The sequence below is a fragment of the Arvicola amphibius genome, chromosome 17, assembly GCF_903992535.2.
Source record: "Arvicola amphibius chromosome 17, mArvAmp1.2, whole genome shotgun sequence".
Lineage (NCBI taxonomy): Eukaryota > Metazoa > Chordata > Mammalia > Rodentia > Cricetidae > Arvicola > Arvicola amphibius.
Window position 1 is genome coordinate 32382071 of NC_052063.2, and position 68988 is coordinate 32451058.

The following is a 68988-nucleotide window of genomic DNA, read 5'->3' on the forward strand; positions in this document are numbered from 1 at the left end:
AAGCCACCTAAGAAGCAAGAGGTAACAAACCACGAACCTCGTGGTAAAATACAAATTAGTAAAAATGGGTTAATATGGGCTGGAGAGATGGCTCAACAGTTAAGAGCACTGACTGCTCTTCCAGAGGTCCTGAGTTCAATTCCCAGCAACCACATGGTGGCTCACAGCCATCTGTAATGAGATCTGGTGCCCTCTTCTGGCATGCAAGCATACATGGAAGGAATGTTGTATACATAATAAATAAATAAATCTTTTAAAAATGGGTTAATTTAAGATATGAGTTAGCCAGAAATATGCTTGAGCCATTGGCCAAACAGTGTTGAAATTAATATAGTGATTATTATTATTCCTGTGTGATTATTCAGGTCTGGGCAGCTGGGAACAAAAGAGCAGTCTCCTTCTACAGTTAAGAGCATTTGCTGCTCTGGCAGGGGCCCCAGGTTTGGCTCCCAGCACCCACATAGTGGCTCACAACCATCCAAAACTCTAGTTCCAAACTCTTCGAACTTCCTCAGTCACCAGGCACACATGTGCATGTATGTACATACAGGCAAAATAAAGTCTTACACATAAATCTTTTTTAATTAAAGAAAAAATAATTAGAGAAAAAAGAAATTTATCACAAGGTCTGTTTTTAATTTTTTAATTAATTTTTTTTCTTGAGATCTCACTTTTACTAGATACTGTAGTTGCCCCCATTTTGCAGAGATGAGAAGAACCTGAGGCTTAATTAAGGTCAAGTCATACAGCTAGCGAGTCTGGGCTTTAATGCTTGCAGTTTGACACCCCCACCCCCACCACACACACACACACACACACACACAAACACACACAAACACACACACACACACACACACACACTGTCAGTCTTTCTGGGACATCCTGTCCCCTTGGACTGGATTGGGAGAATACAGGAAAAAACCCAGCCCTCTCCTACAGAGAGCCTCAACCAGTGACAGCTACTACCCGCAGGCGAGCAGGGCTGCCTGAAGCCAGCGGCAGAGCCAGCTCCACATCTGCAGCCCGTACAACCTCCTGGCAACTACCAGCCGCTATCCACCAGGCTCTCCAGGATAGGTTCTCCAGGAGAAAGTCAGGTGAGCACAGTCTTCTCCCTGGGAAGATGGCAGGCAGAGACGGGAGACAAATGGCTCTCTCGGAGGTGTGAGGGGTGGGTGTCTATCTATTTGTCTGTGTGTCTGTGTTGGGACCCCTGGGGCTGGAGGTAAGCCCGCACTGCCAATCTTGGGAAGAAACCTTGTTGGGGACAAGTAACACTGATGTTGCTACAAAATGTGTCTGTTCTTGGGTCAAACTTAAGCAGTCACAGTCTGAGTTCTAAACATACTTTCCGTGTCTCTTCAGCCCCGGAGTCTTTTCCAAATTCCCTTAACCCCTGTGGCTCTTAGTTGGGGGCTACAGAGACTGCCTTTGGGGGAGCGCTCTCTCTTCTCTCTTTTACAACCCTCCCTCCTTTTCTAACAGGCAATTAGCTGGTCCTCATGTCAGACAAACCCAGCCCTGGGCCCGGCCCCACTTCGGCACCCGGCAATGATTTTGGAGAGATCCACAACTGGACAGAACTGCTCCACCTTTTCAACCACACCTTTTCGGATTGCCACATGGAACTCAACGAGAATGCCAAGCAAGTCGTCCTCTTCGTCCTCTACCTGGCCATCTTTGTGGTAGGGTTAGTGGAGAACATTCTGGTGATCTGCGTCAACTGGCGCCGCTCAGGCCGGGCGGGGCTGCTGAACTTGTACATCCTCAACATAGCCATCGCAGACCTGGGCATCATCCTGTCTCTGCCCGTCTGGATGCTGGAGGTCATGCTGGACTACACCTGGCTCTGGGGCAGCTTCTCCTGCCGCTTCACCCATTACTTCTACCTTGCCAACATGTACAGCAGCATATTTTTCCTCACGTGCCTCAGCATTGACCGCTATGTCAGTCTTACCAGTGCCTCTGCCTCCTGGCAGCGCCACCAGCACCGAATACGGAGGGCCGTGTGCGCAGGCGTCTGGGTCCTCTCGGCCATCATCCCGCTGCCTGAAGTGGTGCATATTCAGCTGATGGATGGCTCTGAGCCCATGTGCCTCTTCCTAGCACCTTTCGAGACGTACAGCACATGGGCCCTGGCAGTGGCCTTGTCTGCTACCACCCTGGGCTTCCTACTGCCCTTCCCTCTCATCGCGGTTTTCAACATCCTAACAGCCTGCCGCCTTCGGAAGCAAGGACGGCCGGAGAGCAGGCGCCAGTGCCTGCTGATGTGGGCTTACATAGCCGTCTTTGTCATCTGCTGGCTGCCCTACCATGTGACCATGCTACTGCTCACCCTGCATGCGACCCACATCTTCCTCCACTGCCACCTGGTTAACCTGCTCTACTTTTTCTACGAAATCATCGACTGCTTCTCCATGCTGCACTGTGTCCTCAACCCCATCCTGTACAACTTTCTCAGCCCGAGCTTTCGGGGCCGGCTGCTGAGCATTGTGGTCCGCTACCTTCCCAAGGAGCAGGCCAGGGCATCATCCTCCACCCAACACTCCATTGTCATTACTAAGGAGGGCGGCCTGCCGGGGGCAGATCTCCACCCCAACCCCATCCGAAACTCTCAGGAGACATCTCCTCTGCCTCCGAACTCCTCGGCTACACTCGGCAACTCCATAGGCAGCTAAGGTGGATTCCAGACTCTTCCATCAGTAACAAAGTCCAGATGTGGGGGAGGGGACAGGGGAGGAACTGGCTTGTTCAGAGTCAGTTTTAAATATATCAAAACGTTGCTGGGGTGGGGGTGGGGGAGGTCGAGAAGGACAGGGTATGAGTCCTCCCTTGGTGGTAAGCTATTTGTTTGGGTCTTCTTGGCAAAGGGAGCCACACAGGTGGGGGGAGGGGTGAAATAAATAAATTAGTAGCGACAGCTGTGCTGGGATCTGAGCGCTGTGCACGTCCAGCTGGGCTTCGGAAGGCACGGAAGCGAAGGAATGTTCTGCAGAGGGAACTGGATGCCCCTGTTTCATAAATCACCCTGGGCGGAAAGAGTCCGCGCCACAGGAACCTTGCAAAACTTTGCTTTTGTGTTTGTGTGCTTGTTGATCTTCCAGCTCACTAAGCAAGTTGTGGGGACAAGGGGCCAGAGGCCAAGGACCCAGGAGGCTTCTGCCGGGCCATTCTAGCAGTACACAGAGAGTGAGCTAAGGGGGTGGGGACTACAGCCTGGCCAGTTGGGTCTTCGGCAGGCACCCCACCGCTGGCTCAGCAGGATGGTCCCTCCACCCAGTCATCCAGGAAGTGTGGCTCCATTTCCCTGTGGTACCCTCCCTTCCCCCACCCATCCTGCTCCCCCACACACACACCCCAAAGCAGAGGCCTCCTCATGATGACCTTCCGGTTTGAACTTAGGATACCCCATTTCCTAGAGAAGCACAGGGCCACCAGTGACCCCACCCCACTCCATCTCTCAGATTATCACAAAGTATCTGGGGACATTCACTCTGTGCCTCCGCCTTTGTCCCCTACAGGGAGAGGGAAAGGAGCCAAAGACTGACTTCTCCATTTCGAGAAAGCTACAGTAAGTTCTCCCTAGCCAAGTCCTTCCAAGGTCTCCCTGCCCAGCACCTTGTCTAGGAACACTATAGATAAGATGTCCTCTTGCTAACAGGCGAGTCTGCGGCAAAGGCTCGGGTGCCAGACTTGGTGAACAGGGCAGCGAACATGAACTCTAGCGTCTGCCTTGTGTCCTAGGCCCCTGGGCAGCATATGGAGGTCGATGGACTTGCAGTCTGCTCTGGTAATGGGTGCCCCCATAATTGCCTCTGACCTCTTCACTGTCTCTCTAAGTTCTGCTCACCAGCAGAGTCTCTGGAATGGGGGTGTGGGTGTGTGTGCACGCACGCACAGACGTATGCTCAAGTGTGTGCCTGTACATATGGAAGGTCAACATGAGATGTCTCCACCAACTGATCTCCAACTTGGTCTCTCATTGCGCCTCCAGAGCTCCAGGGATCTGTCCGTCACGCCAGTTTAGCTTGCAGAAACCTCATCCTCTACTTACCAGACCAATCCCTCTGGCTCTGCCAAATGTGCAAAGGGAACCAACGCTGACTCGGTGTGCTGGCTCCAAAGCTAACAGGCTCTTAAGTTAGAGACAGCTCCTCGGGGGCAGAGTTCAAGGCTTTTTGACCCAGAAGTCTTAGTTGCTGCTTAAGTTACAGTAAAAATTTAACCAAATAATGCAGAAATTGCATTAGAAACCCTTCTTCACTTGTCCCCATTTGTCCTGATGCCCACACACACCACTATGACACTGGTAACACATCTTACACGTAGACCAGGTGTCACTGAGCGAAACCTCCTGAGGGCTGCTTCACCAAGCAAGGATGAGCAGAAATAGGTACACTGACTCCCAGGCTGTTCTCCTCACCAGACATTTACCAAGCAGATGACTGGTCAGGCCTCAGGCTTCAGGACCAAAGGGACCACAGGTCATGTTCTGCAGGAAAACACTAGGACCTAGCTTACAAAACGCCAAGCCTCTGCCTCCTGTTCGCTCCCTCTTTACCACCCCATCTGCCTCCTACACTACTTCACCATGCAGTGGCAATAGCAAGAACCCTTGCTTCCTGACTTTGGGCTGAGACCTCTGCAGAGGCCCACTGTACTCTCCAGGCTACAAGATAACCTCGGGGATGTTTCCCTGAGACACTGAGTACTTGACTTCAATTCCCACTAAAAAAAACAGCCAACACACCGGTCCTGGGGAATTCCAGCATCAGGAAAACACAATGTGTTGTCTGAAAGAATCCTGGCATCTGTGGGGCTGGCGTGAGCTCTGGAGGCCAGCCAGAGTCAGATGCTGAACTCCGGGCCTGAGCAAACTTGCATACACACGGAAAAAGAACTCCCACTTCAAATTTTTTCTTTTTTCTTTTTTATTCTAAATAAAAACCACACTTTGTGCTGAACAATGGAATATAAAAGAATCAGATGTAGGATTTTAGACGTCTACTGTTTGGGGAAAAAGGTTTACAAAATATACAAAACTTTACAGCAGATAGTAAACACTTAAATATTAGGAGGTCAGTACTTCTTAATTTAATGGAAGGGTTAGACATCAACAGCTTCTCTGCTTCAGCAGAGATTTGAGCTACTCCAGGTGGGGGAGGGGGACTGACGAGGAAGGCGTCGAACGTCATCACGTGCCGTCTGTTCTGACACTAGCTGTGACGTGTGACCACACTGAACGCATGTTGTCACCCACTTTCTGACTCACGTGGAGCAACACTTTGGGGAGAGGGAGAGGACATGTAGGTACTCCCAGACAGGCAGAGACTACTTCATAGGGCCCACTCCCTTGCCAACAAACTCAGTGTCCATCTAGAAAGGATTTAAATTAATTTTCAAAGTTGAGTAGTATAGGGTCTAGTGGGAAGGGCATAGCAGGAGGCCAAAAGAGGAAGACAATCAGTAGCAAAATCCTGCCCAGGGAAAAAGCACTGAAGTTTACAGGTTTGCCCTGGAGACAGAGGGCTGTGAATGTCATGATAAAGTAAAATATGATTCGTACCTATTTCCTGGTTCTTAGCGTTATCTGACCCCACCAACACCACTTCTTTTCTTCCCAACTAACCATGAACTTCGGGGACTCCAAAGAATCTCAAAACTTAGAACCAAATACCAGGGTTCAATCAGTAGAGCTTCCAGCCAGTGCATGACATCACTGAGCCGCCAGGGGTCACCCACAGCATCCAAGGACACATCTTGTCCTCTGGCCACAAACAGTCCGTGCTGTTTATGCCAGCTTCCCGCACCAACATTACAATTTCCCTCAGGAAACAAGCTAGGAATGTTCTCGTTTGTCTTAACGCTCTCCAAACGGTCAACCAGCAGCCCGGGTGACTGCTGGGCAGAGTTCTGAAAACTCTGCAGGTGGGTCCTGAGTACAGACCGAAGAGAGGGGAAGCAAGGATGGAACATTCTAGGGTCAGAGAGAACTCTAACGCAATACAGTGGGGGATAGTGCTAAACGGAAATTCAAAAGGGAGGCAAACATGAAATCAAATGGGTATCAAAAACTAAAACTGCAAAACACCTTCCACCAGGTAGCCTGGGTACCCTTCACTATCATGTAACATTTCAAGTAAATCAACTCAAGAGAAGAACGAACTAGATTCGGGGAAAGCAAACAACTTCACACAGAGGGGGAGACAGGAACGGATGTGGGGCTACCCACAGAGGCGTGGTCAGGACAAATGAGCCTCATGAGCCACTGCTTCCACCTGCTACATGTCTGACTGGGACCAAGTGGATCTCCCTGATCAACTAACCTTGAGGGACCAGAGGGCACAATTTGGTTTTAGTGTTTAAAGGGCAAAAGTTCAAAGATCTGCTTTTTGGTTTATGGCAAAAAGGGAAAACTTCACAGTTTCAGGTTAAGTAGACAGACGGACCACCCAGCATTCACGATGCCATAAGCTACGGAAAAGGGTTTCTCCACTCTCGGTGACCTGGCTGAGGTCAGGAAGTACCCCCCCATCAGCCGGTCCACACTCACTCCTCACCAGCAGTCTCGGGAAGTTCAGCAGGTCCATCACTGTAGCTTGTTACCCATCCCCAGGGAAAGGAAACCAGAGTCGTGGCAATGACTTCCCAATGAGAAGGCGGCCTTTGACTAGCCACTGTCGGAGGCCCATCATGTGAGCCCCCGGAATGCCCTGGGCATTTCTTTACTCACAGGCTTCCCCAGCCCAAGGACACAGCTTTGCTTTGCCTGTGTCTTAAGATACATGGACAGGAAGCTGCCCACGCTGGACGGATAAAAACTGCGAAAACCTTCATGTGACTTGATCTAGATTTGTTCTGCTAGAGACTACAGCTGGAGAAGCGAAATGTGCTCCTTAAAAGGCCTGGCACATCTCGCGCTACACGCCTGTTCTCCAAATCCACAGCCATACCCATCTGGTGGAATATGGGTCCTTTCTTGAGAGAAACTAATTTTCCTACAGTCACTTATCAAAAAGAGATGCTGGGTAATATGTATACAAAACAAAAATAAATAAATATTAATGTCTAAAAAGGCTTTGTGAGTTAATTAAAACCACTTGTTTATGAAATAGCCCAGGGTGCTGCTGAGTCCCACCAGGGGCAGTGGCAGTGGCTGGGCCCAAAATTAGGGACTCTCAGAGCTCACCTGAGCAGGGTGAGGTAGTATGAGCTACTGAGGTGCCATCTTATAAGTATGCAAGATCAAGGGTTCTCTCCTCCAGCCTTTTTTGGGCAAGGCCCTTTCAAAGACTAAGGAGCCAAACAGCCACATCGAAGGCCTAAGCCAGCTACCATCCAAGAGCGCCCCCTGGAGGCGACGCTCAGCATCAACGCAAAACTCCCATACTTTTACCACCAAGTAAACAAGTTACCCACGTGGGACAGTCAGAGCGCACACCCTGCCATATGCCACCAGTTAATGGGGTTCCTTAAATCCAGAAGGGCTCACGATCCACCGCCTCACAGGGTCTTCTCGTCTACGCTGTAGGCCAAACCACCCTGAGTGGGAGACTTGATGTGAGTTAAGGCAAGACTGCTGCTGTCAGAGAAGTCTCCTCCTCCGTGCCCAGGAGACGTAGGGCTAAGGAGGTGGCAAGGTGACAGATGACTACATTGAAGTGGCTCTCTGTCCTCTCTGCTTGTGACAGAAGGCTTGACATCCAGGGCTATACTCTAAAAAAATCATGTTTCTTTGGAAACGAGGAAAAAGAGGGACATCTTCTTCCATCCATCCAGGCTTCCCATCGGGTGGCACCATGGGACACCCAAAGCTTGCCAACCTCAGTTTAGATCTAGCTGACAAGAGATTTTCAATCTAATCGTGAGATTTGAGAAGTGGAGCAAGTAGCGCCCTCAGCTCCTGACACCTTGTCCCTACTGAGGGGGTGGGACCCCGAGATGAACCGCCCTGCCCTGTTGCTCATCCTTCCAAATGACCACATTCCCCAAACCTTCTCAGAGCTGTTGTCCTGCCAAAGGTCAGGCAGTCACCCCCACAGTGAAAACCTCTCTCCACCTCTTCTATCCAGTGAGGCTGCTGGTAGGTTCTTAGCAGCATAAAATCTATCAGTAAACTAAAACAAGAGAAACTGGCAAAGGGCACCTAGTAGACAGGCCCGCTTGACTAGATCCTAAAGACCAGCCTCAAAATAACCAAGAATGCAGCCCCTCTGTGGGCAAGAACAGGTATGGAGGTAAATGCACCGGGGCTGCTGCCTCTTGCAAACAAACAGTAACAGCTTATGTGCTCTTTCTTCTCTCAACGCGATACAGAATATTCCTAGCAAGGCAAAACTGTAGTGTCAGCTGGGCAAGGACCCTCTAGAAAATCACTACCCGGCTGCCACCTGGGAGCCCCCCCAGCTCTGCAGAGACCCCGTCAGCTGTCCGGGTTCTTCTCAGTCTCTTTGGAATGGATAATGTACATGAAGGTCTGCTCGATGGTGAAGTCAGGCGGAAGGCTGCCCTTGTGGACACCGACATGTTTGCTCATGAGGTTAAGGGTGGAACTGTAGTGGCCACAGACTGTACAGCGGTACATGAGTGCCCCCGAGTGCGTCTTGAGGTGGCACTTGATGGTTGAGCGACCTCGGAAGAACTTGTGACACACCTTGCACTGGTAAGGTTTCTCACCCGTGTGGATCCGCCGGTGGTAGTTGAACTCACTCGTGTGGGCAAACCTCTTCCCACAGACCTTGCAGCTATATTTGCTGTTGGCAGGCTGGCCCTGCAAAGCCAGCTCCTCACTTAAAAACTCCTCAGGCGGCAGCTTCCGCTTCTGGAGGGCGAGGTGCTGTAGCCCCAGAGCAGGCCGCGTGTCAAAGCCACTGGTGCATTTGTGCTGGCTGACATGGTAGCGGTAGGCAGCCTCAGACCGGAAGCTCTGGCTGCATAAGTGGCAGCGGAACAGGGTGTCCTCCAGGCTTTGGTGCACAGCCATGTGCTTCTCTAGAAGGTGCCAGTCCACAAAGCTACTGGCACAGACTGAACAGGAGAAGACGGAAACACCCAGATGAGAGAGCGTGTGCCACATGAGACTGCACAGGTTGAGGTGGCGCTGGTCGCAGACGCTGCAGGCCTGGCCCTTCAAGTTCAGATGGTCAAGGATGTGGCCTCGGACCACATGGAAATCTTTGGCCAACGCTTTCCCACAAGCAGCACATTTCAACTCTGGGGAGGCTGCCCCTGGAAAGAGAGCCAGTTTCCCAGAAAGGGGCTCGTTAGGGTGGACAATGACGTTGTTCTCAAATATGCCGTCCCGGCGATGCAGCGTCAGCTGCCACTGGGTGAAGAACTTCGCTTCACACATGTCGCAGGAAAACAGGAAGATGCCGATGTGGGACAGGACGTGCGTCACCCGGGAGTTCCGGTCCTGGAAGTGGGTCTCGCAGACCTTGCAGTTACCTGTGAGCAAGTCCACGTGGTCCCGAGCGTGCTGCCGGATCAGCTGAATGTTGGGCTCCAGAACTTTCTTGCATACCTGACAGGGCATGGCCTTGTTCTCCCGGCTGTCACCGTCACCGAAAGTCAGGTCATCCTCGCTGTCATCACTGAGCTCGATCACCTCCTCAGTGGTCCCAATCTCTTCAGCTGGGTCCTCGAACTGCAAGTCCTCGTCCCCCAGGTCCTCCAGCTGAAGCTCATCCGTCTGCCCAAAGCCTGGATCTCTGGAGTGGTCGCTATTGCTCAAACAGGAATTGGTCCCAGTTGTAATGTCTATAGCACTGTCGGAGGCGAAGAAGCTGCTTTTACTGAAGTCTCCATTGCTCTGAACTTTGTATGGCTGGCAAGAACTCGCACTGGTCTGGATGCCCGTGCTGACAGTGCCTAGGACTGGCTGGGTCACCACAGTAGGAACAGACGTGAAGGAAACAGGGGCATCGTGGTCTTCTGTCTTTGGTGGCAAGGGCAGTTGTGGCAGGGGCAAGCTGTGATTAGCGTCACTGACAACATTCCTTTCTTCCTCTTTATAGCTCCCTCCAGCATCAGTAGGCAACACATAGTTTCTCTCAGGACCAAAGTGTTCCCCACTTCCCCGGAGTTCCCCAAGAGGGTGGGTGGGATCTACTGAAGGGCACCTCAGAGTACCAGACTGGCTATCACTGGTCAAGGACTTAGCTACTGCCGTGCTCTCTAGGTCAGGAAACGTGGAGTGGCAGGCCCGAAGCAGGTCCTCCATACCCAGACGCTCGGCGACCTCATAGATCACCCCAACGTTGATCAGGTCTGTGAAAAGCTCCGAGGTGTAGACAAAGCTCAGAATCTTCTCGAAGTTGGCAGGAGTAATGAAGTCCACCACATAGGTCCGGGCGGCATCAAGGCCAGTATTCAAGAAGAGGTTCTGGAAGTAGCCAGCTGCGCACGCCAGCACTGCCTTGTGGGCAGGAAAGGAGCGGCTGCCCACCACGATAGTGACATCGCACATGGTCTCTGACAGCCGGCACTTATTGAGTTCCTTCAGCAGGTTGTTGGGGTGGTTGGTGCTTTGCAGTTTGATTCTCATGCCCATCTTAGCAGCTCCTAGGAAGTGGCCTCTATCAGCAAGGTCAATCTGTGGACAAGACAAAAAAGATTGCCAGACATCCCTAGAAAGGACCTCTGTATAGGACACCGCCGCTCTGAATGTGCCCTGTATAGGACACCACCGCTCTGAATGTGCCCTGGGTAAGCAGGGGTAAGCGATCAGGAGAACCAGAGAACAAGGGAGGAGAGTGATCTGTTCCCTGTATAAACCCAACTAGAGAATCATTGTGACGAAACCCCAAAGGGATGAGGAAAAAAATCTAAGAAGTAGGTGAGCACTCATACACATGAAACAAAAATTTAAAAAAAAATCCTTTTTAAAAGCCTAAGAGACCAGGTTTATCTATCAATAGCATATACCTATAATTGTAGCACTCGGAAGGTTTGGGCCAGAATATCAGGAGTTCTAGAACAGTCTGGGCTATGAAGAGCCATGTGGCCATAGGTGTCTGGCTAGGAGTTTTCCACTGAACACAATAATTTGTACGGCCAAAACAACGGGCTCCATCTTTTTATTAACCTCCTAAGTCAAGTTTCCCTTGTAATTTAAAGTCTATCCTCTTCCCTCACAATGCCAAACGCCACAAATCAACTTGCACACCATTATCAAAGCACCACTAGCTACTGAGAACAAGGTAAGGTTAGCCGGGCGGTGGTGGCGCATGCCTTTAATCCCAGCACTCGGGAGGCAGAGGCAGGCGGATCTCTGTGAGTTCAAGACCAGCCTGGTCTACAAGAGCTAGTTCCAGGACAGGCTCCAAAGCTACAGAGAAACCCTGTGTCGAAAAAACAAAAAAAAAAAAAAAAAAAAAAAAAAAAAAAAAAACAGAACGAGGTAAGGTGTCTACTTTTTAGCTGTCTGTCATTGCTGTCCTTTCAGGCCTCCAAATAAAGCTCACACTCTTCTTTCTTTCTTTCTTTTCTACTTTTTTGAAACAGGGTGTTATGTAGCCCAGGCTGACTTTGAAACTGCTGTTACTAAGGATGGCCTTGAACTCATCATGATCCTCCTGCCTCCACCTCCCAAATGCTAGATTACAGGTGTGAGCCACCAGACCCAGTTCAAAATCTCACCCTCTTGAATTCCCATCTCGCCCTTCCCAGGCTGCGTGCCTACTCCCTGGCCCTTCCCAGAGCCATTCTGGACGCTGCTGGAACTACTACTGTCGATGACGCTAAACTAACAACCGAGGAAGAAAGCAAAGCAAACACAACTGTGGTATTTTAACATTACTTAGGTATGCTGTATTTCTCCCTGCCAACCTTACACTAACAATTGGATGCCTTATGAAAGACATCGATTGCATAGGAAAGATTCCTTCAAGCCTTTTTAATACTTTTTCCCCTTTCGGCTCCCGCACACCTCGGAAGAACAGTCAGCTAGTGCTAGTCACATGCTTGTGCGGCTCACAACTCGCCCTGAGCAGCACAGCCCCTTTCTCCATCGCACCAGGTCCTACCAACAATTCCCAACTTTCTCCGGGGCCCAGCACACGTCTGAGTACTACCGGGTACCAAACACACGTCTCCCGGGCCCTGGCGGTCACTCATCCACTGTGGGAGGGTCCGGGTACCCGGTAGATTTGGAACTTGCAAGGAGTGCGCCCCAACGGTCTGGCGGCGCCGCGGTCGCCCCTCCGTGCAATCCGCCGAGGGAGGGGCAGGACCGGGCTAGGGCGCACCACCGCGGCGAGGGGGCACCTCGGTCGCCCCAGGTAGAGCGGGCTGCCCCCGCAGGACACAGGCCGGGCGCCGCGGGAGCCGGCCGAGCCGAGGCCCGAGAGCCGCGGCCCGGTCGCCGGGAGGGAGATCGAGCCGGCTGGGGACACCGGCAGGGCGCGCCCAGCCAGGGCGACAGAAAGGCCGAGCGGGAGTCCGGCTCGGCCAGGGGCAGCCCTCACCCGGCCGCGCTTACCCGGCTCCGCGGGGTCCGAGCACCATCGCCGCCGCCGCCTCACACAAAGGCCCCGGCCCGACGAGGAGGCGGCGCCGCCGGCCGCGGCCAGACTCTCCATCCGCCGAGCCGCTCGCCGAGCCGGCCCGGGCCGCCCCCGCCGCCCGGCCCGCAGCGCCCCCCGCCGTCCCGGAGGAGGCAGCGCCCCCCGCCGCCCGGCCCGCAGCGCCCCCCGCCGCACGGGAGGAGGCAGCGCCCCCCGACGGCCGGGCGGAGCCAGGAACCCACACTTAGCCCCTAGGGGGTGAAAAGCAGCTTTACAAAAACTTACACGCTTATTTGGTTAATTTATATCTCCTCCTGTGAGCTTTTTGAAGGCAGGAATCCGTAGTTTTGCAAGAGCCGGTATTTCGCGTTTTGTTTGTCACTCTTCCTAGGTGCTTTCTGAATTTATGCGGGCGTAGGCGTGTGAGTGTGTGGCATGGGGGACAGGGGTGGGTGGATGAACAGAGTATTTCAGGCTAGGTCCCTGGGAAGCTCTTGTGATAGTCCAAAACTGACCATCTCTCCTCCAGATTCCCTGCACCTTGACAACCTCGGTCACTTCCTAAACTGGGTTCCCTGAGTAGAAAGCCATCGCTCGCCTCACCCTTCCGAGCCCTCTCTTCAAATGTTCCTGCTCAAGACTAGCCATAAAACTAAAGCTATCTCCCCTGCCTACAGTAGACATCCAGGCACAACTCCAGAATAGGCATACGGCGGGATGTAGTAATTCCTGATGGGTAAACAGTAAGGAGAGGACGCAGCAGGTATTGTTAACTAATCTAAGCCAGTTTGGCCAGTCAGTATTTCTTTCATGGGTAAGTGGTGTGTTTTCATTCCCACTACCAAGTGGTAGCTGACACTGAGAGCAAGTGGCGTGTCAAAGACTCCAAATAGTCAAGATTTTTTATTAGCCAGGTCCGTCCTCTGGCAATGACAAGGTTGCTGCCCTTTTGAAGTGTCCGCAGTTACTGGCACAGATCAGATCATCACATGACTAAGCCCCTTGATCTCTGGGGGGCGGTATTTAAGAAGCCCCGCCCCATCTCTGATTTACTTCCTTCTCTCCTATAATTACTTACAAAGTAATGAATTTCCTTATAATATTTTCATATCTATTTAGTTTTGTTTGGCCCGCCACCACCATCTCTTCTCTTCCTCCGTCTCCCTCGCAAGTTAATGGGAGACAGAAACAGGAAGAATATACCTGGCAGGTTGAAAGTTCTGTTTGCCATTAGGACAGATAAAGAATTAAGTTCCTGTTTGTCCTGTGTTAAGTTCTTGCAAGTTAAGGTTTTCAATTGTAATTAAGAAGTTCCTGTTTGTCCAGTGTTAAACCCTAGTTAAAGAATAGGTTCCTGTTTGTCCTGTGTTAAATCCTTGCAAACTAAGGTTTCTATTTGTAATTAAAAGAAGTTCCTGTTTCTAAGGGCTGAAGTCAACTTTTTGCAACCCGTTTCTCCCCTTCTCTCTGTATCCCTCTGACAATGTGTAACTACCAACCCTCTTCAGGAGGCTAGTGGGGGCTGCTCTCTCAAATCCTGACTTGGGGGGACAGCCAACTGGCCAGTCCCAGGTGTACCCCAAAATACAATTTGCTTTAGGTGGACAGCTGTGGACTTGGTTTTTGTTTTTTCCTCCTCAAGAATCTCAGGTTTAACAGAAGGAGGGGCAGAAAAGAATACAAGGGTCAGGGGAAGGGGAAGTGTGGTGGACCACCATCCTCAGTGACTGTCACTGGTGGACTCAAGAGGTTCCACTCCTTTCTGGGACATCTAGGCAGTGTCTTCCTTAAGGTGTGCATTGCTGTGATAAAAAACACCATGACCAAAAGCAACTCATAGGGTGTTAGGAACCAGAATCTCTCCCCTGAGAACTCCCCACTCCCCACCACCCCACCCCCACATCCCAGCTCTCCTTGAGCAACTCAGCACCAGCAGCCAAATGCGAAATGCATGCCCTTTTATAAGTCCCCGCCACCACTGGCCCACTTTTCTCTTGCCCACATTAAAGGTGGCCTTTCGCTCCCTGTCCCCAATAAATCGCTCGCATGATCTGTTGCATGGTGTGATTTCTGCAGCATCCCTTGGCCCCAATGGCCAAGGTACTCCTCGGCCACTAAACCCTGACATGGGGGTTTTTCTATGGGCTGACAAATCATGAGAGGAAGCCATGGCAGGAACCCAGAGGCAGAAACTGAAGCGGAGGCCAGGGAGAAAGACTGTTTACTTACTGGTTTGCTTCTCCTACAGCGTGACCTGCTTAGGAGTGGCACCATCCACGGTGGGCTGAGCCCTCCCATACACATCTGAGACAATGCTCCCACAGGCTTACCCATAGCCTCGTCACGTGGAGGCTGTCTCAGTCGAGGTTCCCTTCTCTCGGGTGACCTTAGCAGGTAACAAACTGACCAGAAACTAGACACGGGCAGCTGATGGTCGCGGGCTTGGAGGACACACACCTACCGGTGGGTGGATGAGCGGTTCACGATTGCTGAGACATTTTCTTCAGTAATTTACCCCTGTAAATTACCCATACGCCTATAAGCTTATAAATAACTCCTCAAGCTCCTATAAGTAATCCTAATTAAACTCATTGGTTTACCAGCTAGGTTTCCAACCTGGGACAAATGGCTGAGGTGCCTGTTTAACATATCAAAGCGGACTGCCGGCCAGATTCTCCCTACGTTCCTCAACCCCTACCTGCTACAGGGCCCTCCTGGCTGGCACATCCCGCCCCGACCCTGAACTTTCCAGACCTGGGCCCTGGCTGCCCTTCCCTATATAATCCAGCTGTTTTAGTTACCCACTCTTTTTGTACCCCTGGGCTTTGTAGCTGTTGCACTGGGTTCCCCTGCTTTCCTCTCTCTCTCTCTCTCTCTCTCTCTCTCTCTCTCTCTCTCTCTCTCTCTCCCTTCTCTTCCTCTCCCCATGGCCCAGATCAGGGTCATGTACACTTTGGACTCTCCCAGAGGTCCCTGCCTCCGGCTGTATCTACACTAAACCTCCTCCACCATACCTAGGAGCAGTCGTGTTTCCTTTCTTTCTTTTCTTTTCTTTTCTTTTTTTTTTTTTTTTTTTTTTTTTTCATTCACAAACCAAGCTAGACTCAGGTAGAATTATTTCTTTGGTCTGCCATTAGTGTCTTCTCTGGGGTGAATAGATATTTGTCTCCCACAAAAGTTTGCACAACAGTCATGCAACCTGTTCTTCTAGTTTGGGGTGGGGGTGTTCACTGTGCTCTGCAATGGGAGAGTTACTCGAAGGTTGATGTTCTATTCCAATGACAGGTCCAGCTCCCCCAGCTGGGCTCTGGCTCTCCCAGAGCTCAGGCATGACTCTAGAGCCAGGCACAGGTCTCACAGGATGTGCTCTACCTCTCGTACCAGCTGCCCTAGTCTTTTTTTTTCTCGAGACAGGGTTTCTCTGTAGCTTTAGAGGCTGTCCTGGAACTAGCTCTTGTAGACCAGGCTGGCCTCCAACTCACAGAGATCCACCTACCTCTGCCTTCTGAGTGCTGGAATAAAAGGTGTGCACCACCACTGCCCAGCCTCTAGTCTTCTTTGGAGAGAGCTCAGTCAGCTTCACCAGCTAGCAAACCACCTGAAAGTTGCAGCCCAAAGTGTGCTGTTTGGCCCCTAGCACTGTGAGAAGACAGCCACCACATGGTCACAATGCTACTGCAGGAGCCAGCTGTGGTAAGCTAAATATGAACAGACCACCCAAAGGAAGTTCTTTACTTCCAACCATTATCACCTGCCAGAGTAGGACTCAGCGGTCAAATTTAACGGAGGCCTGAGTCTCAGTAGTTTACCCTGAAGCAATACCTGGTTGCAAAAAGGACCATAAACTAAGATTACCTGAGTACCACCCAAGAACAGACCATCCAAAGGAAACACCTAAAGTTCCAACTGCTGTAGATAGGATCACCTGCCAGCAAACTCACCAGGACACCCCTAGACAAATGTCAGCCAATCAAGGGTCCTGAACCTCAGAAACCCTTCACCCCCACCTTTACTACTATGAAAACCCAACTCTAACTGACCTCTGGACTCTCCATTTATTCCAATACATTGGACATGCAGAGAGACCAAGTTTGCAAACTTGCATAAAATAAAGGCTCTTTGCATACAGAATTCAGTCTCCTTGTTTGTTTTTGGGGGACTTCACAGATCTGGGCATAACAGCTACGTGTGCACACAACTGTAGGGGAAGGAGGGATCTGAACTTCAGTAGGGGTATTAGATCTCTGTAGACTTCGACCTCTTTAGAACAGGAAGAGGAGGGTCTCAATCCTCCCGCCTTCTAACTCCTGGGCATTCGATGCTACAGTAAATAGGAATTTGAGAAGATGGATGTAGCATCGAATGCCCAGGAGTTAGAAGGCGGGAGGATTGGGGGTATCTGAGGCCAGCCTGGGCTAAGTAGTGAGGAAAGAAAGAGAAGGGGAGAGGTAGATTTTTAGAGAGAGACTAATTTCCCGATATCCCTTGTGCTGTAATATTCTCCTGCCCCACCAGAGAGCAACCTCTCTGCATCTATGTTCTACTTGGCAGACTTTGCTGCAGCTTAGCATACATGCCAGACTCCAGGTCTGAGCAGAACCAACTCATGGGGCTTTCACAGCCCTAAGAAATTCTCCCATGCCCGCAAACATGTCTCAAACACTCTGTAGAAGGCTCACTTTGGAAGGTCAAACAGGTGACTTCTAAGGAATGGCTCTATCTAGAGTACGGTGGCTTTTTTTGCAACATAATATTTTTATTGATTATTTGGGAATTTCATACAATTCATCTCAATCACACTTGCTTCCCCTTCCTCCCAGGTCCATTCTCCCACCCTTGCTCCGCCCCCCAAAAAAAAGATGGACCAAGTGCAATCTGCGTTGCTCATATGAGCATCAGGGCATGGGCAGCCCCTCAGAGATAACTGAGTCCTCCCTCCGGCCTCTCCCTGGTGTGGGAAGTCCTTCTGTAGATGTTTATTGGTTAATAAATAAAAAAGCTGCTTTCGGCCAATGGCTTAACAGAATATAGCCAGGCGGGAAGAGATACATCTATAGAGAGAGTAGGCAGAGTTAAAGGATGCCATGGAGTCACCAGTGGAGAAAGACAGCAGCTGCCAGCTGGAACCTTGCCCATAGGCCATGAGCCTCATGGTAAAATATAAAATAATGGAAATAGGTTAATTCTAGATATAAGAGTTAGTAAGCAATATGATTAGGCTATTGGCCAAACAGTATTGCAAATAATATAGTTTCTGAGTGGTTATTTCAAGTCTGGGAACAAACAGGTGGCTTCCAACAACAGATTGGCAGATCAGCATGGGTAATTACATTTACACGAAAACCTGAGAGAGCTTGAAAAGGAATTCTAGATACAAAAAGCCAGAGTTTAACTCAGCTTCTTGCTGTGTTTACTAGAAGCAAGCAGAGGCATGATTCCTTTAAGAGAGGTCTTTCTTCCTGATTCAGTGGTAGCAGAAAAAAATGGGCAGTTTCCAAATGGCAGCTTCCTGGGCCATGCTGCCAGCATGAACTCTGGTTCTTTCAGAAGTTCAAGCATGTAAATGGGGTTTGTGAGCAGAGTGCTACAACCTGCTTAATGGCAACAAACATAGACCCACTGTGTGCCTGAAAATGGGGTTGGGAGCATGGCTCCCTCTAAACAGACCTCTGCCCCACCATGTTGGGTGGGCAGAGCCAAAAAGCAAAGCAGCCTTAGTCTTAGTAATTATGCTTAACATTTTAAGAAGCGCTTCTGGACAGAAAAGGATTTCATATACACACCAGGAAAGATTCAGACATAAAAGACCTCTAAACGAGACACAGTGTGTTTTAAAAAAATGTATGTAGGCTTGGGAGAGAGAAAAAAAAGAGTAAAGAGACAGTAAATGTAATATAGAACGTACAGACAGTCATAGATTAAAGGAGTAAAGATAATAAAATAAATAATAAAAAGTAATAGAGTTAAAAACAAATAAGCCACATAAAGATGGAATATACATAGAGAATCTGGATTATGTACACTATTGTGTTTTCTTTGAATTTTTTGACTGCGAAGGAGCTAAGTACAAAGAGACATTTCATTGTATGGGCTGCTAATCTAAACCGTCCTATATACTTTAAAGGTATCTTGATTCCAAAATTTGGGTCAAATATTTGTTGCTTTGGAAAAGAGGTTCTGCTTTTGTTTCCACAGAAGATGAGAACCTGTGGATTAATTACAGACTAATGTGGTTTGATGTATCAAGACCCCCCCGAAAGGTCGCCATGAACACCCCCAAAAATCATTTTATCCAATAAAAAGCAGGAAGCAGTTTAAAGTGAACTGTGCCCAAATTCCAAAATATTGTTTATAAATGCTTGTTTACATTTAAAGGGGGATATGCTATACAGATTTGCATTGATATGGACCTTGCTTTATTGAATACAAATTTAAGGTCAATTTTGTTATATGTATATTTCTGCTCTTGATTAAGGTATTGTGTTTGTGCAACTCATTTCAAATGTAATGTATAATTAAGAAATATAGGTTAATAGATAATCATTTATAATAGTCAAACTTGGAAGTTATGTTAGTGTTTTTAGATATATAGAGATATGTTTCAATTAGATAGAGATTCTTCAAATCTTTCAAAGACCTTCAAAATATGGCATTTAAAATGTTTTAAAAACTTAGGACTTTTCATGACAATGAGACACATTTGCTCCTGGCACCACCAATTACTTCAAGAGAATGATGGGCATCGAAGAGGCATCTCATGGATTTTGTTAGCCATTTGGGAAAGAAACTGCTCTTTCCTGAACTGCTTTATGGTATGCTGTGTGAATGCAGGACCCACAGAGAAATGACTGCTGAACTTGCCTAACGGTGAGACCATCCTTTAGGGTTCCTGCTTCATGAAAGAGTCTGCCAGACATTCTGCAGAACACAGAAGAAAGCAACTGATGGACTGTCATCACAAGACAAAACAGATCTTCAAATTTCCTGCTTCATGGAAAAATCTGCTGAATACTATGGCCTGCAGGCTGAAGATGGATGCTCCAATGTTACAGAAGAACTTTGGGTGACTGTCCAGGCAGTGAGATGTCTGTGTCAATTCTAGAGTTCTGGAAGTTGCTTACAATGTACTTCCTGTTTACTTAGGTAATATTATATTCTTCTGTGGTCTTTGATGGAGTTGAAGAATAGATAGTTATAGTTTTTCTTAGTTATGATAAAAGATAAAGTAGATATAAATATTATAACTGTAATTGCTTGACACCTGTTTTGTTATATGTAATTTTGCTATGTTAAAGTTAAAAACTTCCTTTTTATTTAAACAGAAAAGGGGAAATGGTGTGGGAAGTCCTTCTGTATATGGGTTGCTTTTATTGGTCAATGAATAAAGAAGCTGTTTTGGGCCTGTGATAGAACAGAGCAGAGCTAGGAAGGGAAAACTAAACTGAATAGTGGGGAAAAGGAGGCGGAGTCAAGGAGAAGCCATGTAGCCCTGCCAGAGACAGACCCCAAACAGAACTTTACCCAGTAAGCCACAGCCGCGTGGCAGTACACAGACTAATGGAGATGGGTTAGTTTAGGATATAAGAGTTAGCCAGAAAAAAAAAAGAGTTAACCAGAAATATGCTTAGGCTATTGGCCAAACAGTATTGTTTCTATGTGATTATTTTAGGTCTAAGCAGCTGGGAACGAATGAGCAGTTTCCTCTCAACACCTCCCCACACCAGAAGCCAATGACTGTGAAGAGCTACACTTTAGCATCTCCACCACAGCCTTAAGGACCTGACCCTCCCCAAAGGTCTCCCACCTAGACCCATTCCCCCCACTTTCCTTGGGTGAGGGAGAGGTTGTCTCAGAAATCCTAAGTGTCTCTCATTCTCAACGGTAGTCCTTGACATCACCAAGTGTGTCACTTTTTGACCCGCCTGTAAATAGGCGTTTTCTCTCCTTTTCCCACCCGCATTGTGTAGCTGTCAGTCAAAAGGAGACCCAGTTGGAAACTAGAACTTTCCCTGAGATGTAAGAACTACAGGCAGGGCATCTGGCTCCAAAGCCTGGTCCTGAGGGTGCTTGGGAAGGCTGAGCACCATCTTTGAGTTTCTCCAGCTCAATTACACAACTACAGCACCTGGCTAAGACTGGGAGCACAGGGATTTCTCCGACTGGGGTACAGAGCCACCCCTTGATCATTAACTATGATCATTAACACATAAAGTTGATAAAAGACACCCACACCCACGACATGTAAGGTTACATTCTAGGGTCTACTATGCAGTCTTGAAAGGGTTGGTAATAGGTTCATTGCGAAGGAAGAGCCTGAGGTAATGATTACCCTTTCTGTGACTGCAGCAGCCAATTAATACTGAGGACATCACCTCTCTTTGGGCCTCTGTAGTAACCTCCCTGTCTAGGCTTCACCCCAACTAGACCAAGTTGTGTTTGCTTGTCCATAACCCTGCTATACTACAAAATCCATGAGTATGTGTTTTGGGGATTTTTGAAGGTGGGTATATTTATTGGTCCCAGATAGAGAGGGCAACAACAGACCAAAGAAATAACTGTGTCTAAAGGTCAGCTTAGTGAACCTGAGTTTGGAGTTCAGGTTACTTCCAGGAGCAGGTTACTTGTGGGAAAGCCCCTCACCCCAGCATGGGCAACACTCATGAAAGCTGTATCACAGCCAGCTTCCAGGCAGCTGACCTAGAAAGAGCTACAGGAGGCTACCCTGCAGTAGCTGGAGAGGAGCAGGGATTCCTTAGCCTTCCGCCTCCCCTCACATGGGAATGTTAATAAGCCAGCCTCAGGAGGGATTCGTATGGAAGATCACAGCTGCTCTGACCAAAGACAGCAATAATCAGATGTACCCCGGAGGGAACAGCCACCGACGATGGTTACCATCTCATCCCCCGGATCTGTTAGAACCCACACTAACATTTGGGGGGGAGAATCTTTACACAGCCCTCTAAGTAAGTTTGCCAGAGTTGCTGACTTAATTTTCCCAGGTCTCACCTAGAAACACAGGCAACCCTTTCAGAATGTGTTTTCCCCTTTTCTGAAACTGATCTATGGCAATTAGATTGCCTCAAACTATCCAAATGTGAAATTTGTTTTTTTCCCCCTTGAAACGGAGTCTCACTATGTGACCCATACTTAGTGCTTGGGTGTTCCAGGCTTTTTCTTTGGACCACCAACCAGCTCCCAAATCGTGACCCAGAGACTTATTAGTTTTGAGTTCTCGGCCTATCTTAGGCTCGTTTCTGGCTGGCTCTTTAACGTCACCTGTCTCTGTTCATCTACATTTTGCCTTGAGGTGTTCAGTCTTCTTTCCGTATACTTACTTTTGCTGTTTCCCTATATCTGGCTGGCTGATGGCTGCCTGGCTTCTAACCCCTGATGTGTTCCCCTCTTACCTCATTTTCTCAGTCTTCCTTTCTTCTATTTATTCTCCCTGCCTGCCAACCCTGCCTATCCTTTCTCTTCCCAGCTATTGGCCACTCAGCTCTTTAGCAGACCAATCAGGTGCTTTGCGTAGGCAAGGTAAAACTACTTTACATAATTAAAAAACACAACATAAAGTAACACACCTTTACACAGTTAAATATTCTGCAGCAGAAACAAATGTAACACATCTTTGCCTGGTTAAAATAATATTCCAGGCCGGGCGGTGGTGGCGCACGCCTTTAATCCCAGCACTCGGGAGGCAGAGGCAGGCAGATCTCTGTGCGTTCGAGGCCAGCCTGGTCTACAAGAGCTAGTTCCAGGACAGGCTCTAAAAAAGCTGCAGAGAAACCTTGTCTCGAAAAACCAAAAAAAAAAAAAGAAAAAAAATAATATTCCACACCAATGGGGTTACAGGTGTGTGCCTATCTGGTATATACCTGTTCTTTTAATCACCAAGTCCGACGTTAATTGTATGAAGACTTGTTTAGGGTTCTATTAGAACAATTAGTGTGTTCAAAATGAAGATGTGCTTACTTAACTATCATGTGTAGTGTTTTTGTTTAAATTTTAGTCTCTCTTTCCTTCCCTCCCTCCCTCGCTCGTGTGTGTGTGTGTGTGTGTGTGTGTGTGTGTGTGTGTGTGTGTGTAAGAGAAGGGGCCGATGCCATTGCAAAATGATCAAAAGACAATCTTTGAGATCCATTCTCTCCTTCTGCGGCGAATTTCAGGGATCAAACTCAGGTAATCAGGCCTGTGTGGCAACCCCTTTACCTGCTGAAACATTTTGCAGGCCCTGTATCATCTTTTTGTATTATGTATTTCTGGGAAAACCCACTCGCTCATCAACCAATCTCTCACATCACTCCTTTGTGAAACCCTTTATTGTTGAAGAGGAGACATTGTATTTTTAATGCAGGACACTACAGAGACCATAGTCGATACTTAGTGCCCAAGGGATTGAGGCTGTTCATATGCAGTTTCTGTGCCGAGCAGGAGAGAGCCAAGAGGAGATGGGAAAGCAAGGGAAACCAGAGAGCATGCGCTGGAATTAGTCGGGGGACTGTCTTCGTGAGGAAGTCGGGGTCCAGAGCAGAGTGCTAAAGACACAAATAAATAAAACTTTAAAGTCCCATCTAAGTCCTACAAAGTGCCACCTTCCCATCCACCCACTGAGGGAACAAGGCATGACCATCTCTACAGAAGGGAAAACCTTTGGGCTGGAGACTAACCGCTGGCAGCGGGTGCCTGCCCCTCCCGCAGTGTACTAAACACTGTCCTGGTGTCGTGATCTGTGCTGGGCATGCAGGAAAGAGAAGAGCCTAGTTCCTGTCAGCCAGCTCTCCCACCAGGAGGCTGGCACAGACAGGGCCCATCCACAGAGACTGCCCCGCCCCGCCCCTCCCCCTTCACAGTCCTTCCCAGACAGGCTCTTAACGACTTCTGTTTTCAGTAGCTTTACATGAATGAAATAAGATGAAGCAGTCATCCGTGTTGATCCACTTCCTCTAATCGCCTTTAAATGCTAGCCCCTGGGGACCGCATGTCCCATCTATCTGGCACCTAACAGGTTTAGAATACCGTCAGTGGTTGGATTGGGAAAGCTGCAATTACTGGCTCAGTCCCTCTGAAAGAACTTGGATTCACCAGCAAATATTAAAAGTAGATTTCCACAATGCACTTGCATTTTACCATTTGTATAAAATACTATGGCAAAATTGCACCGTAATTATCTTTATGGCCAGTGTATAACGTTGGAAGAGAGTATGTCACCCAGATATAGCTACCCGTATAATTATCTGGCCATCGGCGGGACTGAAATAACCATCTAATGAGAGCAAAATGATATGGTGAGCACCACGTAATCAGCGAGATACAGTTATTACAGCTCTGTGTGCCCTCTCGCCCACAGTAAAAGGGGGACCGGACCCAGTGCCTGGGCTGAAGGAGTCATGAACATGTGGTATCGAGGGTCAGCTTCTTGGGTCTCCCCCTTGCCACCCTGAGACTGAATTCCCAGAGCAAGGGGAGAGAGGAAGGAGGCTGCACAGACTGCAGGGGCTTCCCAGCACTCCCCCCACCTCACTCCTTGTCTTCCTCTCTTTAGAAACCAGCAAAAAAAAAGAAGGCATCAATTGAGCTGCTGTTGCCGTGTGTGCGTGGATGGCATCGAGGCAGAAGTTTCTGTGTTTTGACTGGATTTCCCTGAGGGACTCTCACACTAGTGGACAAGTGAGGAATCTCACAGCCCACTCAGTCCCGAGGTCTGGCCTAGATGGCTTTCAGCAGTCAGACAAAAGTCATCCAGAGGGGGCACATAAGGACACTCTCTACCCACCCTCCCCCACGCTCAGCTTCCAGACCGGAAGAGCCATAATATAGATGACTCTCAGAGGGCCAGGAACCATTATGAAGGCTTCATCTGTAAAACCACAACCTTGGGAGATTTTTATCACCATCCTTATATTCCAGATGGGGAAACTGAGGCATGGTGTTACATCAGGTATTGGCCAGGGAGACACAGCTAAAGAAAGGCAGGTGAGGTCGAGGATTGAATTTAGGGCATGCTTTAATACACTCTGCTGCACTGAGTGGCTAGGATGTGGTTTCCAGCTATTTCCAGACGTTTAGCATCCCTGAATCTCTTCCTAAACCAGAATGGCACGGACTACATTCTGAGGCTGTAGCTCGTCACAGTTTAACCTCCTTGGGAGGCAGATACCTCAGCTGTGAATCAGACCTACAGGGACTGCAAGATGATCTCACCGTCTTCTGTATAGATGACAAGAAGACAGTGTCCAAAAGCACAGGTGACAACCCAGGGGATGCCTCTCCCTGCTTCCTATCACGGCTCCCTCTGTCTGCTCAATGACACAGGAGAAAAAGATGAAAGGGAGCGTGGGGATTAGTGCGTGCGCGTGTGCGTGTATCCCTGAGCGTCATTGCGTTTGGCTCGTGATGTGCTGCACACTGGTGATGAGTCTGTATTAGGGCAAAGGTGTGTGCTCTGTAGCATCTATGAAAGCCACAGCTGACAGCTCCCACTCCCTCACCCTCCTCACCCCTCCAGCCAACAGAGCTTACCTTCTTCTGCACCGGGGGCCTATTTGAGGGTGCCAAAGCTGGGGGTATTCTCTTCAGCCACATCAGTGTGAGTGTCTGGGGTGGAGCAAGCATCAAAGTTAAAAAGAATTCTTCCAAATCAGTGAAGGGCTGGCTGGCTATGAAAGGCAGCGCTGGAAGACAGAGCTGGGAAAATGGGTCCCTCTCTCGACCACAGTTGGCTGTCCTACCATGCTCAGGGACATGACTGATCCTGACTATAGACCTGAGCTGACCGAGAAAGGAAGGGACGCGGACGCTCACTACAACTGAGAAAAGGCTCATCTTCCTCTCTGGTGACAAACTGGGAGGCACTTCTGACAACCTTAGCAGTACCCAGACCCTCCTGCTGGGTGTACCCTACCTGGCTGGCTGTTCCTCTTGCCCATAAGTCCCACAAAGAAATCATGCATGTCACCTGAAAGAAAAGGTCATTGTTTGTCAACATACATGTCAAGACTTCTGAGACTAGAATATTCTCTCTCTCTCTCTCTCTCTCTCTCTCTCTCTCTCTTCCTCTCTCTCTCTCTCCCTCTCTCTCTCTTCCTCTCTCTCTCTCTCCCTCTCCCTCTCTCTCTCTTCCTCTCTCTCTCTCTCTCCCTCTCTCTCTCTCCCTCTCCTCTCCTCTCTCATTTCTCTCTCTCTCTCTCTCTCTCCCTCTCCCTCTCTCTCTCTTCCTCTCCTCTCTCTCTCTTCCCCTCTCTCGTCCTCTCCTCCTCTCCTCTCATCTCTCCTCTCTCTCCCTCTCTCTCTCTCCCCCTCTCTCTCCCCCTCTCTCTCTCTCCCTCTCTCTCCCCCTCTCCCTCTCTCTCCCTCTCCCCCCCTCTCTCTCTCCCTCTCTCTCCCTTTCTCTCTTTCTCTCTCCCCCTCTCTCTCTCGCTCTCTCTCTCCCTCTCTCTGTCTCCCTCGCTCTCTCTCTCTGTCTCCCTCCCTCCCCCTCCCTCCCCGAGGTCTAAGCACGCTACACTGTCCTAGAAGTTGCTATGCACCAGGCCAGCCCTCCATTCTCCACCTCTCCTTTCTTAACCTCTGAGTTCTGGAATTACAGATGTGCGTCACCACATCTGGTTCCTCTTTATCTCACTGTAGCCTGAACCCCACAGCTAGCAGGTGCATCATCTGCTCGTCTTCTCTTTCCACCCCTCCCCCCAACACTCACACACCCACATTACACCAGTTTTCTACCACAGCAGGGGCTCGGCTTAGAGTCTTCATTACCAACAGGAGAGTCCCTACTTAGTTCCCAGTGACCAACGGGTGAGGGCTGGGACCATTCCCCATGCCCCTCACACCTGCTCTCTCCTTGTTTCTGGTGCCATCTCCCAGAAACTCAGAAAGGCTGGCTAAGCAATTACAGATGGCATATTGTCTGCACCATCTGAGTCAAGATCAGCCAAAAGGCTGACTGGCTGCTTGCCCATGGAACTCCAGGCCAATGGTCAGCACAGATAAGGAAGAAGCTACTCACGTTTCTGAGGAAGTGATGTCTCCTTAGGTCCTGGAAAGCCCAGCACAAGAGTGGGTGAAAGCAGCAATTAGAGAGGAATTCAAATCACAGCCCTCACTAGGACATCTCCCCCACATCTCCCTCCCCACTGAAGGGGTTTCCCAGCCCAAACTCATCTTCAGAGCCCTGCCCTCTGCCCCTTCCCTCTCCAGAGCCTCCTCCTACCTGCACTAGCCTTGCTCAGCGCTTTCAGCAATCCTTCCAGAGAGACAGAGCGGCTGTCATAGAGTCTCCGCAGCAAAGACTGGGGCAGCTGATAGAGGCCAGAGTCCTTGCGGGAAAGAGGAGCGGAGAGTTGAGGGCCAAGGTCCACACCCACCCACCTGCTCTCTTCCTGCACCAAGCAGCCTTGTCCCAAGCCCACCACAACTGGATCCAACACCCCGTTTCCCTCAGGATTTCCTCTGGCTTACCCTGGGAGAGAAACGAGCACCAGCACTGGGGGCTTGTCAGAAATGCAGACACCTACCTGAAACCTAGGCAGGGCCTGAATCTGAATGTGACCCCACGGTGGTCATACACATGGCGAGGTTTGGGGTCATGTGGAGATTTCCCGGAAGGCAGGCCTGGTAAGTGACTTCCTGGGATGCCCATCATGCTGTCTCCCAAAGCTAAGGGTGAACCCCTGCCCAGCCCAGCTCCCACCACCTCTCAGTGACAATGCCATAGGTTCAGGAACCAGTTTGCTCAAGGATGCAGTCAGTCCTCTGAATGCGCCATGAATTTCCCACCCCCAAGAAAGACCCTGCACACTTAGCAGGTGTCCTCTGGCCTGAATCTCAGTTGTGCCCCTCTCTAGAGCCTAGTATGCTTGGGCTATGGTGGACATCCAGGAAACACCCCATATAAGCTACCCAGGCACCCCCCACACATATTGCACCCAGTATCTCTCGTCTTCACAGACCTTGGGGAGAGAGGTGGTCTCTTTTGTTGACCAAGAGAGGCAGAGGGGTTTCCTTGGGGCCTTGGGTGCTGTAGCAGGCTTGTCTCTGAAGAACCCAGAGAGTCTTACCACCCTGACTTCACAGCCTGTTCTTTTCTTGTCGCTTACCTAGCAGCAGGTTTTGTTTGGACCTGGTGTAACCACTGCCACCTGCATAGCTGCCCAGGCGACTACATGTGTGCATGTAAATGTGTGTGTGCATGTGTGTATATGTGCACATGTGCTATCTCTCTCTCTCTCTCTCTCTCTCTCTCTCTCTCTCTCTCTCTCTCTCTCTCTCTCTCCCTCTCTCTCTCTCTCTGCCCAGCACATAGCTTCCCAGAAGCCACTTTTTCCAAATTGTTCAAATACTCAGCCCACCTCCTCTAATGAGATGCTAACCAGACTGGAGCTGGAGAGGCAGAAGGCTTCACATGCTGAATTTGTAATAAGTCCCACCTGTAATCATCTTAAAAGCATTTGTACCAATGTAACTGCTGTCAACCCAAACCCCTGAAAAGACTTCCTTCCTGCGCTCCCCCTGCACTGACCCTGACAAGTCCTATTCTTCTTCCTAAAGGACCTCTGGGAATGCAGGCTCACCCTGGCCTGCTTCTCAATTTCTGTTTTACTCCTCTGAGGACACAGAGGCTAGAAGTAGGCAAGGGAGGGAGAGAAGGGGAAGCACTGGGCCCTCAGACACACCTGGGACCGTGGGAAGAGGGTAAGGAGAGGGTGGGGGCGGGATCTGCATCGGGGAAAAATAAGAGAACACGTGTGACTGATAGATGTACTAGCACACAGAGGGCCACTCAGGGGAGAAATCCTGCCTGCATCTGGCTCCATCGGAGGGGAGCTGTCCCTTGCCAAGAGACAGACTTGAGCCAGACTACAGAGAACTTGCGTGGCCCAACTTACCCACAAAACCACTCGATCACATGTCGCCAACAGACAACCGAACAACATATTTTCTAATTTAAAAAAATAGTAATTAAAATGTAATTACATTATTCCATTTCCAGCCTCTCCCATGTACTCCCTCTCCTCTCTCTCAGATCCAAGCCTCTTCTGTAATTGTTAAAGAATATTTATAATCCCAAATATACAAATGCAATCTGCTCCATCCGTATGATGCTGAGCAACGTTTTCTAAGGTACACTGTATCTACAAGACATCCAAGACAGAGAGATACCCTGGAGACAACGGAAACAGGAGAGGACCGGAGATAGAGAAAAATCTAGAGACAGAATGCCATCAGCCCACTTTCCTCCTTCCAGCTATCCAGACAGACAGAATCCCAAGTCTCCCCAGGTACTGGACTCTGTCAGGGGACATCTTACCTCGCTGTGCCTCCCAGCAGGCACCACCTGCCCCTGAGACTCCTCACAGACAGCCCCGAAGCTGCCAGCCAAGCAGAGCACCAGGATGGCCGCGAACAGCATGGTGCTCCTCATGGTGCCTAGAAGACAGAGGTGAAGGAGGGAAGGCACAGCTTGGTGGGAAGCCCGCCGGCCTTCCTGACCCGCAGCTAGGCTCCACCACGCTTTTCCAGCTCTCCACCTCCCCTCTCCGAGCCCTGATCTGAAGAGAGGGAAATACATCTCTGAGAAGGGGGTCCCCCATTAAACATCTCCCCAGGATCTGCCCAACAATGAGCAATGATAGGGTATGGGGGTTTCTAGATCATAAGGATGATAGATTCACAGGACGTGCACTGGTCTGTTTCTTTAGTTAGCATGAGAAGAGACCCTGGATACGGTCTAGATAACCCCAAGACTTAGAGAAAAACTTTCTAACCTGTAAGAATCAGTCTTGATTCTGGCCCTCATCCTGATGCCTTCCTGGTACCCTACTTGCCTATCAGAGGCTGCCCTCTCCCTTTTACCCCTCTGATTCTAAGCCCATCATGCTGGGGCCAGCTGTAGTCCACCGCACTTCCCAGAACCTACCTGTGGAGCTGGCTGGATGGCAGGATCAGGGAGCCGGCTGGTACTGCTGCAGAGAGAGAAGCAAGAGCTCAGGGCTCAGGAAGGTGGTAGGAACCAGTCCCAGCTCCCTGATAAAGGTTCTGGGAGGGTTTGGGGGAGCCGAGGGGAGGGGCTGAGAGTCACCAATCCCAGGGTGGCTGGAGGGGAGGAGGAAAGCTGGTAGGGGAGAGGAAGCAAGCTGCTGTCACATACCCAGACACGCAGGCGCATGCACACACCACACACACACACACACACACACACACACACACACACTTGTCCGGCAGCCCACTTTCCAAAGGCACCCAAGGCAGGCACTCTAAGGAATGTCGTTGTATGTGACCTCTCACAGGATTGTATGCCAGGTCGAGCTCAGTAGGTGTGTCTCCTGGACTGCCAGCTCCTCTTCCTTTATCCTCTGAGCTGGACTACAGCCTGGAACAGCTCAGACAGGTGTCTCTCTGCCCCTGCCACCATCACGGCAGCTGGGGCTGAGGCCCCACTCCAAGACTGGGGGTGAATCTAGTTCCTTCTGCCCTCCTCCCGGTCCTTACCCCAAGGGAGAAGCAGGGCTGCTGGACTGAGGATGGAGACCCTCCTCTGCCCACCTTTGCCTTCCTGACTGCACAGGCTGACTCTTCCTTCCATCCTTCCTGCTGCAGTCCAGTTCACCAGGACTGCTCAACCCCTCCTCACCTTGCTCTGTTTGCAACGCTGCTCACCTCCGAACTGCCTCCCTTTTTCCTCAAAGCTCAGACATCTTCTCTGACCCTTCCAGCCTTTGTTGACATCCCACACAGATGAGGGGCTTTCCTGTGGTTTCTTAGTCCAGGACAGAGTTTAGGGGAGGAGAGCAAGGATCGGAATTAGAACTCAGAGGACCAGTAATGCACAGTGAAAGTGGCAGCTGGGACCCGGTCACGGTGTGGATGTGGAGCTTAGACACGCCGTGGGATTTAAATTTCTTCACCTCCACAATAGAAATGAGAAATATGCCCATTTTCTGATTAGGAAACTGAGACCAGGGAGGTTCAGTGACTTGATCTAGCAAATACAACAATCTGGCTCTTCTTGCTCCAAATCTCTCTGTTGTTTGTTTGGATACAGGGTTTCTCTGTGTGTAGCTCTGACTGTCCTGGAACTTGCTTTATAGACCAGACTGGCTTTGAACACACAGAGACCCGCCTGCCTCTTCCTCCCGAGTACTGGAATTGAAAGTGTGCACACCACCGCCCAGCTAAGTCTCTCTCTCTTTTCACCGCATTGGCATGTTGATCTTTGAGGGAAACCACTTGCTCTTCCAGAGGGCACAGAGGGACATCTTCCTGAGTCTCAGAGATTTGGAAACTTGAACCCTTTTAGGTTCTGGGATGAGAAGAGAGTTGTGTGTGTCCCTCTTCCACAAACTCCTCCAGTCACCCTATTTAAGATTGCTCCCACTCTGTCCCCCCACCCTCTTCCTCCAGCACTTAGACCCAACATGCTGAGAGTTTATTTCTTCTGTCAAATACACCAGCCCTACTAAGCATCTCAAGGACAAGCATTTTGTCTGTTATTGTATCCCTCACCCTACAGTATTTGGCATATCACAGATACTCAATAAAAATTTATGGAAAAGGAAGCCAGAGCCAAGGTTTTTTGTTTGGTTGGTTGGTTTTGTTTTTTGGTTTTTTTGTTTTTTTTTTAAATTTACCCCAAATATGAACACTTCTAGCACTAACCGGGTCCTGAAGTCCTTTGTGCCCATTCCACATGCCCTGAGACTTGGGTCATATTGATAGAAGGTCACTCTGGCCCCGTGTTCACCCCAGAATGTGGGTAGCAGCTGGGCATCAAGGTCTCTTTATGATAGGAGAGGCTAACGGGACCTCATTAAAAGTTTCTCATTACCCAGTTAATTGCAGGACTGTGTATGCAAAGAGCATGGGCCAGCACCCAGAGCTGTACCATTTGGTGGGGTGAGGGACAGAAGTGGGGACGCGTTCACATGCAAATGGCATAACATGTTCATTCCTCCGAGAAGCCCAGCGATTGCTTCCGATTGGACCTAACCTACATGGCTCCCTCCTCCTCCTCTCCGATCTGCAGCATCCTAGACACAGAAGACCAAACTGGGCAGACCAAGGGAGTTGGCTGTGCAGGAGCAGGTGAGTTCAAAAGCTGAGGACCAAATGCCTGGTGGCCTGGTCCTGTCAGCCCCTCCCCCCAACACAGTCACCCCATCCCCAAGCCCTGACATCAGGGAAGCAGAGCTTCAGCAAAGGTCCCACCATGAATAATGTCCTTTGATGATGCTCTATCTCACAGAGGATGGCAGGAGTCGAGGCTGGGAGGGAGCTGATCACCCTTGATCTCTGAGATTAGCCAAGACTTGAAAGGGTAGATGCTGACCCAAAGAGGTGATGTAGGAGGGAGGCTTGAGGAGCTGGAACAGGCAGCTTTGTTTGCTCACAGATCGTAAGCAAATGACATGTATAGTGTTTCTGCTCTGGAGCCACTATTAAGCTATAGAGTTTTTTGTTTTTTTTTCTTTGTACATTTATTTGAGGCACATCTCAGATGCTGACTCCATAGAGAAGACAGTCATAAAGTCCAGGTCTGTAGCAGCAGGTACCCCCATCCCTGACCCCACTTGACCCCACTACACGCACATGTGCGTGTGTGCTCCGTTGTAGGGAGACAAGTTAGATGACTGTTCTCCAGGGGCGCATGCTTGTGTGCACCCGACAACAACGTGTGCTTGTCCGCCAAGCACTCAACTGTGGACTCCCTGGGTGAGGGCGGAGCTGGGCCCTGCGTGACACTAGACAGAGAAGGCTGACAGTCCTGTCAGTCAGCCTGCATCAAGAACTAGGAAGAGGCCCTGGGGGCATGGAAGAGCCGCGCCAGAGCCAGGGCTGCGTCAGAGCTGGATTAAGCCCTGAGGCCCTTGAATGGCTCCTGGGGGGGGGGGGGACGGCGTCAGGGTGGTCCCCTATAGCCTGTGGCCCTCAGAGGTTGAAGCAGCCTACTTTGAGAGTTACTGAATGTGCTGGGGCAGGACCGATGGCCGAACTAATTCCCACGGTGAAAAAGTCACTTCCAGTCCTTTTCCATGTATGGGAAATCCAAGGGTAGGGAAATGGGGACCTATAGACATCAGGAACCTGGGCTCCAGAAGAAAGGAAAGGCAAAGACAGCAGAGAGGAGGCAGGGGAAGATGGGAGAGGAGGGTGATTCCCACCCATCCTTGAACTAGTATCCATCAACACGGTGGAAGAGTGGAGGCCCAAGACCCATTTAGCCCTTCCCATCCCCGCCCCCACCCAGAGAGCTGGCAGCTCCCTCAGCCCTGGGAGAAGAAAAGCAGGATTGGGAGCAGCAGCTGCATTTTCTCCTGAAATTGCTTCTGAAAATGACCAGACACTTCACTGGGAAAGTGACGACAATTTGGGCCCTGGGAGCAGGAGATGAGGCGGGGAGCGGGGGCCATCAAGCTCAGGTCGCCACCCGCTCCCAGCCAGACAGGATCTTCTGATTCTGAGAAGTCAAGGTTGGAGCTATCATCTGGGGGGTGGGAGGCGAGTGGCTAGCCAGAGCCTGAGCTACCCGTCCTCCAGCCCCAGCCCGACAGGACAGGCTCTAGCTCCTGTCTGCCGGTGAGAGAGAGAGAGAGAGAGAGAGAGAGAGAGAGAGAGAGAGAGAGAGAGAGAGAGAGAGAGAGAGAGAAAGAGAGAGAGAGAGATATTAATCTGCAGGCAGGAAGGATAGTTAATCAGGTCTCCCTGCCAGCATGATTACTTGGGCCCCGTGAGCTGCCTACCGATGGAAGCTGTAAGGGACCCAGGCTCAGAGCTCAGTGGAGGAGGCAGGGAGGAGGCAGGGAGGGTGGAGATGGTGAGAGGAGGAAGAGACAAGGAGAGACGGGAACAATGGCAGCCCTTCCTAATCTCTCCCTGGGTACAGATCCAAATTTCACAGCTCTGTGCAGCATGTTCCCCAATGATAGAACAGGGTAGAGAGACAAGACCGTCTCCGAGGAAAGGAGGATGGAGAACAGTGGGAAAGTTCTAAAAGATATCAGAGTGACACTGTCAAAGCCCACACAGACAGAGACAGTGATATGGCACGGCACGGTCCGAGCCTGGGAAAATAACCACGGTGAAGAAAAGAGGGAAAGGGTGAGGGATGAGCAGGTCTGATCAGTGAGTCCGCCCTGCCGAGGGCTGCCAGCTGTGGGACAGTGCCTGGCAGCAGCTTGGCATCTCAAGAGGCGTGGAGAGGAAGAGGGCTCCCGGGAAGCAGGTGTGATACAGCCCATCTCTGGGGTAGAGGGTGATGGAGATCCTGGGGGCAGGGTCCCACCATCCCCCAGTTTGCCTCAGCTCGCATGAACCCTGCAGCCTTAGCCTGCTTTTTCCATCTCCAAGGAGCCTCATCTCCAAGGCAGGCATCTTCACGTCTTCCCTCCAGGGACACACTTAATGAATCAGCTCATTGGCCACCTGCGACCTGAGCCCTATCGGGGACTCCTCCCCAGTCTCTCTAAACTCCGCCAGAGCTCAGCCGGTCAAGGAGGCTGGAGACAATTCCCCTTCTTTTCTTTATTGTCAGTACTATCTGGTTCCCATGAGCCTAAGGGACACATGGCATGGGGGAATGGAGGTGGAGGGTCCAAGTATGACTGGGTAAAAAAAAAAATCAAAGAGTCAAGCAAATGATGGCAAGGAAGCAAGTAAACATGGACCCACCGACACTGCCAAGCGCGTGATTTATTAGTGGGCAAACGGACTGATGCTGGGAGGATGCTATGTTTGGGAAAGGATTCTGGAAAGGTCCAGGAACAGAAAGGCCATTTTCAAGGGTTCTTCAGCTCTAAGCCCCTTCTCATGATCAGAAGAGCTAGGCCAAAGTTTTGGTCCAGAGGAAGAAGCTGTGTCTCCAGGAGGCTCCAACCTAATCACCTCACAGTCACCTCCATGGCATGACTTCCCTTCTTCTTGAAAGTCAGCTTGCTGTTCCCAGCCCCCTCAGGACCCTGGATAACCTTGACAGCCACACTGCTGTCCTTGAACCTCACTGAGAACCTGGAGGGAGAAGAGACGGAGAAAATGAAGCTAGGACCCGACTTTTCTAGATGGCCTCCTCTCCCTGGAGCAAACACACAGCTCACCCCCACCCACCCCATGACTCAAGACCTGAGAGAATCTGGGTGCAGAGAGTCCAGGGGTGAGGGGAGGGAGGTGTGGGTAACACTAAGAAAAACCTCTGAGCCTTGCCCTGACACAGTCTGCTTTGGTTTCTGATTACACAAATTTCCCGGTCACAATGACCAGTAGTCCAGTCATCTGTCCCAGGCTGTCCCTCATCACCAGCTCATGGCCTTACTTCTCAGTCACAGTGACAGAGAGTTGCCTCTGCGTGGCATCCAGCACAGCTTGGTACATTTTTGCCAGCAGTTCAACCACATGGTCACTGACCAACAGGATGTCCCCTTTGGAGTCTGCCGATGACATCTAAGGAAGAGAGAAAAAAGTAGTAGAGATTAATGTTTTTCCTCAGGAGCAGCCTGAGGGGCATCAAAGGCTCATAGTGAGAAGTTCAGTTCTAGTATATCCAGTTCTCCTTGGCCCCAGGAGGCCCACTCTGGAGACATTGCCTACGTAGCTCAGATACCTCACTCAGGTGCAAACTGAAGAGCCCATCCCGGAAGCTGGTGACTGACACCCCAGCCACATTCTCCAGCCCAACGACAATTTGGGCCTGGGACTTCTTGGCATCTGTGAGAATCACATGCCCCTTGGTGAGGAGGAGAATCCGGGCGGATGTCTAGGGAGGACATAGGAAATAGTGAGGACGGGCAATGCCACCCGCCCCACCCACTGGGCAAAGCATGCGCAGCCGCCCCAGGCCATTTCCCACTGTGGGTGCAGCGGCTCTTTACCTTGCCATTGCCACGGTTGACCTTCTTCACAGTGTCCGCCATCAGAACAGGCCCTTCCTCCTTACCCTTCAGTTTCTGCAGCTTGGGGTTCCCCTGCAGCCCAACGTAATCACCACGGTATGGAATCGGGACACTGAGGACATGAGAGAGGCGTGCAGTGAGACCAAGTCCCAGCTCACCTCCCTGGGTGCCACATCCCCCTCTTCTACCATATCTTGTTTCAGCGATCCATTGATATGTGCCCCCCCAACACCTGCTGGGTCAGAGCCTTTAAGGAGGGCCTGGCTAGGTGTCTCCAGTCCTCCCCGGCAACTCAAGCTTGAGAGGCCACATCTGTAGGCTCTCACCTCTGAGGGTAGGAAGCCTTCTTGCTCTTGAACAGTTCGCTGGCACAGAGCTTTTCCCTCAGCATCTGCACCTGCCTTGGTGACAGCTGATCTCGGAACTTCTTGCACTGTGAGGAGGAGAAAGTTCAGATCGTGGAAGTGGAAGGCGGGGTTAGGGAGGGAAGTGAGCAAAGGGGGCAAGAGAACCCACGGGGAGCAGAGGGCTGGAGGGGAGACGACAGAGACCACGGGGAGCAGAGGACTGGAGGGGAAATCACAGAGACCACGGGGAACAGAGGGCTGGAGGGGAAATCACAGAGACCACGGGGAACAGAGGGCTGGAGGGGAGACGACAGAGACCACGGGGAGCAGAGGACTGGAGGGGAAATCACAGAGACCACGGGGAACAGAGGGCTGGAGGGGAAATCACAGAGACCACGGGGAACAGAGGGCTGGAGGGGAGACGACAGAGACCACGGGGAACAGAGGGCTGGAGGGGAGACGACAGAGACCACGGGGAGCAGAGGGCTGGAGGGGAGACGACAGAGACCACGGGGAACAGAGGGCTGGAGGGGAGACGACAGAGACCACGGGGAGCAGAGGACTGGAGGGGATACGACAGAGACCATGGGGAAGAGGGCTGGAGGGAAAATCACAGAGACCACGAGGAGAAGAGGGCTAGAAGGGAGATGACCGAGACCAAACATAGGAAAAGGACCTGGAAGACTAGTGAGGGATGCAGGAAACTGAGGGGTGTTTAGGAGAAAGTGGACACTAGCAAATACAAGGCCCATGAAAGCACAAGCCAGCACTCAGGACCAGGCTGAGCCCACATGGGTGTCCTAAGGACCAGGCTGAGCCTACACAGGCATCCTATGGTATGTTCTGGATAAAAGAACAGGTCATACTATGATGTAATGAAGTAAGTCGGACACACAAAGGACAGATATTGTGTGGTTGCCACTTACAGGAGTTTCCTCCAAAAGCAAAAGTCAATGAAACAGAAAGTAAATTATTGGTTACGGGGAAGGAGGTCAGGGCTAAAGGGCAAAGAACAAAAGTATAAAGATGGGTGGCAATGGCCCTGCAACAGCCTGAACATACTTGCTGCCGAAACTCTGACGCTTAGAAACGGGGACATAACAGACACAACTCTGCATATTTTACCGCAGGAGAGAGTAAAGGGGGAAACTAAGGGTAGCTCACAACAGAGAAGGGACGCCTGACCTCACCTTCCACTGGTGGAAGATGCGCTTCAGCTCCTGATTGGCCCTGTTGAAGTACCTATAAGGGGCAGGGGGCCATGTGTTGTCCAAGACGTCGGTGGACGGCAAATTCTTATTCAGAGCCAAGAGAAATTTCTGTGCCTGCGTTGAAAGCAGAGTCTTAGGAATGAAGTCAGGAGAAGAGCCGCTTTCAGGCAGGTGGATTCACACCCAGGCCCTGCCCCGCCCTTGTGAGAAGCAGGCGCAGAGCTGAAGAGGTGGACAGAATTGCCTCTCCGTCAGTTGCCCACTGTGGCTTTGAGGCTGGGGATAAGAACAGAAATGGGAAGCAGCGGGACCTGACACCTGGATCAGGGAGGTGGGGCGATCCAGCATCAAAGCTAGTCTCTGTATACTGTTCCCTGGCTTTTTCATCTCTCGGGTCACAATGACCTACAGCTGGGGCCATTGTCTGTGTTGGTTATTGGATAGACGCCAAATCTGCCCTCCTCTCTAATCAATGGTGCCTGACACCTCAGCCTGACATTCACAGCCCTCCGCTTGGTGGCCAGGGTCCTGTCACAGAGCCCCTGGCCTCCCAGTATTCCAACCAGAAAGGCTCCTTGCCACAGCCCTTCTACCTTTGTGCTCTCAAGGCTGACGGCACTTGGCCTACTTCTCGCTGATCTGACAGTTGGACTCTGCCCACCGGGATTCCATGCAGTGTGTGAGCTGCAGCTTGAAGCCCTCCCAGATGCTCCAGGGTCTCCACACCACCCTCCTAGCCAGGGCAGAGTCACCCAGTGCTTGCCTTTTCTAGATCTCCAGCGTCTAACCTGCCTAGAGCCATGGGCTGCCAAAACTTCTGTTAGGTGGACAATCTTAGGCAGTGGCTGGAAGCTCAGCAATCAAAAGCTTTCTACCCCAGCTCCACCATTATCAGCTACGGAGCCTGGGGCCTGGGGCAGGTTACTCAGTCTTCCTAAACCGTAGCTTGTTTTTGTTTTTGTTGTTGTTGTTGTTGTTTTGAGATAGGATCTTACTGAGTCACTAGGTAGCTCTACCTGGCAGCCGATTTCCAACTCACAGAGATTTGCCTGCCTCCACCTCCCAAGTGCTGGAATTAAAGGCGCATATCACCACAGCTGGCCTGAGTTTTAGTTTTTTAACCTGTGAGGTTGGGGAAAGCAGAGGGCCTACACGACAGGGTTGTTAGAAGAATTGGAAAGAGCGTACATAGCATATTGTCAGGTAATGGCGCTAGATTAAAGGCCGCGGCAAAGTGCCAGAAGCATTGGGAGAATCAGTGACCCAGGATTCTTGGGTGTGATTTATTGAACCATGTAGTTCTGGTTTGATGTTCAGCAGCTGCCTGACAAGGTACAGATGAAAGACTGAAAGAAGGGACTGTCAGGGGTAAGTGCAAAGTCAGGTCGCAGCCCTCAGGTGTCCAGCGAGACAGCACGTACTGTGGGAAGGGACAGAACATGGCAGAGCCAGCCCAACAGGCCAGGCTAGCACGGGGCTAGGGAGAAGGAGGGGAAAGAAGGCCAGAGGATGCCAGGATGCCTCAGCTCAGAACTCCCACCCCTCCCAGTCAAGCAGTCAAGCAGTCCAGGCTTTAGCATGACAGAGAGGAGTTCCAAATGAAGGTCTTTCACGCTCAACCGAGCATACTTGGTGAGGGTCCTAAATACTAGCAAACAGCAGTCGCCTAAGGTCAGTTCCACCAGCCTGTAGCCCTTAGGCTGAGGCCCCTATGTTCCCATCTTGTCTGGCTTTTTCCCAAGGCTTCACTGGGGTACTGTTCTCTCTGTGGCTTTCCAGTATCCTCTGGGAAATGTCCCCACTACCTAACAGTCCTGCTGGAAGCCATCCCTAGCCGGAGGCCTCCTTCCTTCAGACCCTTCCAGAGATGGCCCTCCTCATTTGCCTGGGGTTTCAGAGCAGATAGGAGCGAGATGTGATTCCTTCCACCTCAAAATGGATCTTAGTGGTCAAGCTAGTTAATCCTGTGTCCTCATCATCCACTTCCATAAGAAAGCTACCATCCCCTCCCTCTCTCCCCCCTCCGCAGTTGGTCTCTCCTCAGGTCTATGTGTCCTCTGCTCAGATGAGATTGCCAGGACCCCACACTGGCACAGGATGCAAACAGCATCTACCTGAGCCAAGGGTTGCCTGATGCGGCTCCGGTTACAGACAGGACACCCAGTCCCAGTGTGTGACTGCTCTCTCTGTCTCATGGAGTGAAGAAGCTCCGAGGGAAAGCTTGGAATCAAGCCCCTCCCCATCCTCTCCCAAGACTGCCCCAACTCCTCCACCAGCCTCGCACCTTCGTCCCAGCACTTACCATGCTCTTATAGATAAAGTTGGACAAGGTGAGGGCAGCGCCTGACCGGAAGTATTTTCGATAATTCTTCCGGGCCTAGAAGGAAAGTGCGAGGAAGATGTCAGCATGAGGCAGAGTCTAGGAGAGGTTCTGCTATTTGCTTTCAACCAAAGTGCAGTCAGAAATATCTAAATAAACAAACGCCGGGCTGAGACTGTAACAGGAAAAATGATTCGAAGTCACCAACAGATCAAGGCGGAAACACACCCAGGCCAGTCTCCAGGGCACACACCCACAGCCAGCTGGGCCAGAGCAGGAGGACGGTCTCAGTGTCACAGCCTCGTGCATAACCCAACAGGCCCCCTCTGCCTTTGGTTACCTTCCAGCCTCTCATGAAAGCCTGGATCAGCAGTGTTGAGGCCTTTATCTTCCCGTAATGTTTCCTTTGCTGTGGAAACATGAGCACTGTTAGAAGAGGCCACACCCTAAACCACAGGTCCCCACGACGCTTGGGAAGGGACATGGCACCTTGTTGCCCCGGAACCAAGCGGAGATGAGGATCTGACTTTTGCGCATCTGCTGGTAGTGCGTCCGGCAGCGCCAGCCCCGGTACACCTTCTGGATGAGCGTGGCCAGCTGCTGAAGCTTAAGGCGCCTCTGTTCCTCCAAGTAGAAAAGCTGGGGTTGGGGGCAAAGAAGGGTTTGCTCTCCCTTGCACGACAGGGAACTGAAGCTCCCCAGCCTGCCTCTGCCATCATTTAGTGCCTCCTACAGCCAGGCCAGGCCCCGGGATGAGCTCCTAGCTCAGGGCAGGAGAGGTCAACTCTCAGTTCCCAGGGTGGCACCTTCCTCCTGCACCATCCAGTCCTGCAATGGTTGCTGCCTTCCACGCTAGCCTCTTTCTCAGGTGAGCTAGTCTCAGCTCCATTCTACCCCCACCAAGTGCAGCCCCCCAGCTTCCGGGCTCACAGTCTTGGGACTTCTGATAAAGATCTTCGTCTTCCCATAGGCCAGCTCCTCTGACGACACAGCCACAGACTCCAGGACCTTCTCCACACCTTCCCTACAGGGGCAGATGGGGGAGAGCTGCAGGGGAGGTACATCAGGCAGAATCCCCCTCCACATCTCCCTAGCCCTCTGAGGCCCAGCCCCTTCGTCCCCACTGGGTCTTACCGGTCTCCTCCGTTCCAGTGAGGCCAGGTGCTCCTGCTCAGCAGTCGGTACCTTTCGAAGAAAGGCTTGTAGAGTTGGCGGTGGGCATAGCCGGCCCTGCGCACCCGAACGTTCTCCAGCAGCCCCAGGTATCGAGCCTGGACCACAACCAGCTCTGGGGAGAACCTGCCGTACTGTTGCTGGTCGTTGGGCTTGATGCACCTGGAAGGAAGTCAGAAAGAAGCAGGCTCAGGAGCAAACTCCACGCGAGTGGCACTGCCCTGGCGTTCCTGTGCCTACTCCCCAAACCCTGAGATGGGAGTTTCAATAGAAGTGTAAGGGAGATGCTCTTGGCCTCCCCAGTTTCACTCCCCCTCCCATCCCACTCTGTCGGCCAAGGGTGCCCAGCTAGCTCCTCATCTGGTCACGTCTTCCATGGAGAAAGAGCCTATTCCAGAGACTGACTCCCCAATACAGGCATGTCCTACCAGGCACAGATCCCACACCACCTTAAGGATGCTCCCCTGTGCACCCAGCTATTCACCTGATATAGTTGGGGTTCTTAGAGTACAGGTTCTTCATGAGTACGGCCACCGAATTCTTAAACTGTGACCCAGCGGTCGGGGGACGTTTGAGAGACGCTTCCTTGGGATTACCCTCTGGGAACAAGGACCGAAGGAGAGGATGCCGGGCCTTCCACATGGTCTGGGATAAGTCTCGGAAGAGCAGGTCGTTATTCTTGTCGATGAAGCCGTTCACGTTGTATGTCACCTGCAGAGGGGCAGATGTAGGTTCAGACCCCACGCCTCCTTCCAGCACCTGGACCTCCCTGTCTCAGTTCCCACTTCCACACCCGCTTCTGACCTTGGCTCCCACACGGCCTCGCTACATTACCTTGCCCGCATAGTGGGAGATGCGGAAGCAGCTGAGCCCCATGGAATGGTCGTACTGGCGCTGGGCATTCTGGGTGACTTTGCTCTCATAGTGACTGTGCTTCGAGAAGAGCTGGTTCAGCTTGGCCAGGAAAGTGGAGTCGCTGACCACCCCAGGTCTCAGGCACTCCTCATCCAGCATGGCCAGGATGCCTCGCTGACTCTGGGTCATGGGAACAAGATCCATGTGAGCGTGACCCGCTCCTCCCAACCCTCTCATCCTCACCAGGCGTGGGGAAGGGAGAACGGGAGATGGGGAGGGAGGATGCTCAGGAAGTCTGGAAAAGGGGGTCCCAGAGCTGAGAGGACAGCTGCTCACATGCTCAATGAGGTTACAGATGATGCCGTTGTCAAAGTAGTCCACCTTTGTCCACGGTATGCCCTGGCAAAGGGAGACATCAGTCACAGAAACAAGTCCCAGAGAACCTCTAAAGTCCTCGCCAGACCCAGGCTCCCTTTAACTCTCTGTAAAAAGGACTTCAGAAAGGTCTGTCACTCAGGGGACGACCTCGGTTTGGTTCAGTTTACAACCCACCCCTCCCAGGTTGGTGGTGAATTCGTGTGTGTGTCTCAGGGAGTGGGCAGACACATAGGAGAAAAAAGAGCACCTGAAGGGGAAGGTGAGACAAAGCCAAATACCCGGAGATGGTGCGGGCTAGGAGGAAGCATGACTGTCAGGTGTAGGGTGGGACAGAGCTCACCCCAGTGTGGGGTGGAGAAGGAGCCGTGTACATGAGGAAAAGAAGTGGCTACCGCGCTCTGACATGATAACATGTCTCGACAGCATGAACCAGGACTGTTACCCAGCAACAAAGCCAACCTGATGCATCTTCAAAGATCCACACCTGTGGTTTTAGTTCCACAGCGCTCACGACGCACTTGCTAAAACAGACTGCTACACTGTTTCCAACTCGGTGTGTTTGGGATGCGCCCAGGAACTGACATTTCCAACCTGTCCCCGGTGGTGGTGTTGCTTCTGGCCCAGGACCACACTTCAGGGCTGAGATGTCTCAGTGGATAAGTGTGCCTGCTGCCAAGCCTGCCGACCTGAGTTCAATGCCCAGGTCCCACATGCTCGGTGGAGCGCATCGGCTTCTCCGGGATGTACTCTGACCTCCGCTAGAACCTTACAATTTTTTTTTTCTTTTGGTTTTTCGAGACAGGGTTTCTCTGTGGCTTTGGAGCCTGTCCTGGAACTAGCTCTGTAGACCAGGCTGGTCTCGAACTCACAGAGATCTGCCTGCCTCTGCCTCCCGAGTGCTGGGATTAAAGGCACGCGCCACCATCGCCCGGCTCGAACCTTACAATTTTTTAAAGTGAGGATCGCTCTCTGCTTTGTGCTCTCAGCGAACATCAGGATTACAGGAGTTTATGTCATAACCCAAGGACCAGACAACCCAAATGTAGGCTATGGTGCACAAGCCTTCCCCTCTTTCCTCACGGTTTCTTAGAGAAAAGAGACTGAACCTAAGTGAAGTTGACTTCCTACTGCTTCCCAAAGTACCTTTCCCAATGGGCTAAATGCAGGATGGCATCCTGCAATACAGGTAACACAGCCATGAAAAGGATTACCTTGCTAAGCAAAGACGTACAGAACAGAGCATGTTTGCTAGCTTTTATGTATGTTTTATATATTTTTAAAAAGTCTATTTACATATTTGGAAGTAAATAGGAAACAGACCTTCTGGTCTTTGTAGGGAAGAAAATTGAGAGTTTAGGGGCAGAGGGGAAAGGAGATTTTTATTCATCTACCTTTTAAAGTTTTTGAATTTTGAAACATAGGAATGTATCATCTTTAAGCACTGAAGTTGTTAAAACAAAAAAAAAATGTGTGAAACAATACATTTTGTTGCCATGTTGCCAGCAGCCCTGTTGCAGAGACCAGCTCTCGAGTGCTGGAGTGCTCGCAGGGAACATCTCTGGAAGGGTCTAAGGAGCGAGGCTCTGGGCTGCTCACCCTTGGAAGTGGACTGGCTTGCTCAGAGAGATTTTTTTAACACCTAGTCATGGGTTGCAGGGGTTATGCGAGTCAGAGAAGGAGTGTGGAAATCTGGCTCCGCAGGGCACTTCTGGTGAGTAAGTCCAGAGTCATGCAGCTCTAAAAGCGAACAGCAACATCACCCAGCGCCCCGGGGAAGGCAAAGGTTCTGACATGTTTGAGAGGGAGCAGGAAGGGATATGACGGGTGCCAGGCCCTCCGACCAGGACTCTCCACACAAACACCCTTTCTGAACTGGCCTGGAGCAGAAGGCTGGGGACAGGAAGATGGGAAGCGGAGTGTTGGGGCAAGTTAGAAATGCTGAACGCTCAGCTGTGAGAGGGAAACATTTTGTCCTTTGTGTTTCCATCTGGGAACAATTAGAAGGAAATTGTGACGGAGAAGAAAGGCTCGCATCTGGAAGTCCCTCAGCAGAGCAAGCAGGAGGCTGGGCTCACCTCTCTCTTGTACTCCTCTTGTTCCTCCTTCAAGGTCAGCTCTATGAACACCTGCTGCAGCTTCTCGTTGCAGTAGTTGATCACGAACTGCTCAAAACTGTTATCCTGTGAGGGAAAGGAAGGCAGCTCACCTCAGACCCTCCCTCCCTCACAGCCCCTCCCGCCCACCGTGAGCTGGTCCCCCCTAAGCGGGGAAGCAGGCCCCTGAGGTCGGATGGTGCTCTCTCACCTCCAGTATCTCAAATCCGTAGATATCCAGGACCCCCATAACCTTCCTCTTCTCCCCAGTGCCCACCTGAAGGAGAGGGAGGACAAAGAAGAGGAGGCCCCCTGAGCACAGCAGGTGGACAGGATCAGAGCAGGGGCAAAGAGAGCTACAGCTTGACTGGGCTGGAGAGGGAGGACAGAAGGGAAGGTGCTAACGGGTTCCATGACATTAGATGCTCTTAGGATAGTGGGTCTCTCAGCCTTCCTAAAAGGACAACCCTATAATACAGTTCCTTGTGTTGTGGTGACCCCCAACATTATTTTCATTGCTATTTCATAACTGTAATTTTACTACTGTTACGAATCATAATGTAAATGCCTGATTTTCTTTTTTTTAATTAATTAATTAATTTATTTATTATGAATACAATACTCTGCCTGCATGTGTACCTGCACCCCTGAAGAGGGCACCAGATCTCATCATAGATAGTTGTGAGCCACCATGTGGGTGCTGGGAATTGAACTCAGGACCTCTGGAAGAAGAGTCAGTGCTCTTAACCACTGAGCCATCTCTCCAGCTCCCACACCTGTGTTTTCTAATGGTCTTAGGAAACCCCTGTGAAAAGATCCTTCAACCCCCGAAGGGGACACGTCCCACAGGTTGAGAAACACTGCACTATAGAGGTGGTAACGAAATGCAGGGTTTATACACAATATAGCTTTTATTCAGCCATGAAGATGAATCGAATTACATCATCTGTATTGATGTGACTGGAATTTCCAAATCACACAGCAACCGTGTATATTCTGATCTGCAGAAAACCCTTGGGAAGCAGGCAGACATTCATAGTAGTTAACAGCTGCGGCCAAATTGGGAAACTGAGGCTCAGTATCTTTGCAAAGGTTAAAGACCAAACTGTGGGACTCAAACTCCTGGAAGGAAGTGTACCTTCCTCTTCCCGTTCTCTGTGCATCTCAGAAACCAGAGAATGGAGCTGGCAGCCAGGACAAGAAGCTCAGGGAAGCAGGCTTTGGGATAGGCATCTCTCACCTTGATGCTCTCATTGATGCGGCTCACTATCCAGTCGAAGAGACGGCTGTAGACATTCTTAGCCAGGGCATCCCGAGCGTATTGAGCCTGGGGTGTGGGGCACAGTCTCATTAATGTGGCAGCCACAGGACAGCCTCAGAAGTCAGCGCCTTCAAGAGGGCTCTTACCTGCGTGACATTCAGAACTGTGACCACCTTTTCTTTGGCTGTCTCCATGGTTCTTGAACACAAAGCTCTCTCTAGCTCCACAGAACTCAAACCCATCAACTCCCCAATCTCCCGAATCCCTAGAAAGACAAACAAGTAGGAGGTGGCAGAGAGAGATCTCAGTGGGGGAAGGACCTGGATGACCTTGGCTGGCTAAGTCACTGCAGTTGGCTCAGGAGAATCTCCTGAAACAGGTCAGATTGTCCCTATATATCAGAAGATTCAGCTGAGGCTGTGAGAGTCACGGACCAAAGCTTGAACATTTCGGAAGGCTCATCCCAAAGTGCTTCAAGAGAATGGGTCAGGAAGTCCCTTGGGGGGGGACTAGGAGTGGCTGGGTGCAAGTGTACCAGGTGAAGTCAATCACATTGGAGGTGGAACGCTCCAGCAGGGTGGCACTAGCTTCGGGGTAGGGGACTCAGAGCAGGCTCCGGCAGGGTGACACTAGCTTCGGGGTAGAGGACGCAGAGCAAGCTCCGGCAGGGTGGCACTAGCTTCAGGGTAGAGGACGCAGAGCAGGCTCTGGCAGGGTGGCACTAGTTTAGGGTAGGGGACGCAGAGCAGGCTCCGGCAGGGTGACACCGACCTTTCCCATCCGAGATGCCACTTGCTGGTATCCCGTTGGCCTGGAACTCATCTGTCAGCTTCACGTTCCCCAGCTTCAGCACCAGCGCTGTCACCTCCAGGACTTGTCTGATCTCATCCTCCGAGAACCCAATCACTGACATGGCACTCTTGGGAAGAAAGCAGGAAGTGAACTGGATGGGACCAGACCAATGCCTCCATTCACAGATCCTGGGCTCGGAGGATGGCCTAAGGACTCAAGCCTGCCCCACTCACCTGTAGAGCCCTGAAGTTGGAGGCGTCATCCATCGCATTCACTTGGGACGCTGACCCGTTCAGATAGGTATAGCTACTTGCATCCTGCTCAAGCTTCAGGGCCTCTGGGAGGGTGAATATAGAGGAAAAGAACTGGCATGTGCTGTCCAGAATACACCAGCCTGACACCTCATGACCCATGCCCTGGGTCATGTTTTAGGTTCATCTCTTGTCTCCTTTGGATGGGGTTAATATATTTCTGTGATAGTAAACTACCTTTCAAAGTGGTTTTTAGGGCTTGGGTATCCATACCCATTAGAGTGTTCCACAGTAGTCTCGCTGATTTCTACCCCAATGCCCAGGCTTAAACAATGAAAATAACCAAGCAAACCCTCTCTCCCACTCAGACAGGAAGGTGGGGGAAGAGAGGAAAACACCCATCTATCCAGGCCCAACTCCCTGTGCAGTGCCAACTCATCCAGTATTTGTTCTCTGTCCCTGACGCTGCCTCTGGAAGGTTCTCTCCAATGCCGACAGCTGAGCTGAATGGCTTTCTCGCATTCCCCTGAGGTAAATGAGACTCTCTCCCAGCCCACACCATGTGAGCTAAGTTTTGATTTTTTTTTTCTATCTTCCCCAAAAGTGAGTAATTTGCATGTCGGGACTGCTTTTCATCTCCATATTCTGTGTACCTGGTTGGCAAATGGAATTTTTCTTTTCATTTTAATAAATGAACCAAGGAAATGTCTCAAGTTGTCTACCTAAGATAGGAGGATTGGGCTGATCATAGATTAGAGGCATGCCAATCATATTTTATGCAAATGAGCTGAGATTGAAGGTAGCGAACATCAGGCTGGACTTTAGCAGCAGCTCCCACTGTCACACAGATTCTGAGACAGGAGCTTACTAAAGAAGGGAAGCTGGAGAGAGGATGAGTCAGAAAACTTGGGAATAATGACGCCAGGGAGATTCACCCAGACTCAACTTAAACTAACAGGTATGGACCCAGCCAGAATAAAACACAGTGTCTGTGAGTCATACAAATTGAACATCATTAAGGCCATTAAGTCAAGAAGGGGGAGGATAAAACCTATGGAGTCTTCCCGAACCACAGAGATTTCAAGCCGTAGAAAAAAGCTATGCAAAAATCAAGCACTAAATAACAAGGACTCAAAGAGAGGGCTCCTCAGGGGCTAGGAATCTGTAGTCTCACAACTAGATGGGAGGCTGAGAGACACAAAGTCCCCCTGGTCCCTCAGTGATGCTCATCGGGAGCTGCCTCTGGCCAGTCCAGTTTTCAGGCTGTTGTGGGCTCTTCCCCAGGACAGGCAAGGAGAGTCATGCCGTCCACTCCTATAGCTATCTGCACAGGCTGGAACCAACCATACTGCACTGCAGTGTGTCTGCCCCACACCTGCCATTCCTGCAAGACTGATCGCTTTGATGACAGGGTCCATCATCCTTAGCTCTATCGCTAACCCTAGCATAGTGACGATCAGGTGTTCAAGCGGTGCGTGATGAATGGATGAATTCAGGAAACCTCTAAAAGCTAAGAAAACCAGGGAAGACTACTGCGTGGTGGTGGTGCACACCTCTAATCCCTCAGGAGACACAGGCAGGCAGATCTCTGTGAGTTCGAGGCCAGCCTGCTCTACAGAATGAGTTTCAAGACAGCCAGGACTACACAGAGAAGCCCTGCCTTGAAAAAAACAAAATAAAACAAACAAACAAACAAAACCAAAAAGAAAAAAGAGACGCTGGGAAGCTCCTAGGTGAGGTGGGTGTCTAAGCCCAGGCGCTGTCACTAAAGCTCCCGGGAGCTCTTAAACACTCGCATATCCTGCCGCTTCTGCGTGACTGCCAACAGAACCACGCAGGGCACAGGGACGAGGGCAGCGCTGAGACAGCCAAGACACAGCCCTGGGAATCCGGCACAGCAAAGGAAGAGAACAGAGCCAGGAGTCAGAGGCTCCCGGTGGGTGGGAAATGCAGGCAAGGAGAAATGGGGAGGGGGCTTGAGAGGAGGGAGGAAGAGAGACCTAGTGTTCTGGAGATAGTACAAGGGTTGGGGTGCTTTGCCATGAGTCCAGGAAGAACACGTACTTAGCAACTGTGGGTCTGCTCCAGCCAGCAGCTGGTAGAAGATGTGGAAGTTCCTTTCTCCTTTGAGCTGCTTCACTACTCGGGATTTCTCCAGCAGATCTGGGAGAGAGTGAGGAAACACCCTCCTGAGAGTTCAGGAGACAGCACAACACAGCCCTTGGATTCTGCCCTGAACCCCAGTGGTTCCCAAAGGTTGGGGAGTTTCCTGCCATCTAATGGTCATTCTGCCTGAAGAAGCAGATGGCCAAAGTGGGACAGAGTTGGCAGGTGGGAGAATGTTGGTGAGGCACGGGGAGGGGGACACATACAGTTGGTGATGACACCGCCAAGGGGGGATCCTTTGAAGTCAAACTCAATATCCATGTATTTTCCCTTCAGAGAGAGACCAAAGAAAGCCTTGGATCTCCTTCTCCTCTCACCACCTGTGGGGAGGGGCCTGTGCTGCCCCACTCACCCTCCACAGCACCCCCTTCCTCCAGGGCAGATGTGGTCACTTACAAATCGAGAGGAGTTGTCATTGCGGATGGTCTTGGCATTGCCAAATGCTGTGGGAACGAAGGGAGGGAAGATGAGAGGGTTGCAGCTCCCGAGCCAGCGAGCGAGCTAGACTCCAGAGGAATGAAGCCTGTGGGACAGCTCCCTCCAGTCTACCAACCAATCACGTGTTTGTTTTTTTTTTTTTCCAGTAATTTTGGAAGACCTTCTAGGGCAGAGGACTGGGAAGGGGTGCAGAGACGGGGGGGGGGGGGGGGGCAATGGACAGAGTTCTAGGGCAGAGAACTGGGGAGGGGTGCAGAGATGGGGGACGGACAGAGTTCGGGTTCTAGGGCAGAGGACTGGGGAGGGGTGCAGTATGGGAAGGGGTGCAGAGAGAGGGGGATACAGACAGAGTTTTAGGGTGGAGGAACTGGGGAGGGGTGCAGAGATGGGGGGATGGACAAAGAACTGGGTGGTGGTGGTGGGGGACAGAGTGGGACCCAGGGTGCTCACCCTCCAGCACTGGGTTTGACTGCAGCAGCTGCTCCTTCACTACGTTCACCTCCTCTCCTTTCCCACAGACGGCAGCCACGTAGGACATCACCAGCTTACTCGCCTCTGTGCACAAGACACTCTGAGTCCCCAGCCAGGGCATACCCACTCCCACACCCTTAACTACCACAGAGTCCCTGGCCAGGGAATTCTCACTTCCATCTCCCGAACTCTGGCTCCTCACACCACAGCAATAGGAGAGATGCCTCAATGGTTAGGATCACTTGATCACTTGCTTTTTTTTTTTTTTTTTTCCTATCTGGGTAACCTTGGCTGTCCTGGAACTCACTCTGTAGACCAGGCTGGCCTCAAACTCACAGAGATCTGCCTGCCTCTGCCTCCTGAGTGCTGAGATTAAAGGCGTGTGCCAAAACCGCCCAGCTACTTGCTTCTCTTGTAGAAAACATAGGTTGAGTTCTCAGCACCCACATTAGGTGACTCAAAACCACCTGGAACTCCAGTTCGACACCCTCTTCTGGATTTTTCAGGCACCTGCACGTATGTAGTGCAATACATACACACATACATACATATATGTATCTATACATATATATGTGTGTGTGTACATATATATGTTCATTTAGGCATACAGATAAAATAAATCTCTAAAAAAGAAAGAAACTAAAGAGGAAGTAAGTAGGGGATTGAACACAGGAACAGGCCTGCTTGGAGGGAGAAGGAGACGATTCCAGACACGATTCCCCGGTTCCTCCTCACCAGTCTTCCCGGCTCCACTCTCGCCTGTGATGAGGATACACTGGTCCAGGTCCCGGTCCCTCAGTGACTGGTAGGCCATATTGGCCAAAGCATAGCTTGCAGGAAGAAAGAAGACAACAAACAGCCAGTGTGAGGCCAGACCAAGAGCGCATCTTTCCACCCACAGCACTAGGCTCATCCACCCTGCTCTGTGGGTGAGATTAGGCCACAAGGGCAAGCCTAGGGTGGACTTAGGGAAGGAAGGATGCTGGAGACCCTTCTTCAGAGGAAGGGGTGGGGGATCAGGATGCTTCACAGACATCAAGCTCGAGCCCTGTCGGCTCTGCTATGGTCCCCTTACTCACATGTGGGGTTTCAGCTCATAGAAAGTGTAGTCCCGGTATTTGGCAATGAAGTCTGGGCCATAAATGGGAAGCGACTGGTAGGGATTCACTGAGATCACCACACTCCCAATGTAGGTCTGGGGTCAGGAGGGGTGGAAGTAAATGAGCCTGGCTGGAGGAATACTGTGTACCCCACCATTGTGTACCCCACCGTCTGGCGCCCATGGTGAGCTCACATAAATCTCCTTTTCTGCATAACGGAGCCGGAGGTTCTTGATCAGAGAATCCTCATCCAGGGGTTCCAGGAGGACAAGGTCCTCCACCCCCACTTGGCCTTCCAGGAGAGACATGTCAAGAGGGTTGAGATCCTAGGCATAAACATAGTAAATTGCGGCTGCTTGCTCAGCTTAAGGGCTAAGTCATGGTGGGAGGAGAAGAGGGCATAAGAGCCTAGAGAGCCCTCTTTTTTCCTCCTGCAGGAGAGCCCTCTAGTCAAAAGGGCCTCTGGACCAACCTGGCCAGTCAGGGAGGTGGAAGGACCCTCTGACCCCTGAGTATGAGTGAGACGGCCATTAGGTAGGCCCACATTTGCCCACCCGCCTGGGGAAGGGTGGTATCAGTAAGGCAGATAGGGAAGAGGGCTGAAAGAAGTGTGAGCCAAGCTTTGTTCCTCAGTCAGGTACTGAAAGCGCCCTCCCTCTTCAGGGCGTGCTCCCTGGCTGCCTGCCCAGTGCTTGTGCTCAACCCCAACCCCCCCACTTCAGTCACCTAATCCCGCCACAATGCCTGTCTCCAGAGATCTCTCCTTCCTGTCGTTACCACAGTGAAGTTCATGTTTAGATGACGTTGGACAAGGTGAGGAGTTCAAGAATATGGACAGTTCTCCACAAAACATGGGACCGCCCCATAGAACATGGAAGAGGGTTTGTTTCCCCAGCTGTCAGGTCTGTCTAGCTGTCCCTCCTGCTCTGTCTTTAATTGTAAAATCTTCAGATTGTATACCCATTCCTATCATCTTCTGGCGTGACCTTTGCCTGAAGGCACACCCCATTCTTTAGTAGCTGGTAGGAATGGGCAGGGAGGGGTTGCTACAGGGAGGGCTGTGGGCTGGGCCACATGCAGCAGGCATATGGCAGGTGCTTCTGTAGGAAGAAACAAGCCCTCTTCAGGTAGACTGAGTAGGCGGGGTGGTGCAATTAGTACAATGGTCAGTGCCCCTCCCAAGCAGGACTAGAACACATTCCCCTGCTCTCCTGCTTCTCTGAACCTAGAAGAAGAGCAGGAATAGCAGATGGGGCAAGGAAGGGACCCGGCCTTCTTTCCCCTCCATTCTGTTTTCCCCCAGCTCCAGCAACTTCCTAAACACCTAGACTGCAATGTGAATACTGATACCAGCAGCCTCTGGGAAACCTGCAGCGTTCATCACAGGCCAGGCAGGGCTCTAAACACTGGAACTTGACAGTTACAATAGCCTGTGAAGTCGATACTCTAATTATCCCATGTATTTCAGATTAAATCTCAGTAGCCATGTCTTATGTAACCACAATATTCAAGATGCCAAGGCAGGAGGACTGCCGTAAGTTGAGGCCAACCTGAGCTACACAGAATTCCAGACCAGCCTGAAGTGCAAAGATCTAGTCTCGATTCACACACACACAGAGAGACAGACACACAGAGACAGACAGACAGACACACACACACACACGAGACAGAGACAGAGACACACACAAGAGACAGACAGAGACAGAGACACACACACAAGAGAGACAGACACACACGAGAGGGACAGAGACACATACAAGAGAGAGACACACATGAGAGACAGACACACACGAGAGGGAGGGGAGAGAGAGAGAGAGAGAGAGAGAGAGAGAGAGAGAGAGAGAGAGAGAGAGCACCTTTGAAACTGCTTGGCAGGAAAGGGTGTGAAGCAGGGTAGAGAACACATCTTTGAGTTGGAACTGAGAGAAGTTCACAATATGTCTATTTGGTAGTGAGAAAGGAGAAACAGAAAAAGATCCCAGAAGTGGCATCCCAAGGTGACACAGGTCAAGGCAGGACTCACCCAACACCGGAACAAGGATATAATTTGATGCTCCTTGGAGAATGGGGGTGTGGAGTCCCAGTCTGACGGGAAGGGGATGAGCCCGCAGCAAATGCCAAGTGTGAAAGTGTGAAGAGGTGTCTTAGTTAGCAGGAGCTGTCCATGGTGTCAGGGAAGCCAGGTGTCCCCTGTCCGTCCTTCCTCTGTGCTGCCTCCTTCAGTTCAGGCTCCCGGTGCCGCTCAGGCCAGAAGAGGCCAGAGAGAAGGCTGCTCAGCACAAAGTCCAGGGCTGTTCCTGCTGAGGGTGTGGCTCTCTTAACCCTTCACAAGCCCGTGACGCCCAGCCTCTGTGCATTTAGGCAAAAGCTGTCTTTTGCTGAGGGACTCCAATAGAGGGGAAGTTCATGTTCCATGATTCCAAGAATTTGGAAATAAGAGCAAAAGAAACAATTTGTAGCCTAGGAAAAGATTTTCCAAGAAAGGGTTGGAAATTTTGCCATGGATGGAAGCTGGCTGGGGGTGGGGGTCTTCCTAGCAGAGAAACAGTATCTCCCTTAAAGCTACCTTTTCTATCTTCCTGGGAGCCCTGAAACTCAGACTGCCTGGAGGGCCAAGTGGCAAAATTCCAAATCCTGTCCACTTCTCTTTCCCTGAGTGAGACCTCATTATAGAGACCCACAGATAAAGTCAGAGCTGTGGCTCCTTTCATTTCACGGACCTAACACCCACATCATGAGTAGCCCCACCCTGTGAGGCAGGCAATATAGATGCTTCCTTCCACGGGAAAATAGAGGCAGACATTGTGGTTACATATGACACCTGTGCCCCAGTTCCACAGCTAGGAACATCAGGAACCAGGAACAGCACACACTTCTCAATCTTGTCTATAGAAGGTTGCAGCCTAAGTTCTGAGGTTTCTCCTGTAATCATTTCTCAGCAGTAGAATGCCAAATAAGACCCCACGATGCTGTTTCCTGGGCATTAGTCCAGCAGAAAATGGCTCCCCGGACAGGTAAAAGCTTCTAAAATCCAATTTCCCAACATGCCTTCACCCACCCAGGAAAATTCCTGAACAGCATGCCCCTCTGCCTGCTCTCTTCTCTCGGATACACGCAGGAAGACAAAATTAGGTAATTGTACCACTTAACTAATGTGGAGACTATTTCCCAACTCTCAGCTTTTGCTGCTTGGTCCAAGGTCCGACCTATATTGCTCCAGCAGAAGCACTCTGCATAAGCTTGATCCATCAGCAGTTCCACTTTCAACCTGCCCTTACATAATTTATTGATTTACTACATCTATTTGAAGGGGAGGACAGCAAGGTAAAGAGAAAGCTGAGCAAAAGTGGTATCAAAACATAATCCCTTATTATGGGGGGTGGGGCAGTGTAATTGTGTCAGAGCCAGAGTGACTACTGATCCCACCTTCTGGAGAAGAACCAGAACTAGAATAACAAACTTTCCCAGGCCCACACCACTGCCAATCTTCACAGCTGCCACTAGAACCTGGGTCTTTCGCTCTCAGGGCTAGAAGTCTGCAGTTGCTTGGGGCTTGTCTTTCTCTACTCATTCACTCGTGTGCCTACTGCATGCTTTAAAACAAGATGGCACTTTGGTTTCAAAACAATAATTAAATTTCAGCTCCTGCTACCAACCATGCTGACCTGCCTGGGACCCCGCCCCCAGTGGGCTCCTATATACCTGGAGGTGTAAATCTCAATCTGTGGCTGGGCATTGTGCCACACTTTTAATCCCAGCACTGGGAAGGCAGGCCAGTGCCGCATCCTTCACCCTATTAAAAAAAAAAACTAGGGAAGGGCTGGAGAGATGGCTCAGAGGTTAAAAGAGCATTGCCTGCTCTTCCAAAGGTCCTGAGTTCAATTCCCACATGGTGACTGACAACCATCTGTAATGAGGTCGGTCTGGTGCCCTCTTCTGGCTTGCAGGCATACACACAGACAGAATATTGTATACATAATAAATATTTTTAAAAAAAACTAGGGAAGAGCTGGGGGGAATGTAGAGTGGGTAGCTCTCGTTTACAATTTCGACATCCACCATTCTGAACTAGGGCAGGTTGGTACAGCACTCTCACCTGCTTTCCAGACTACCAAGCTAACCCCTAATCACCTTCCGTTGTCCCTATCTACAGCAGGATGAAGTATGGCTCAGTGGTAGCCTATGGCTAGCGGAGACCCTGAGTATGATCCACCCTGAAAAACTGAACAAGCTTGTACTCCATACAATGGGTGTAAAGGAATTTGGTGGGGATGTAGGAATGAGTATACAAATGACTGCCAGACTCACCCCAATCATACAGGAAACACAAGAATTTTACTATGTTAATTTACATTCTGAAGCAGAAAATGGTACTGGTTTCTGACAGCTAACACTCATCCGATCACACTGATTCTCTCAAGCCTCCCAGCTAATCATTTTATTTTCTTTCCAAGAGTTTCTCTGTAGCTCTGGAGCCTGTGAACTTCCTCTGTAGACCAGGCTGGTCTCAAACTCAGGAGATCTACCTGCCTCTGCCTCCCAAGTGCTGGGATTAAAAGCATGCAATGCCACCACCTGGCTAAAGTAACTTTTTAAAATTTGCTGGCAGTGGTGGCTTATGCCCTCTGTGGGGCTGATAGGGAAAATGGGGAGTTCAAGGCCAACCTGGGCCTCATGACACAGTCTCAACTCCACAACCGCCACCCTCACCCTGCTCCAAAATAGTAAAACCAATACTCAGGACAGAGAGGTCTGGTTACAAAAAAGGGAAATATATAATACGAGACTGATAATTGTCAATTATCTGAAAGTATAAGATGCACACAAAATGTTCATTAAGAGACTCAGTGGGCAAGCAAACTTGCTGCCAAGCCTGCTGACCTTAATTTCATCCCTGAAACACACATGGTGGGAAGAGAGACGAGTCCTGATGTCCACGTGTGCCTAACATAAGCACACTCACATACACACACAAACCAACTATTGAAGCATTTTAATTTAAAAAGACAATACAGCATACAAAACTTTATTAAAATTGTGATTATTTACAAGCCATATAATAATAATAAAAAATACACAGCATCACTTTTTCTTACAGAAAGGTAGGGGAAGACCATGGCAAACAGCCATCCCTGATAATTTTGTTCTTCCTGAATATCCATTAACATTTACTAAGTACAAATGACAAATATTTTATCTAAATTAACACTAAGGCATCACCCACAAGCTAAAACTCACCTAGTAGTTTCTTGGCCTTGCTATTTCAGTATCAATTCCACAGACATGGAAACTGTGGCCACTGTGGGTTTTAACAGGTGCTGAGGTTCACATGGGGGCAATCTGTCACACAGCAATGTTCACACTGCCCCAAAGTTCAAAGCAACTGGCTTCACCATTTTCAAGTTATCAAGAGTATATATAAAAGGAAACTGGACATGGTGGCTCATGCCTGTAATCCCGGCAATCAGAGACTGAGGCAGGGTTGTCTTGAGCTCCAGGCTACATGCAGAGGGGCACACCCAGTCTAAACAATAAAGTGTGTCAAAGAAAAATGATACGCGGCACGTCTGGGTCCATGCGATCACTCCTTACCCTGCTGAGGCAATGGGGCTAACACTGGTGTTTGCATGCTTGTTTATCCACAGTGGGTTCGTGGCCCTGCCATCTAAGGCACTAAAACTTTCTATTTTGAGATGGGAGTCTCCTTTGCTGCCCTCTCATCTCAACCTTCCAAGTTTGGGTATACACCACTACACCCAACTTTCAAACCACCTCTTCATAGTAACCATCTGGACTCCAACAGCAACAGAAGATACCACTGGGTTACCACAATTGCATAAGCTCCCCCAAAAGAAATCATTTCTGCTACATGCAAGACTTAGGCAAACGTGTCATATGCAACGGATACTTTGTTTATCCCTTGCTCTCACAGTCTAGCTAACCTGAGAGTTCAGTAAATCTGCTCCACTGTCATTCCGTGTTCAGATAAAATTCTTCATTCAAATAAATTCATTCAAATACAGACAATCGTCTCATATGCTGGACCTGAGTCCAAGGAACACTGGAAGAGGACACACTCTGTCCTCCTTCACTGTCACCATCCAGTATGAAGAGCTGAGGACAGCTAGGGACGCCACTGCGGCAGTCACCCTCTCAGCACATCTTCTGGAACACCATAACCCATTCCCAAACCCTTCATGACTATCAAGGTCTAGGGGTATTCCCTGGCCTATTTGGGTCCTTTCATTCATCAAACCTCCATCACCTGTGCCAAGAGGGGTGGCTAGAGAGAACACAATTGATTAATAAAGGGCTATGCCCTAGGATAGGATGTAATATGGTAAAACAGAACAGTGGGACCCAAAGAGCCATCATCAGCAAAATAACCACTGTTGATATAACAAGAATGTTACATTTCAAGGTAACAAAGTTATCAAAGTTGCTCAATTTTTCTTGGCTTTGGTCATTATGTTCTGAGGAAAGAGGTACTGTAAAGTTTTATGCCAACTGCCTCTTGTGTTCCCATTAATTGGAGCCATGTTCTATAAACTCAGGCCAGACTGATTAGAAGCAATAGATTTCCAATAATGAGACCCTGAGTCCAGGAATTAACTCATGGCTTGAGAGCTGCTGAGCAAAGATGCTGACATGGCAGCAGACAAGGCTCCAGTGTCCAGCTCACCCCAGTCCTTCCTTCAATCCCCGACGAGATCGGTCTGAACAATGAGGCTGAGATCCATCAAGCAGCCTCTGGGCATGCAGAGGCTCAGAAGCATCCAGACAGACACACAGGCAGGCAGGGCAAGGATAAACAGCACACAACAGCAGCACCGTCCTTCACTGTCTGAGAACAGCTCCCACACCACTCAGATCCCCAGGTGGGGAAAGAAAAAGAGCTTCAAATACAGGTAAAAAGCACACGGCCTTGAAATGAAATTCGTATTTCACGGGGAGCTCACCACACAGAAGAATAAAGTCATTCACAGTGATTTTTCATTAAAATAAACATCTAAGTCAGCTCTCCCCTTTAGCAAGCTGCCATTCACAGGGAGCGATGTAGGAAAAGGCACCAAGGGCTCCCAGGACTGAACACTACCTGTACAGTAAGTAGGGTATCAATTTCTACAAAGGAGGTTCCAAAATAGTGTTTTGGAAGGCTTTGTTGCTACTGGTGGGTTTTTTTTGTGATGCCAGGAACTGAACACCAGCTTTTGCCTGCCAGACAAGCACGTCCTGCTTCTGAGCTTCATCCCCGCCTCTTCCGAAGCTTAGGGACAGACTTTTACCATATTTGTAATTCACAAAGACATCTTGTACTCAACCGCTTGAACCCGTGGCACCTGCTCACAACTGCTGGCTTTCTGTTTCTCCTGTTTCACTCCTACCAGTTGAAGCAGTTGTCACTTTAGGACAACTTAAGGCTATGGGGAACACTGGTTGAAAGAACTCACTGGCCACTTTGCCGGCATTTTGGATGCCAGCAGTAGAGCCTAGGGTCTTTCAAAACAAGATGCTGACAGCAGATCTGAAGACACCATCTTCCTTCTTGACGATCCTAATACAACCAGTCTGATGCTGTCTGAGTGAGCACCTACCTTCCTGGCTGAAGGAATCACAAAAGCTACACACTTCTTCCAATGTGATGGTGAAGATCACAATGAAAGAACCAAGCAAACGGCAGAAACTTGGGAGTCTGCTCCCTCATAAGTGATACCGCTAGCTTCAATGGCAAGGGATTGTGAAGCTGAGGTCACTAAACTAAGGAAAGAGGCAGCATCTCCATCAGAAATGGAACTGGGGAATGTGTCTGATGCTGACAACTAAATGAGTGTCAAAGGCAGGAAGATCACCTTACAGTCTTTATCTGCCAAGCAAAGTTGTGGCAGCTACATAACTAAAACTGTATATAAAAAAACTTAATAGATGGTTTCAGGAATTGCAAATTACCAGATCTGGAACCATGCAGGTGGTGAGAAGGCTAAATGAACAGAATGGGTATATAATATGAGACAGGGACAAGGAGATAAGATTGGTTTTGTTTTATTGTGGTGCTAAAGTTCTACCAGGGCCTTGCATGCTGAGTCAGTAAGTGCTCTACCACTGAGCTACATCTCCAGCCCTGGGATAGTATCTTGACTATGTAGTAACTCAAAGATATGTGATCAGATGGGGGAAAAGAAGTAAACAAGACTTCTCTTCCTAGCTATAATGTAGGAACCAAGATAAAAAGGATATATAAAATCAAGATAAGAAGTTTGGCATACCAGGTGTGGTGGCACACACCTTGGATCCTAACACTTGGGAGGCAGAGGCAGGCAGATCTCTGTGAGTTCAAGGCCAGCCTGGTCTACAGAATGAGTTCCAGGACAGCTAGGGCTACACAGAGAAACCCTGACTTGAAAAAAGTTTGGCATGGCAGCATAGGCTTAAGATCCTAGCACTGAAAGCTGAGGTAAAAGGACTGTGAGTTTAAGAGCAGCTGAGTCACACAGCAAGACCCTGGCCCAGAAAGAAAATTTATAAACGAAATGGTCAGAAGCAGAGGGAACTCCATGTTAGGAAGGGAAAGAGAGGGAGTGGAGAACAAAAGGAAGCAAAGAAAAACTGAGACGAATCCTGAACTGTACACAGTCCACAGGGAAGGAAGGGGACAGAGCCTGCCTGGGCAGAAAAGGGAGTGGTGAGAAAAAGCAAGAGAAAATCGCAGAGGGCAAACAGAATAAAAAGCTTAGGAAACCAAACCTACAGAAGGGCCAGCAGACGGTTTTCTAAATGTAAGTAAAACTCAGAATATCAGTTTCCGAGAATTCAAGGTTCAATACAGCAGCTCCAGGGGCTTTCATGGATATCTATACCAATAAATATCTGGGGTCGATAGCATCTGTCACTCTGGAGCACTTATTGGTTCTAAAACATAAATTTGCTGCATTTAAAAAAAAGTTTAAAAAACAGGATGGACAACTATCTATCTTTCCTTCAAGAGTTGAATCAAGGATTAGTCTAATGGTTCACTGGAGTATAAGCCAACAGAAGTAAGAATGGCTCAGATTTGTACATTTCTCTTTAGAAGGTGCAGCCTATGATCTGAATGCACTACTGCACTTAGTCCTTATTTCTGTGAGCTCATCAGAGTCAGAAATGCCATCATCAGTGAACTTTCAAACAGGAGCTAGAATATCATGCTGGCTGTGGCCAACCAGTTTCTTCAGGAACAGCAAGTGGGCCAATAGCTCAGTTGTCATAGGCAGCTACCACGGCATTCACTTCTTCCTCCACTCTGCCCTCAGGGGTCCCGTGGAGAACCTCGCATGTCGGCAGGAGAGCTTCTGCACCCTCTTCAGGCCGTTATGAAAGCCCGAGAAACCACACAGCACTTGCACATGGACCGCCAAGGTACCATACTAGTTTATGTGACAATAACGGATTCCCCCATCTAAGTCAGGAAGCTGTTCTGGGTGACAGCGGGGTACTCTGAGCCCTCCTCCTCTGAGGACAGCTCCTCATCCTGGGCAATTATGCTCCCTAATCCATACTCCTGCTCATGAACAGAAACTTCATTTGGTGTGAGGTGAAAAGAACCTTCCACAAAGTCAGCAAATCTGAAAAAGAGAGGGTTGCTCATTAGGAAACTGCTTATCCTTCCTGGAAGGCTCTCAAAATAAGAACAGACTGAACAGCCCAGGATGCCTGCAGTTCAAATTATACTGACTCTAACTGAAATTCCTGTCCTTGCTTTGGCAGATACGTAGACTAGAGAAACAGGCAGGAAACAAGGCTGGGCTCAGAGGCCAACAGGGCACTCACATCCTGCTTGTCAGTGGCTACCCGTCCTTTTCAGTTACAGAGTCATCACATTCCTGATAAGGGATTGGGGCATGACAGTTCTTTGCATTTATGGCCCTATAAACTTTATGCTATCATGAATCCAAAATAAACTTCACCACTCCCAACCAAAGGAACCTGGGGAGCAACTCAAGACAGCCAGGGTTACACAGACCGTCTCAAAAACCTAAAATATAAAAAATAAGTGCAACATCTATGTCAAACTTACAAGAGCCACACTTACATATGATACTGAAGTCTGCACATGTTAATGCTATAATCAAAATAAGGAGGTAGCTGCTTTGGGCAAACAAGAAATAGATTACTAATAATACATAATGACGCAGATAACTTTCTCTTCACTACTCCTAGGTTAGCATAATCAAAGGGCAAACTATAACAGTTATCTAAAAGTATGATCTCTGTTAGAACTCAAGGTCATTAACTACCCATAAATACTTGGCGTATCAGGCTAAGAGCTTACCTTTTTGGAGACTGAATCCGAGATATAGTCTTCCAGGCAGAACACTCTGGACTATTACAAAACTCTCGGAGTTCCTGCAGAGCCCTCTGGGTCTCCACCTCCCCTTGTATCCGATACTCCTCTTCTGTCAGGAGGCGAGGGGGGACGGGCTTTGCTGTTGCCTTATACATCTTTCTGTGCTCATCAAAATAACATCATGAATCATTAACCAGTAATCCATATCCATCCTCACCTCCACTTGTTTCAGGAGACCAAGCACACACCTACAGACTAAATGTGGAGAGACATCAGCCCACCTCCCTTCCATACACATCCTTCACCACAGTGAACTCCCGACAACTCAACTACGCGTGAAGAATCAGAGTACTCAAACTCACTTATTTTCCAATAAATGACAAGCAAGATATTTATTTCCCAAAAAGTGGAAAAACGACAACAAAATGATGTTATAATGTGGTCGTACACTCAGTTCCTGAAACTGAAGGCTCCACTTTGATCATCTCTATTGGACAGTCTCTGACAACCTCAGAATCAAAGATCACTCCATATTTCCTTTTGCAAGGATAACATGCTATGAATTACATTTAAAACAAGATTAGGATTTTTGGAGCAATCTGGCAGTCAGTGTGAAATGATCTGAAACCGGAACCTGAGGCATAGGGCTTTAAAAAAATAAAAAGAAGCTATAATTTGCACCACCTAGTGGTAACAGGAACACATGACACTTTACTGGAGAGACAAGGATAGAGGAAGGGAGGAAGGGAGGGAGGGAGGGAGGAAGGGAGGGAGGGAGGGAGGGAGAGCAAGAAAAGAAAAGACTAACGAACAAACAGACTAAGAATGAAAAGGGGGGAAACATAGCGACTTCTCACTTACAAAGGTTCCCAAGGAAAAACTATATCCTTTTGCTGCAAAGTGTATCCCACACCTCACACGTCAATACAAAGTTCCACTGCCTTCCAGTCACCTGTAGGTGGTGTACAGCCAATGAACAGGGTACTCCAGGTTCTTAGTGCACAGGGCAATGATAATGAGGGCAAAAGCAACATGTGGTATCTGAATGCTGGCGTACATGAAGCCCAGGCCCAGCAGCTGCAGTGTCCAGGTCAGCAGGTTGATGCTTCGCTCGTTCTCCAGGGGCCCATACTTGTAGCACACGGCGAAACTCATGAATCCGACTGTGAGGACGTAGCCTAAGAAAGGGCCAGCAGAAGACATTCTTTCAGCTAGTATATGGAAAGCGGTAGTGAGTGCACTGGATGGCATCTGCTGAACCAAGCGCTTAGACTAGATCTGTACTCTATCATCTACCTACTTCACATGCATGTATGTATCACTCCTATCCTTTCTGTCACAATTTATTTCGTTAAAATAACAAACGGGTTGAAGAGATGGCTCAGAGGCTGACTACCAAAGCTCTTCCACAGAACCCAGGTGCAGGTCCCACACTCACATGGCAGCTCCAGGGCATCTGACTCTACAGGCACCAGCACTCAATTACATACCATACATATAATTAAAAACTAAATCTTTTTTAAAAGCTACATGTCGAACATTTCTAAAATATTTTAGTTTAATTCCAAAAATAAGTCCATGTTAATGTCCTCAAATAATAGATCAAGTTACTAACAAGAAGACAAAAAAGTTTCTGTGACCAAAGGATTCTTACTGTAGATCAGATTCACGGCAGTCTTACTTCTCAAGGTCCCCAAGCATATTTAAATTAACATTAATAAAGCCAATTTAAAGGATTTTAAATTTTGCTTAATGTAGAAATAAACACTAGCAAATTAAAGCTTTATTCTTTTTTTTCAAGAATAATTCTTTTTATTTTGTGCACATTGGTGTCTTGCCTGTATGTTTGTCTGTGTGAGGGTGTTGGACCCTGGAGTTTCATTACAGACAGGTGTGAACTGCCATATGGGTGCCTGGAATTGAACCTGGGTACTCTGGAAGAGCAGTCAACACTCTTAACTGCTGAACCATCACCCCAGTCCCCTAAAGCTTTATTCTTATCAACAGCATCTAAATTTAAAAGATGATGTTAAGGGGATGTAATATTAGAAGTAAGGAGAAAATTATAACTTTTACAAGTTAGCACTCCTTGCTGCCAGTAACTTCTCACAATCAAATTAACCAAATACCCTATAAAACGCACAAAGGAAAGCCAAGCCAACAATACTTACTTAGAAGATAATGCCAATAACACCTCCATATCTCTTGTAAATTCTTAAAAACTAGCTGAATGAGGTACAGAGAAAAGGACCAGCCTCCTACCAGGATGACGTAAATGGGACTTCTCTAGACAAAGTAGAAATAAAAGCAAAAGTTACAAGACTTTTATAAAAGAAGCAAATGGGACAATTTTTTCTTAAATTCAACCTACTCAAAATGCATAAAAACATTTCTCTTAAAAAGATGTGCTTTATACCTAAAAAGGTACAGCCTGCAAGGAACACCAGGAAGATGAGATGCTAATGACTGGAAGGCCTAAGTGTGCAATTAGAAAACAGAAAGAGGCTTTCAGTTCCCACTGAGCACATGATTTCAAATAAAGAATCTGTAGGCTCGAGGTCTCACCATGCAAGTGCTTTTCAGAATCGAACAGGACAGACGCTGACTCATCAGGTCATTAATGCAAATGTTCAGTGCTCTAAGATTGCAAGACAATCCTCCAGCTATCCAAGCTTGTCCTAAATACTCAAGGAACTGGACCACTTACCTTGGGCATAAACTTGGAGAGCATAAAAATGATGATTAACAGAGAGGCCACAATCCCCACGCTCACTCCAGTGGAATAATAGAAAATTTGACTCCTGCAGAGAAAGTATTTTTCTTGACTATGTAATAATACTATGAACCATTGATGAAATCAGAACAAGGGACGTAGTAAAGTTTCAAGATAGGAATTAGAGAAGGAATCTGCCCACTATTTAAAGCTACAGAACTGTAGGCTGATGTAGCTGTTGATAGATTATGAAGATCAGTACCAATAAGGTCCTCTCAAATCGCACTCCCATCTCCACCTCTCTCTAAATCCACATGTTATAGACCAGTGGCATAGAAAAGTGAAGCTGGAACTGGGCTGAAGCCTCCTTCACAATGCTGGGGGCCTTCACAATGCCAGAACAGGCTGTGGAGGATGCCAGGGGAGATTCCCACCAACAGTCTCATTCGGCTGTGGACCCTGGCGCAGCAATACCAACCTAGACAAGATGACCACACTGCAACACTGCACCAAAAATCTGTTGTAGGAGTAACCAGCTACTTTAGGACAGGATTTGATGACCATTCCACAGAAGGGAATTTGTATCTGGTATTGTAAATGTCATAAAAAAACAAAACAAAAAAAAAAAAAAAACATGGCTGGGGTCTGTGGGCCCAAGCAGGAGAGCTATCGCTGCTGTCTTGCTAGGAGACTACGATGTGCACATCAAATCACCTTCTTTGATCTGAGAAGATTCTTTGTGTGGTGGTCCATGATGATGCAGAAATTCATTAACTAGTCAAGGAACCAATAATAAATGACTTTCGAATGCCCAGCCATTAAGTGGAGCTCCTGTACCATCGGCTCCAAGGCTTAGGGAACATCGTGGAACAAGAGGTTCAAAGAGTTCAAGAGCTGGGAGGAGGAGGAGGAGTGGTGAGACATGGATGTTGCACTTATTTTCATACCTTAGTTTTTTGAGACAGTCTATGTAGCCCTGGCTGTCCTAGGACTCGCTATGTAGACCTGGATGGCCTAGAACTCACAGAGATCCTCCATGCCCCAAGACCTTGTACAGCTACAGGGCAGTGGGAGAGGAAGAGGCAGGGTGTTCAGTGGTGAGGTCACTGGTAAGGTGCCCATGCTGAACATCCAGGAAATCTGGGACACCATGAGAAGACCAAACCTAAGAATAATAGGAACAGAAGGAGTAGAATTCTAGCTCAAAGGCCCAGAAAATATTTTTTAAAAGCCACAGAAGAGGGGGCTGGAGAGATGGCTGAGAGGATAAGAGCATTGCCTGCTCTTCTAAAGGTCCTGAGTTCAATTCCCAGCAACCACATGGTGGCTCACAACCATCTGTAATGAGGTCTGGTGCCCACTTCAGACATGCGCAGACAGAATATTGTATACATAATAAATAAATATTAAAAAAAACATAGAAGAAAAATTTCTAACCTAAAGGAGATGCCTATAAAGGTACAAGAAGCTTACAGACACCAAATAGATTGGACTGGGAAAGAAAAGTCCCTGAGCCACATAATAATCAAAACACTAGAATAAAGAAAGAATATTAAAAGATGCAAGGGACCAAGTAACAGATAAAGGCAAACTTATTAAAATTATACACAACTTCTCAACAGAGGCTCTAAAAGCCAAAAGGGTCTAGACAGATGTCCTGCAGACTCCAAGAGAACACAGATTTCAGCCCAGACTCCTATACCCAGCAAAACTTTCAATTACCATAGATGGAGAAAATAATATGTTCCATGATAAAGTCAAATTTAAATAATATCAATCTAAAAATTTAGGTCTACAGAGGTATTAGAAGGAAAATTCCAACCCATAGAGTATAACTATACTCTAGAAAATAAAGGCAATAAATAATCTCACACCAACAAACCCTAAGACACACAAAACCCTAACACACACACACCAATAATATAACAGGAATTAACAATCAGTCATTGATATCTCTCAATATCAATGGACTTAATTACCCAATAAAGACACAGACTAATGAAATAGGTGCAAAAACAGGACTTCTGCTGCACACAAGAAACACACTTCAACATCAAAATATCAAAGACAGACATTACCTCAAATGATTGGAAAAAGATTTTCCAAGCAAATGGGACCTAAGAAGCAAGATGATATAGCCATTCTAATGTCTAATAAAAGAGATTTCAAACCAAAGTTAATCAAAAGAGACGGGGAAGGACACTCCATACTTATCAAAGGAACAATCCACCAAGACGACAACTCAGTTCTCAACATCTATGCCCAAAACACAAGGGCACCAAGGTTTGTAAAGAAAACACTTCTAAAGCTTAAACCACACATCAACCCTCACACATTGATAGTGGGAGATTTTAATAGCCCACTCTCACCAATAGACAGGACATCCAAACAAAAACCAAACAGAGAAACACTGTAGCTAACAGAAATTGTGAACCAAATGGACCTAACAGATATCTACAGAGCACTGCATCTGAACATACTTTCTTCTCAGCATCCCATGGAACATTCTCCAAAATCAACCACATACTCGGTCACAAAGCAAGTCTCAACATATACAAGAAAACTGAAATAACCCTGGCATCCTATCAGACCACCATCATCTGGGTTTCAACAACAGAAACAACAGAAAGCCTACAAACTCATGGAAACTGAATAACTTTACTGAATGATTACTGGGTCAAAGCAGAAAGAAATTAAAGATTTCCGGGAATTCAATGAAAATGAATGCATAAACTTACGGGACACAATGAAAATGGTACTAAGAGTAAAGTTCAAAGCACTAAGTGCTTTCAAAAAGGAACTAAAGAGATCTCATACTAGCAACTTAACAGCAAACCTAAAAGCTCTAGAACAAAAAGAAGCAAACACACACAAAAGTAGAAGGCATGAAATAAACTAAAGGCTGAAATCAAGAAAACAAAGAACAATACAAAGAAATCAATGAAACAAAAAGGTTGGTTCTTTGAGGGAAAAAAGTCAACAACATGAACAAACCCTTATAAAAACTTACTAAAAGAGAGAATATCCAAATTAACAAAATCAGAAATAAAAAGGGAACATAACAGATACTGAAGAAATCCAAAGAATCATTAGGTTATATTTCAAAAACCTGTACTCTACAAAATTAGAAAATCTAAAAGAAATGGACAATTTTCTTTCTTTTTTTTTTTTTTCTTTTTTCTTTTTGGTTTTTCGAGACAGGGTTTCTCTGCAGCTTTAGAGCCTGTCCTGCGGTGGTGGCGCATGCCTTTAATCCCAGCACTTGGGAGGCAGAGGCAGGCGGATCTCTGTGAGTTCGAGACCAGCCTGGTCTACAAGAGCAAGTTCCAGGACAGGCTCCAAAGCTACACAGAGAAACCCTGTCTCAAATAACAAAAAAAAAACCAAAAAAACAAACCCAAAACTTCAAATCTTTGAAGAAGATTTCAAAAGATAGAAACATCTCCCATGCTTATGGGTTTGTAGAATTAACATAGTAAAAAAAAAGGGGGGCCATCTTATCAAAAGCAATCTACAGATTGAACAATCTCCATCAAAATCACAAAAAAACTTCTTTATAACCTTCAAAGAACAATACTCAATTTCATATAGAAAAACAAAAAACCCAGGACAGCTGTTTCCTTTACAATAAAAGAACTTCTGGAGGTTATCACCATTCCTGATTTCAAGGTATATTTATAGGGCTATAGTAAAAAAAACTGCACGGCATCGGCATAGAAACAGCAGACAGGTTGATTGATGCAATCAAATTAAAGACCCAGACATAAATCCACACTCCTGTGAACACCTGATTTTTGATGAAGCAGCCAGAAATATACAATGGGAAAAAAAAAAACAAGTATCTTCAACAAATGTTACTGGTCTAGCTGGATGTCAGCACGTAGAAGAATGCAAATAAATCCATATCTACCACCCTGTACAAAACTCAAGTCCAAGCAGATCAAAGACCTCAACATAAAATCAGACACAATGAATTTGACAGAAGAGCAAGTGGGGATAGCCTTGAGCATATGGCACAGGATGTGTGCTGCCAGAACACCAAGAGTGCAGACATTAACATCAACAATCAATAAATGGAACTTCACTGGGCAGTGGTGGTGCACGCCTTTAATCCCAGCGCTTGGGAGGCAAAGGTAGGTGGATCTCTACAGAGCCAGGGCTACATAGAGGGACACTGCCCCCCCAAAACAAAAACAAACAATTAAATGAGACCTCAGGAAACTGAAAAGCTTCTGTAAGGCAAAAAATACCATCAAAAAGACAAAATGGCAGCTTACAGAATGGAAAAAGATTTACCAACCTTACACCCAACAGAGGACTAATATCCAAAATATATAAAGAACTCAAGAAACTAGACATCAACAAATCAAATAACCCAATTAAAAAATGGAGTACAGATCTAAACAAAGAATCAACACAAGAATCTCAAATGACTGAGAAGCGCTTAAAGAATGTTCAACACTGGGGCAGTGGTGGTGCACACCTGTAATCCCAGCACTCAGGAGGCAGGGCAAGCAGATCTCTGTGAGTTAAAGGCCAACCTGGTATACAGAGTGAGTTCCAGGACAGCCAGAGCTAGACAAAGAAACCCAGTCTCAAAAAAAAAAGAAAAGAAAAGAAAAAAGAAATGTTCAACATAAGTAGTCATCAGGTAAATACACATCAAAACAACTCTGAGATTCCATCTTACACCTGTCAGAATAGTTAAGATCAAAAACACAAGTAACAGCTCATGCTGGAGAGGATGTGGAGCAAGGCAAACAAACACTCCTGCACTGCTGGTGAGAGTGCAAAATTATACAGACACTATGGAAATCAATACAGTGGTTTGCCAGAAAACTGGGAATCTACCTCAAGACCCAGGTCTACCACTCGTGAGCATACACCCCAAGGTTGCTCTATCTTACCACAAGGACACTTGCTCAACTATGTTCACTGCAGTGTTATTCATAATAGCCAGAAACTGGAAACAACGTAGATGTCCCTCAAGTGAAGAATGGATAAAGAAAATATGGTACATTTACAGAATGGAATATTACTTAGCTGTTAAAAAATAATATGAAATTTGCAGGCAAATGGATGGAACTAGAAAAAAAAAATCACCCTGAGTGAGCCAATCCAGATCCAAAAAGATAAACATGGTATGTACTCATTCATAAGTGGCTATTAGCCATAAAGTAAAAGATAATCATGCTACAATCCACGGATCCAGAGAGACTAAGTTACAAGAAGGGCCCACGGGGGGTGGGGGGAATACATGGATCTCCCTGGGAAGGGGAAACAGATTTCGTGGTTAGAATGAGGGCAGGAGGAGATGGGACAGGATGGGGGGAAAGAGTACTGGAAGAGACAACTGGAAGAGGCAAGGAAGAAACAGAGTACAATGGAAACTCCTAGAAATCCATGAGGGTGACCCTAGTGAAGACCCCTAGTAATGGGGAATATGGAACCTGAACCAGACATCTTCTGTAACCATGCAAGTGGAAGAACTGGAACATCAACACAGCCACAAAACCTTCGACCTAAAATTAATTAGTCCTGCCTACAGGATGTGTTTGGGTAAAGTTGGCATAGAACTTGTGGAAGCACCCAACCAGTAACTTGTCCAAATTGTGACCCACATCACAAGAGGGAGTCCATGCAGATACTGCCTGGAGAGCCAGGAACTAGAGAGTCTGAACAACCCAGAGACCAAGGATAGAACCATGATGGGTG

General features: G+C 48.9%; 5 protein-coding genes across 9 annotated transcripts in view; 1 reads left to right on the forward strand and 4 right to left on the reverse strand.

Annotated features, from left to right (window-relative positions):
• Positions 1-908: 908 nt before the first annotated feature.
• Gpr182 (G protein-coupled receptor 182) lies at positions 909-4253 on the forward strand. Of its 2 annotated transcripts, none has more exons than XM_038314851.2 (2): positions 909-1097; positions 1483-4253. In XM_038314851.2, exon 2 carries the CDS (start codon positions 1503-1505, stop codon positions 2676-2678), a length of 1176 nt encoding a protein of 391 aa, XP_038170779.1. In that variant the 5' UTR covers positions 909-1097; positions 1483-1502; the 3' UTR covers positions 2679-4253. The 2 variants fall into 2 exon arrangements, with proteins under 2 accessions (XP_038170779.1, XP_038170778.1); XM_038314850.2 differs by having other exon boundaries at positions 910-1097; positions 1486-3959.
• A 654-nt stretch (positions 4254-4907) lies between these two features.
• On the reverse strand, positions 4908-13180 carry Zbtb39 (zinc finger and BTB domain containing 39). 3 transcript variants are annotated; one of them, XM_038314848.1, is made up of 2 exons: positions 12792-13180; positions 4908-10594 (listed from the first exon to the last, which is right to left on the reverse strand). In XM_038314848.1, exon 2 carries the CDS (start codon positions 10550-10552, stop codon positions 8423-8425), a length of 2130 nt encoding a protein of 709 aa, XP_038170776.1. In that variant the 5' UTR covers positions 10553-10594; positions 12792-13180; the 3' UTR covers positions 4908-8422. The 3 variants fall into 3 exon arrangements, with proteins under 3 accessions (XP_038170776.1, XP_038170775.1, XP_038170777.1); XM_038314847.1 differs by lacking the exon at positions 12792-13180 and adding an exon at positions 12482-12546; XM_038314849.1 differs by lacking the exon at positions 12792-13180 and adding an exon at positions 11930-12071.
• A 9760-nt stretch (positions 13181-22940) lies between these two features.
• On the reverse strand, positions 22941-29533 carry Tac3 (tachykinin precursor 3). Its single transcript, XM_038315139.1, has 7 exons — positions 29422-29533; positions 28813-28931; positions 26716-26821; positions 26512-26541; positions 25408-25461; positions 25026-25100; positions 22941-23041 (listed from the first exon to the last, which is right to left on the reverse strand). The coding sequence occupies exons 2-6, from the start codon at positions 28924-28926 to the stop codon at positions 25045-25047; spliced, it is 360 nt and encodes a 119-aa protein (XP_038171067.1). The 5' UTR covers positions 28927-28931; positions 29422-29533; the 3' UTR covers positions 22941-23041; positions 25026-25044.
• Positions 29534-34172: 4639 nt separating this feature from the next.
• On the reverse strand, positions 34173-52381 carry Myo1a (myosin IA). The gene is made up of 28 exons (XM_038314690.1): positions 52263-52381; positions 50434-50565; positions 50219-50334; positions 49875-49969; positions 49119-49223; positions 48627-48673; positions 48437-48500; positions 48129-48227; positions 46047-46150; positions 45793-45940; positions 45168-45286; positions 45001-45087; positions 43972-44037; positions 43743-43847; positions 41626-41688; positions 41269-41469; positions 40919-41145; positions 40396-40596; positions 40192-40285; positions 39751-39900; positions 39602-39670; positions 39244-39318; positions 36921-37055; positions 35710-35816; positions 35363-35495; positions 35095-35247; positions 34807-34934; positions 34173-34505 (listed from the first exon to the last, which is right to left on the reverse strand). The coding sequence occupies exons 2-28, from the start codon at positions 50545-50547 to the stop codon at positions 34379-34381; spliced, it is 3132 nt and encodes a 1043-aa protein (XP_038170618.1). The 5' UTR covers positions 50548-50565; positions 52263-52381; the 3' UTR covers positions 34173-34378.
• Positions 52382-56432: 4051 nt separating this feature from the next.
• The window catches only part of Nemp1 (nuclear envelope integral membrane protein 1), a 26410-nt gene continuing 13854 nt past the window's right edge, over positions 56433-68988 (reverse strand). Inside the window, exons 5-9 of one of the 2 annotated variants that reach the window (XM_038314618.1) lie at positions 63268-63361; positions 62732-62846; positions 61513-61738; positions 60546-60719; positions 56433-59838 (exon numbers count right to left, since the gene is read on the reverse strand). In XM_038314618.1, the coding sequence (XP_038170546.1) occupies positions 59673-59838; positions 60546-60719; positions 61513-61738; positions 62732-62846; positions 63268-63361 (775 nt within the window). In that variant the 3' untranslated portion in view covers positions 56433-59672. Of the gene's footprint in view, positions 59839-60545; positions 60720-61421; positions 61739-62731; positions 62847-63267; positions 63362-68988 lie in introns of those variants that run through there. The other variant, XR_005283641.1, reaches the window with a different exon arrangement.

Bases quoted from the DNA above. Each gene is read 5' to 3' on its own strand.
- Zbtb39 (XM_038314848.1), bottom strand. From the start codon at position 10,552: ATGGGCATGAGAATCAAACTGCAAAGCACCAACCACCCCAACAACCTG.
- Gpr182 (XM_038314851.2), top strand. From the start codon at position 1,503: ATGTCAGACAAACCCAGCCCTGGGCCCGGCCCCACTTCGGCACCCGGC.
- Myo1a (XM_038314690.1), bottom strand. From the start codon at position 50,547: ATGTCTCTCCTGGAAGGCCAAGTGGGGGTGGAGGACCTTGTCCTCCTG. The intron at 35,817-36,920 runs GTGAGGTCAGGC...TCCTCCTCACAG, and splicing joins GCATCTTCCACCAGTGGAAG to TGCAAGAAGTTCCGAGATCA. The intron at 35,496-35,709 runs GTGAGAGCCTAC...TCATGTCCTCAG, and splicing joins AAGGCTTCCTACCCTCAGAG to TGTCCCGATTCCATACCGTG.
- Tac3 (XM_038315139.1), bottom strand. From the start codon at position 28,926: ATGAGGAGCACCATGCTGTTCGCGGCCATCCTGGTGCTCTGCTTGGCT. The intron at 26,822-28,812 runs GTAAGATGTCCC...CTTTCCCGCAAG, and splicing joins CTGCTGGGAGGCACAGCGAG to GACTCTGGCCTCTATCAGCT. The intron at 25,101-25,407 runs GTAGGGTACACC...GCTCCACCCCAG, and splicing joins CAAGAGGAACAGCCAGCCAG to ACACTCACACTGATGTGGCT.